We start from the raw sequence: 72089 nt of genomic DNA, 5'->3' as shown, positions 1-72089 counted from the left end.
TTCCCCTTGGATAATAGTACTTTCATTCATTTCTCACTCATGTGACCAAGCCTTTGATGCCATAGGTTGGCATTTGCATCAGCAATTGCAATAGTATCTCTAATGCTTGAAGTCATATATAGAGTACCTGTTTTTGTGCCTCGAGCTACTACCATAGCTCCTTTTGTTATCTTCCACGTGCTACCGGTAAATAGTACCGAATGCCCATCAGTTATTGGCTGATGGCTGCTCGTACATGTCCGATAGAGCTTTCATCAAATCCGCCGTGGTCTTCTCCTTTCCCACATTGTGTGTAACTGATCTTGACAGTGTTAGTCGAATGACTTCCAACATTTGTCTATCAAGGAAACTCCAATCTTCATTGCTCATGTCATCTGGCTTTCTTCCTAGGAGTGAAAGATGTAGTTTCTTCCCATAGAAATAATCCTCTATCTGCATTTTCCAGTAGGCAAAGTCTGTACCGTCAAATTTCTCAATACCAATACCTTTAGCTTCTTCTCCAGCCATAACTTTACAAATGAGTTCAAATTCAAACAAACAAAGATCACTGTTGCGTCTGAAACACTCGAATTAGCTGGAAACGAGTCTAGAATGATCCAAATAGTTTGTCAGCACTATTTGATTGTCGCGATGGAACTCCAACTGGCGTGATCTAGCCCAAAATGATCTGCAACACGTGGATGGTTTAGATCCAATGTACTGATGCTGAATCTCAAACTTTCGACCGTACGGATGAGTCCGGAATGATCCAAATAGTTGGAAAGCACTATTTGATCGTCGAAATCGGACTCCGAATGGCTTAGATCTAGCCGAAAACATATCTGAAAAATGGACGGTCCTGATCTGTCTGGCGCGTGAGATACACGCGCTGCACAGTGCGCGTGGGCAAATGCGGGGCGTGTGTATTACACGCGCTACAGTACTGTGTGCGCATGGGGGAGAGTGAGGCGCGTGTGATACACGCGCCGAACCTCTGTAGGGCGCATGGGCGCGTGTCCTTCACGCGTCTTCAACCTCTGGAGCGCGTGTGGTGCACGCGTCTTCAACCTCCGGAGCGCGTGGGGGAGCGTAGATTGCAGCAGATGCACGTGCCGATCTTCTAGGGGCGCGTGTAGGCTCGTCCGACCTTCGTTTTCGATTCTGTTTGCGGCAACGGATTCGTCTCGATGCAGGGAACACCGTGGAGTTGTCAAAAATTGATTTTAAACAACTTGAATTTTCGGACAGCTCGAACCAGTGCTCTGATACCAGTTGTTGGGAGCTGTTCTGACACAGAGACGATTCTAAATAAAGGAGGGACGAAATTTAACGTAGTTCGGCAATTGCCTACGTCCACAGCTGCTGTAATTTCACTATAAAAATAATTTTTACAGAAAAAATTCTCTCTGCTCACCCACTCTCTTCCTCTCTTCTTTCTCTTCCACACTCTGTCTGCACACACGCAGCACACACTCTCTGTTTTCTTTCTACACTTCTCTGCTGCACTCTCCACACACTTAAGCTCTCCTATTTATAGGAGAGCAGATCACTAAGTTGTAGCAATTTGCTGCATGATGCTTGGGGAGATGCCTAACAATACAAAAGAGCAAACGGTGCATTCGTGTCTTTCGGTGCATATTTCACTGTTCACTGTTTTTGTCTCCACCTGCAACATATGTTTGCTTCTAAATCTTCAATAAATAACTTTTGTATGAATGATCAAGTTGCTCTAATGCTAGAGTGAAAAGATGCTTTGTTTAAGGGTTTATCTGCTACTAACCTACCTACTAGAATAGATCTTGAGATGATGTTTGCTTATTCCAGTGCAAGTTCCAGCTTCAAGTCCTGCCATGAGAGGGCTCGGTTTGGGAGATCAGATTATCCATTTCTGTTGTTGGATGATTGTTGCTCCACATGCTTGTTGTACAGATATTGAAATTGGCTTCATAAGTGTAAAAATTGACTTTAAACAGTAATGAAAAAATAGAGAGACACTATGGATAGTGTGGCTTTTCTGGAGTTGATATGAGATTATCAATGGCTTCGGGTACTTGATTGGCTAAGAAAACATGGGATTAAAGTATTCATGCTTTGTCTCCAATATTTTCTGTATTTTTTTTTTTTTTTTTTTTTTGTGTTTTTCAAGTGGTATTTGTAAAAAGATTTTTATTGGATATGATTTTCTTATGAGAAAGGGGAGATTGATTTGTTAAGCTTGGAAGAGATTGGAAGAGATTTAGACCAAAGAACTTCTTAACATTTTATTTCTCTCTACAGTTTCAAATAAGGTTGACAATTGGCATTGTCATGTAAAATTGGTTCAAGTCATATATGAATTAACCACAACTTGACCTATTTAGTTAAATAAGTCAAACCATCCCAGTGGAATATGATAGTTTCATATTGAGTTCACATCAATTTTATGGGTTGCACAAAAATCTATCAGTTACAAATATCATGTCAGTTTCAAGTTGCATAAAGTCAAATTCATATCATATATGAAGTAACCTAATTCAACCTATTTAATGAACTAATTTTGCATCAACTACACAGTCAAAATTAATTTTCAACTATTTTATTTGTTCTTTTAGAACATATTTAGATATTGAGCTGAGTTAAGATAAATTAAGTTCTTTATAAATAGTAATGAGTTGAGATACTGGAGTGAGTTTTATGGGATCCAATTAAGATGATTTTAGATATGTTTGGATGTTAAGATAAGTGTAGATGTATTTATAGAAAATTGAAAAAAAGTTGTGAGTTTCGCATATAAAGAATTGTTGAGTTGAAAAAGGTTGTGGGTCAACGTATAAAAATATTTTGAATTGAAATGAAATTAATGATTTAAAAGTTATATATTTAAATATTATACTCAAATTAGAGATTTAAGTTCTAAACGAAACTTAGGCCTCGTTTATTTTCAGAGATGAGATGAGTTAAAATAAGTTAAATAAAATATTATTTGAAAATATTATTTTTATATTGGGATTTAAAAAATTTGTATTGAGATTTGAAAAAGTTGAATTATTTATTTTATTTTATATAAAAATTTGAAAAAATTATAATGATTAAAATGAGATGAGATGAGATGAAATAAAAAGTTTTGTCAAAGTGAACAAGACCTCCTCTCCTGGGCTGCAAGCAGCATGACTAACTTTTAACTAGCAAGTCTTGGCTCTTGCGTTCATTCTTTTCGCCTACCGTCTTTATAATATAGGGACTTTCTCGGCCCAACAAAGCCCACTTTTAATTCTAAAATGTGGCCCATGAAATACAAGTTTAATGTTACCTTCCACTTCCATTTTTTTCCTTATTCTATATCATAAAATTATAAAAAGAAATTCAAATTTCATTCTAAGATATTAATTAAGATGCAATTAGGGTGCCCACATATATTTATTAAATAATTCTATTTATTATTTCTATACATCATACTCTCTATATATTTTATTTTATTTTTATTTTTCTTATAATAAATATGTGATGTATGAATAATAAATAGAACCATTTAATTAGTTTAATAATAATAAAATAATAATAAAATAAAATAAAATAATAAAAAATAATATTAAAATATATAAAATATATAGTGTGGGATGATGATTGATGAGTAGCCTCTCTCATATTTATTTGATAACCTACTTGTATTTCATTTTCAAAATAACACTTATTTATTATATATATATATATATCAAAGAAAGTATTAGTAGTGGAATAATACAAACAATAAAAACTGATAATTATAAAAAAAAAATTAAAAAATAAAAAATAAAAAGGAAAAAGAGGAGAGTATGGAAAGAAAGAGCTGAACCGACTCCTTATCACTTTTTTTAAGTATTCTTCCTTGTCACCGTCCCAAAGTACACCTTTATCCCCAGATCGAATCGGATGGGCCATGGTCGGACTCTCGTGCTTGAGTGGCGGCCGATGAGACTAGTTATACCTAGTTTATTTTCGCAATTCATTTCAAATTATTTCTATTTATTTTATTTAATTATTATAATTTTTAAATTTTTAGATAAAATAAAATAAATAATTTAATTTTTTAAAATTTTTAAATAAAATAAATTAAAATAATATATTTTGATAATATTTTATTTAATTTTTAACTTTAATTTTTTAATTTCAACTTGATACAAATGAGACATTAATGTTAGGTTGCCAATGGGTCCCTCCACCGACCGACGAGTGAGATATTTTTTTAGTGCAAGATGAGAAAGTATATTGACCTGTATAATTTCAACGTATCTAGGTGCATTTTTTTAAAAAAAATAATGAGAAATATATGAAATTTACATAGAAAATAATTTATGACATTATAGAAAGGTTTTATATATTTCCTTTAAAACAAGTCTAATATCATATCTAATTGTTATAAACTATCTTGAATTGTATGACCACATTTATTTAGTCGTCAAGTGCATAGTGTTAGCATAGTGCCAGCATAGTACTACATAGTAACTGGCATAGTAAATGGCCGATATAGCACAATGCATAGTACCAGCATAGTACTGCATAGTAACTGGCATAGTGAATGGCCGACATAGCACAGTGCATAGTACCAGCATAGTACTGCATAGTAACTAACATAGTAAATGGCCGACATATGCACAGTGCCAGCATAGTACTGCATAGTAAGCTAGCATAATTCCCTTTGTACGTCTATATATATCGTTGAATTCTTTAAGAAATTCATAAGTTTCATAACTTCTCTGAACTCTATCTCTCTCTCTCCTTTTAGAAAGTTTTATAATAAATCTATTGTGACGCCCCCAAATTCCGTTTGAAATTGGACGGACATTTGAAGCGTCGAGACATGCAACACAAGGTTACCTGCCCCCGTTCATGACATATAAGATGCAATAATCCTAACATGCATCTAACATTATGCAATATTCGCAGCGGATAATTTTTTTCTTTAGCAATACTATGCACCAAATTAAAATATCCCAAATACTTAAAAACATACTTCATATATAAAGATACATTGAATAACTAAGATCACAGAACTATTCCAAAATAGTTATGATCTAAAAGTACTGGAGATGCAACTCCATCGTACAAGTAGTAATTTAACTACTATATTAACCTTAACGACGCACCGTCGTTCAGTCGACTGTACCTAGTTGGTCAGCTCCTGATCTTCTTTCAGGTCCTGTAACAAGATCTACCATTCGGGGGGAATGGTAATTGGGACTACCACAGTAAGATTTGATTACAAATCTCAGCAAGTTAACAAAAAACTTCCATACAGACTAATGATGCATGGATGACAGTAAAAGCATAAATGCATAATCAAATTCATAAGTAATTAAAGCATAACTTAGTGTACAACATAACATAATTGACATAGCTTAAATTGAATCATGAAGTGAACTTGACTTAGCATGAACTTGCTCTGAAACTTGAATTAACATGAAAAATACATACTCCACAGTTGTTGTGGCCCCATGTATTCTACGTGTAAATACATACTCCACAGTTGTTGTGGCCCCATGTATTCTTCACAAACTTGACTTAACATTAAAAATACATACTCCACAGTTGTTGTGGCCCCATGTATTCTACACAAACTTGACTTAACATGAAAAATACATACTCCACAGTTGTTGTGGCCCCATGTATTTTACGCATCACATTTGTAGTTAAATACATACTCCACAGTTGTTGTGGCCCCATGTATTCTACACAACTTGACTTAACATTTAAAAATACATACTCCACAATTGTTGTGGCCCCATGTATTCTACACAAACTTGACTTAACATGAAAAATACATACTCCACAGTTGTTGTGACTCCATGTATTCTACGTGTAAATACATACTCCACAGTTGTTGTGGCCCCATGTATTCTACACAAACTTGACTTAACATTAAAAATACATACTCCACAGTTGTTGTGGCCCCATGTATTCTACGTGTAAATACATACTCCACAGTTATTGTGGCCCCATGTATTCTACACATCACAATGCAGTTAAATACATACTCCACAGTTGTTGTGGCCCCATGTATCCTACATAAACTTGACTTAACATGAAAAATACATACTCCACAGTTGTTGTGGCCCCATGTATTCTATGTGTAAATACATACTCCACAGTTGTTGTGGCCCCATGTATTCTACACAAACTTAATATGAAACGTGACTGGAATACGAAAGAATTGAAGCCCTAACGTAACATAACGTGATTTGAACATAACTTGAAATACATGACCAACTTGAGATAGAAACATTTCATAACATGGCATAACATATAACAGACAACATATTTAACATGACATACTTGTAATGTACAGTAATACATGACAGAATATATTATGTAACAGATAAAAATTGATGACAGAATAAATTCTGTATAATAGACAATTACGTGATAACTTGGCATGGCATGACATATTTGATAACATACATACATACACTGTAGTTCCTTTACTTAGCACACATATACAGTAGACTGCTAGTAAGTTAAAAGCTAACTTACCTCGATCTCCGCGTTTCTTATAAAACTTCAAGTGCGATCACGAGGAACTGTAATTAGTAATTCTAAAAGTTAGAACTAAATCACTAATAATTTGAAATATGGAAAATACTAACTTAAAGAGTAAAATGAAAATTTTACTCTCTACATGTGGGAAAATGACCGTTTTACCCATAACTTAAGGATTTTGCATACTAACTCCAAAAGTTTCCAAAATTTACATTCATCATGTAAATTTTGTCCTAAACTTAAATATCAACTCAGAAAGATTTAAAACAAAACACAACTATGAAGAACACATTATGGCCGAAACATCCATAGGCCATTTCCATTGATTTTTGTTGCAATTCCTTCAAATTTCAAAACTCATGCTTAAACCAAAATTTTGCAACAAACATCTTCCAATCCTAAGTTCAAAATCATACTTAAAACATCCATTTAGAAAAAGCTAATAATTAACACCAAACTTTTTTGTAAAAAGATCCAAGCACTTGAATCACAAGTTTTGACATTAAATCAAAACATCTCCAAGAGTTTCAAAAAATCAAATCTTACTTCTAACATATTCATAATATCATCCTAACATCAACCATGCTTTAAATCATCAAACCAAAGTCACCAAAATCACAAAATAACATTTGGAGTTTTTGGTTTTACACTTAATCCAAAAACAGAAACTTTTTCCTCAACTAGTTTTGATAAATATCTTGATCTATGACTTATAAATATATGATCTTCAAACCAAACCATCACATGGTTTAAAAATATGTCCTAAAACATATATAAGCTTCTAATTCAAGATCACATGGTTAGAAATTAACCAAAACATAAATTTAGCCAAGAATATCCACACTTTGGCTTGTTTGAATATCTCTTTGCATAAAATTTCATATCTTTGAAACTAACATCAAATATCTTCAAAATAATAATATAAAATGTATATAAGATACTTAGGATCCTCCAATAAAATTATTAAAGTCATTAGAATAGGTTTAGACCACCAAAGAGTTAAACTTTCTCAAAACAGAAACTGTTTTTCTTCTTCCAGTTTCTAAGTTTCTAAATCTAAGTAAATCTTTCATCAAAACCTTTAATCATGCAAAAATCCTCAACCAATAGTCACATATACATGTTAACAATACTCCATAAAAATTTCGGACCAATATCTATCCATTAGCTTGGTCAAAAACTCCAAACTATAACATATTCTCCAGTTTATCTCCCAGAATGACCTTTCTATAGTTTATACAATATTTGACTGACCAAATGATCTTCAAATGGGGCAAATAAGATATCCATGTAAACTAGACTAAAAAAGGAACAACTTATATGAAGGAGACTTTATGATAAAACACTTACAACAGCTTTGAAATGGGCGTGCAAAAGACCTCCTAAAAGCTGTCCGAGAGAGAGTGTTTGATAATCTTTTATTGGAAGGTGTAATTAGATAATTTCGTGGGGAGAGGTGGCTGGAGATAATTATGGATGAGATATGGAAGAAATGAGGCTGGAGTTGAGAGTTGAGTGTAGTTTTCTCCTACCCAAAATATCTATAAAAGATTATCTCATAATATTTTATCTAATAATATCTATAAAAATCAACTCAAAATATTTTTACCCAATAATATTCATGAAAATTACCTCAAGATATTTCTTTTTATCCAATAATATCTACAGTTTTAAACAGACGTTTTGACCGAAAATATGAAAAAATGTTATTGCGCCATAAGACTTTAAATAACCCTCCGAGTCTAATGGCACAAACCATAATACATTTTGACACTTCTAACTATCTCTAATAATCAAAAACACACTTCTGATACCATAGTAAATAATAACACTAACTATGTAATTAGACAAAAACCTATATGATTAATGGATTCGTGAAAACTTATGGGGTTTTCACGAGGTTCTTAAAGTTAATAGAAATTTCACAATTAAATTTCTAGCGGGCTGTTACATCTATCTCTCTCTTTCCTTTTCGATAGTTTTATAACACGTTATCAGCACGAAAGTTCTGACGATCTTGAAGCTAATAGTCCTCTACTTCAAGTAAGTTTTTCAATATATTTTTATATTCTTGATTTATATATGTAAAAAATGTCAAATCTTACAAAATTAGAATTCGTTGCTCTTGACATTTCTGGAAAAAATTATTTATCTTGGATCCTTGATGCTGAGATCCATCTGGATGCGATGAACCTGGGAGATACAATTAAAGAAGGAAATCAAGGGTTCCTACAGGACCGTGCTAAGGCAATGATTTTCCTTCGGCACCATCTTCATGAAGAATTAAAAACTGAGTATCTAACGGTGAAAGATCCACTTATTTTGTGGAATGATTTAAGGGAGAGATATAAACACCAGAAAACTGTAATCCTCCCAAAAGCTCGTCATGATTGGATGCACCTGAGGTTGCAAGACTTCAAGAGTGTTAGTGAGTATAACTCTGCACTCTTTAAAATTAGCTCGCTATTGAAATTATGTGGTGAAAAAGTCACTGATGATGACTTGTTAGAGAAAACATATACTACTTTTCATGCCTCGAATATGCTCCTGCAGCAGCAGTATCGAGAGCGAAAGTTCAAAAAATATTCTGAACTTATATCTTGTCTTCTATTAGCTGAGCAAAATAATGAGTTTTTGTTAAGAAATCACCAGTCACGTCCTACTGGTTCTATATCATTTCCTGAAGTAAATGGTACTAGATTTACATCATTTCCAGAAGCGAATGATGCATCTTTTCAAAGAAAACGAGGGCGTGGACGTGGTAGGAAAAACTATGGAAGTGGAGGTCCTAGAAGTGACCACACTAAAAGGGACAATAATAGATATATACCGTACCACCAGAAGTGGTTCAACTCAAAGAAGGGCAAAGGTCCCCAAAACAAATTTTTAAAGGAAGATGAAGATGAATGCCATAGATGTGGTATGACTGGACATTGGGCTTGTATCTATCGTACAGATAAGCACTTGGTTGACTTATATCAATCTTCTATAAAAGAAAAAACAAAGAAATTTGAAACAAATTTTACTGAACCATCATATGCTTTAGATTCTATAGATGGAGAAGATATTACAAGTCTTGATGTTTTTGATTTCTTTGAAGATTCTAGTGGTAGAGTTGATCATGAAAGTGTTCCTTTTTAATTAATGTATTTCCTTTATCTTATTATAAAATATTTTTATATTCTACAATGTTTTGTAGTAATGAAAGTTTTATTTATTTATACTTGTTATAAATTATTGATGATATGATTTATCCGAGAATGGAAATGGAGCATCCCTGAAGGATCGCCCTAAATCAATAATTTTATTGAGTATCTCATATGAGTGATACTTGTACCAAAAACTCATTATGATTTATGCACCTGAAGTTGCATAATTGAAATTGTGGAAAGAATATATATTTGAATGAACGTCTCGAATGTGCTCCTGAAGTAACAATATCGAGTATGCTCCTGAAGTAACAATATAAAATGTAAACGTTCACAATATATTATAAATTTGTATCAGATCTTTCAGTGACTGGACAAAATAATGAGCTTTTAATAAGAATCATTATTCACGTCTTACTAGATCTACATCATTCCCTGAAGTGAATAATAATGAATTTATATCATTCTATTCCCTGAAGTGAAAAGAATAATGCGTTTCATTCAAAGAAACTAAGAGATTGGACGTGATAATGAATATCTTTTCGGGCCAGAAGCTCGTATTGGAAAAGCTGTAAGCTTTCTCTTTGAGATGATATTATACAAATTATTGAATCAAATATTATGATGCATCAAAAGGTGATATGATTCAAAATATTTATATCTTTTCATGGTTAGCTTGATCATCCAAAATCAATTACGATAAGTCGAATGATTTTCATATGGACGTCCATAAAAGAACCAGAAGATTCTTTTACTATAAAGTCTTACCACCAAAAGTGGAAAGAAAAATTTGCTTGAAGCAAATAAGATGAAATTATTCAACGTTATCTTGATTATCATATGTGAACCAGAAGTTCAGATGATAATTAAATTTTGGATGCAATAAGATAAAAATGTCTCATATTCTAGTTGCTAAAATCCCAGCGAGGATTGAAGTCCCTGTAGGACAATTAAGAAATTCAACAGTCTAAAAACATGTATAAAGGCATGTGAGACTTATCGATACAAAAGATAGAGTATCTCAAAAGAGAAAGGCACAAATAATTTGGTGCTCCTGAAGAGGTCATACCCACAAAACAAGCAATAAAGTCCATCCAAATTTTTTTGTATAAAATTCTCCTATATAAACTCTTGAAGAGTGCCTCCTGAAGAGGTTTTTCATGAAAATGTCTTCCCTTGAAGAGGGACAGGTACCTGAAAATAATGAGATCTCGATACATTTCATGAATAATGGAGAAATTATGGATAGAAATAAAATCGTTGTCGACAACATATTTCCATATGAGATGGCAATTGACATTACCAGAAGTAATGGAGAAAGTGAATCAAGAACCGTCGAAGAATACCGACGTAAAATATTGGCCAATATTTGAAAGAAACAATTCCTGCAGAATTGATTCACTAGTAAAATATGATGCATCGGGACTTATAGTCCAAACATCTAAAGAGGTGATGCTTGTTGAATGTCAGTGGATATTTATGGAAAGGAAATAAAAATGTGATATATAAATCACGAGTCAGTTTCTCAATTCCTACAGAATTGATATCACTAAGTAAATTGTGATAAATATGGACTTGAAGTCCAAACACCTAAAGATGTGATTTTTGTTAAATATCAGTGGATATTTATATACATGATATAAAAAGCCTGAAACTTTTAATATAAAAATGTGATATAGAAATCACAAGTTAGTTTCTCGAAGAAACAATATTGATATAATTTTAAAGTGGTTGAAATCATATTAAGATATTTATTAGCTTGAAAGTTATCGAGAGTTTGGATATGCATGATTAACTGCATATTTATATGGATCATTGGATCATAATATATATATGAAAATCCCTGAAGGATAGAAAATGTCTGAAGCTTCTAATATGAATACATCTGGAAATATGTATTCTATCAAGTTTCAAAGATCCTTATATAATCTAAAGCAATCCAAATGCAAATGAAAACAAGCTATTATTGCAGTTTATATATATGATTTAAATGTCATTGAGGCTCTAGAAGAACTCATAAAAATTGCACATATTTGAAATATAAATCTGAAACCCTTGCGGCTTCAAGGGGAAGATGGATGATGTTATTAATCATGAAATACCATCTTTTAATACAATTAGTATTTCAGATTCATATTATGGGTTTGATATGAAGTGTGCATTATTAAAGAAGAAATAAAAGGGAGCACACAGAACATCTACCAAAAGATAGAAACACAAATATGAATATTTGTGAAATATTATTTTATTATCTTGAAGCAAGAATTACAAAAATTTGAGACACTTTGCCTCATTCTTCAAACGCTCTTGTTTTTCAAGAATCTGCATAGCATCCCTATCTAAAGGGGTGGGCAATCGAAAAGAAGATTTAAGCAAGGATTTTAAATTCCTATTCTCTTTCTTTATTGATTCTATCTTCATGTTGGACTCCAAAAGAAGTCGCTGAAGTATAGCAATATTCTCGTGGAGATCGTCAACTCCACAAGTTCTGGATTGCAGTCGCTGAGAAAATGCGACAATGGATGATGAGTATCGGGTACCGAGACTCACAAGCTCATAGATAGCTTCATTATCTGCCCTACGAGTCAGATCATTATATTGCATGATAGCACCTGTGGTAGAAGCAGGAACAACTGATGAACGAGGTGCCGAATACCTCATATATTGACCCTGAGAAGATTGTTGAGCTATTGCAGAGAGAGATTGCAGGATAACAATGCAGAAAGAAATTGCAGAGTAAAAATGCAGTATGATTACAGAAAAGTGAAGAAGATGAGATGCGAATGAAGATGAGCTGAATATCTCTTTTATAGAGAAAATTATGATACAGCATCTCTCGTGAAGCAAGAGAAAAGAGATGGAATATAGCTTCATAGCTCTGCGGCGCCTGACAGCACGCCTGACACCTACAGAGGAATTGAAAATCCGCGGTGATTGTCTGATCTTAAAAGGCTGGCCACCGTTTTTATTAAAAAATGAGGTTAGCGGTTTAATGTTGATGAATTCTCCACTAACTGTGTTATTTATAAGAACTCCAGAAGAGTACAACTCCAGAAGAGTAATGATGAGCAGAAAGATCCAGTTGAGATTATTTTATCAACATGGATTCCACAGTTAGTTGGATGTACAGATGCGAGTTATTTTTCAGATACACACAAGAAGATCATTGCAATTCATGAGAAGAAAGTTGAAATTGATATCAAGAAGGTACGGTCAAGTAAAAATCTGGCAGATTTATTCACTAAAGCATTACGAACTTCAACATTTAAGAAGATTATGCAGAACATTGGAATGCAGAGGTTTGAAGACCTATTATCATGCACTACCAACTCAACATTTAAGAAGATTATGCAGAACATTGGAATGCGGAGGTTTGAAGACCTGTTATCATGCACTTTTCAGGGGAAGTAATGTCTTGAAGACTTGTGCTGATTGTACTCTTTTTCCTTCGCTAAGGTTTTATCCCACTGGGTTTTCCTTTGCAAGGTTTTAATGAGACAATCCTAAAACACTCGGCGATACACATGAATACTGTACTCTTTTTCCTTTGCCATTGGTTTTTTCCCACAGGGTTTTTCCTTGGCAAGGTTTTAACGAGGCATATTCTTTAAATATGGTCATCCAAAGGGGAAGTGTTATAAACTATCTTGAATTGTATGACCACATTTATCTAATCGTCAAGTGTATAGTGCTAGCATAGTGCCAGCATAGTACTACATAGTAACTGGCATAGTAAATGGCCGACATAGCACAATGTATAGTGTCAGCATAGTACTGCATAGTAACTGGCATAGTGAATGGCCGACATAGCACAGTGCATAGTACCAGCATAGTACTGCATAGTAACTAACATAGTGAATGGCCGACATATGTACAGTGCCAGCATAGTACTGCATAGTAAGCTAGCATAATTCCCTTTGTACGCCTATATATATCGTTGAATTTTTTAAGAAATTCATAAGTTTCATAACTTCTCTGAGCTCTATCTCTCTCTCCTTTTAGAAAGTTTTATAATAAATCTATCTCTCTATTTTCTTTTCGATAGTTTTATAACACTAATAACTTTAATTTGTAACTCTCTCATAGTTTATTTATAATTTATTTTACAATTAATAAATAAATATATGAGATTTTAATAAAAATAAATTTTAATATCATAAAATTATTACTAGCCCATTTTCTGAGTCATATCATATATGACATGACGGTGGTCAAAGGGAGACAAAAATCCCTATTGCTGTGAGAGCCACTTATTTTATTAATACTATGGCAAAGAGGCCATAGAAGAATAGAACAAAGACACCATTATTTTTGTCCTTTTTGTTGTTTTGAATGAAAGCTTTTCATTCACTGTGTATATGTAGTAGCATTAGGAATATTTTTTGTGGTAAGCTATTTTGTAATGCTACGTATAAATTTTATTTAGGAGTTACAATGCAGTTTTAGATAATTTTATTTTTAAATTTTTTTAAAATTAAAAAAAATATCTCCTAAAATAATTTTTTTTATTTAATAAAAAATCTGTACATGCTATTTGAAGACTGCAAATAAAATTTGTCCCAATATATCAGCGTTACTTTTTGAACCGGTTTGTTCTAACTATGTTTATAAATAATTTTATTTGATACCTCAAAGTTAGATATCTAATAAAAAATATATAATTAAAAAAATATTGTGAATAGTATTTTTTTAAAAAATTTAATTTAAGATTTATTTTTTATATAGCCTTAAAAAAAACCAATCTAAGCGTTTCGGTCGTTCTAACTTTTTAGCCCCAATATCTATATGAGGAGTCAAAGGATCGGATCTTATCTTTCGTTCAAACTTTTTAATTTTTTATCCTCTTTACGCATTGTCAGATATAATTTTAAAGAAAATAAAAGAAAATAGTGAAATTTATATATTTAGATATCGTACAAACTGTTATTACTTTATTTAGATTAATTTTATACTCTTTATTTTTATTTTTATTTTATTATATAAAATATGACATTTTTATTATTATTAAATAATAAAAATTTATCTAATAAAGCTTATAGTAATAAATACGCTATGGGTTAGGAAAAAAAAAAGAAAAATAAACAAAAAGCTTAGAAAAGTTTATCTTCTCTGCGATAACACACAATCGTTTCGGGTCTTCGACTGGACTCCATATCCCTAAGCGCTGCTACTACTGATTTTTTGCATTTGCCACCATCAAGTCTAACTTCACGATCTCGTAAATTTCAGAGGTCCATTCTTTGTTCATTACATTATTGCAGAGTATCATCTGCTCTCGTTCTGTCGACATCTCTGTTCTTTTTTTCCCTGAAATGATCCGTTTGATTCGTAGAAAGCTGTGGGAAAATGGGAGGATTTGATAAGCCTTTTTTTTAAAATATATATATATATATATATATTCTGTATTTTTTGGTTGCTTATTTTTGAACCCGGGGAAAAACTGAATTTAGTTTTGAGCAACTGATTGGTCTTAGTTGAGCAGCTCTCTGCTTTTTGTTAACCAAAGTGACAAATTACGTCATATTCGAAGCTTTCTCTTCTTTTCTCTCTACTGATCAGTTTTCCGGCAGGCAATAGAGCGATAGACTATTTATTTACTGGGCTAATTAAATTTTTATTTTATGATCTCTGTGTATATAGCTATGGCGAGAAAGATGCTTATTGATGGTGAGGTGAGCCAAACTAATGCGGAGGAAAACCACTACGACTTTGACTTGTTTGTCATTGGAGCTGGAAGTGGCGGCGTCCGTGCGGCTAGATTTTCTGCTAATTATGGAGCCAAGGTATGGACTTAGGATATGGAAGAAGCAATGCGTAATTATAGTTATTTGAGGGCTAAACAAGAAGATAATTTATTCTAAATTGTATTATTATGCGGTTTTCTCGATAGCTTTGTTTTCATTCATTGCAGAATCACATGTATAGTCAGTGGGTGATTCAAATCTTTTTTTTTTTTTTCCACATTAGTTTCCTAGTTTTTTTTCATGACGTGTAAAAGAATCAGTAATAGCTTATTTTGAAATATATTCTTGATTGCCTTGTTTGTCTTATTGTTGCTTATTTAGGTGTTAGTAATGTACCTGAATTCTTTAAATTTTCGTGGAAATACTTTCAGCTGTATCCAAATCTTAGCGTTCTCTTACCTTGATTGTCATATTCATTATTCTTTCATGAGAAGCGTTTGATTTCTAGATGATGACCTAATTACATTGGTAATACTGTTGCAAGGTTGGGATTTGTGAGCTTCCATTTAATCCAATCAGCTCAGACGTCGAAGGAGGAATTGGTGGAACGTGAGTTAATAAAAATTCTTAACTTCAATGATCTTTTTATTGGTTGCCCTAGACATTTTTGTGATCTTAGTGTCATAATCTATGCACTACAGTTCCTGATTTTCGTTTTTTACTTTTTTGGTTTGTATTGGGCGTTGCTAAAACTGCTCTGTTGTTGAGTTTGTAGTAGGTTTGTTACCTATAAAAATAAAAACTGTAACAATACAGGTTAAATTTTTGTATACAATACTTCCTGTGTACTCGGGTTTGCCTAATTACGTGGATTAATAAATTCTTTTTTACCTATAAAAAAAAAAAAAACTTTTTGTATACAATCAGTGACCTATTGAAACATACCACAATAAATGGCATTGGAATAGAGCATTAGTTGCGTGTTGCAATAGCAACTTACCTGTTTTCTGTTTCCTAATGCTCCGTCAGGAAAAATCACCATGTAATTTCCACTTATTTTTGGTATTTTAGCAAATTGGATGCTAGATTAGCGAGATGTTTACACCTTTGTGGTTATCTATATTTCAATCTCTCAGTAAAGTAGGTTTAAAGATTAAGAATGTGGGCTTGTGCAAAATCTTATATTAAGTTCTAATTTGCTCGCATAATTTCATGTTAAGGTGTTGCTTCCTACAGCAGATGCTGGGAAATTTTTTCTCCATCGGTCTTCATTGTATATCGAGGGCTTTACCATTTCTTAATGACCAAAATATTGCAATTTTTAGCTGATGTGTCTATTTTCATATGATTTTGAGTGGAGAAAAGAAGTCGAGGAAGGCGGTGCTTATTGGGAAGTACAACCCTGATGGAGAAAATTTGTCGGGGACATAACTCGAGGGCATTAAGGCTTAAAGAGGGTGATGAATGCACAAAGTTTTTTCATTGAGTCACCAATTAACATAGAAAGAATTATTCCATTAGATGTTCTCTCTTATATACTCCCTTTGTCCTTGGGTCCAAGATCTACTTTTGTTAGGATGGGTGGTGGTGACCAAGCTCTAAAAGACGCTATCCCATGATTATTCATAATTGGTCACTCCAAGGAGGCTTACATGTTAGAGAATTACCTAATACCTTCGAACTCTTTTTGATGGTGCCTCGATTTTGTCAAGGAGGCTAAGGATTGGCTTGTGGATCTCTTCTTATCATTCCTTGACCCATTTTATTTAAGACTAGTGAGGTAACAATGATGATAAAATGATTTAGGGGTCATCCAGGAAAGGAGTGCTTGAAGTACAGTCAGTTTACATTGTGTGCGTGCCCAGGCTAGCGATCATTTACCATGAAATCTCATTTGGAGGCAAAAGGAAGATTCTTTCCCTAGACAACATGAGGAAGGGGGGCATCATTGTGATTAACCGATGTTGGATTTATAACTAAAATGAGGAATATGTTTATCACCCTCTAGTGCATTGCAAGGTTGCTAGCAAGTCATGGAATATGGTTTTTGTCCAATTTAGGAATGATTGGATGATGCTTGCTTGAGTGGTGGATTTACTAGCTTGTTGGAAAGGTCAATTTGGTAGCCATCAATGCGCTTTATCGTGGAGGATGCTCCCTTCTTGCGTATTGTGGAGTATTTGGCGAGAAAGAAAGGAGCATAGTTTTGAAGAAAATGAAGTCAATATCAGAGCTGAAGGGCCCGTTTGGATACTTAGAATATTTCAACATATCTGTAAATAGTAGTGAAATGGTTTGAGTTAAGATGTTTTATTGGATTTTGGGAAATGAGAGAGAAAATATTGAATAAAAATATTATAAAGTTAAAAAATTGTTTGAATATAATTTTTTAATATTATTTTTATTTTGAAATTTGAAAAATTAGTATTATTTTTTGTGTTTTGTTTGTGATTTTGGGAATTTTTTTTTTTTTTTTTTAGAAAAGTAATAGAGTTGCAAGTTTGGGGAAATTGTAATGATTAGATGAAAAAGTTGAAGATTTGAAATTGAAAAATGTTTTGTATTTGAATGATGTTTAGAAATGAAATATCTGAGAATACTTGAGAACAATTTTGTTGCCGAACGATCTCTAAGTCTTGGTTTTTTTAGTGAACCATCTCATCTCATTTCATCTAATTATTACAATTCTTCCAAACTTAAAAAAAAAATACAAGAAACAATTCTACATTTTCAAATCTCAAAACAAAAATAATATTCTAACAATATTTTATTTAACTTTTATCTCATCTCATCTCATCTCAACTCACCATCTAAACCAAGCCTAAGTCATCTTTCCTTTACACCCTCTTTCAATGGATGGTGGTCCAAAATAGTGTAACTTTCTCTGTTTCTTCTTTTTAGGATTTGCTAGCACTTTTCCCTTATCCTATATAGGGGGATCTCTTGTATATTGCTTGTGTACTAGGTTAACAACCTTTTTTCTTCTTAATACAATATTATCTTATACAGAAAACGTGTTGAGCCATTGGGTGATCTTCTTCCTTATGCTAGTGATCAAGTTGAGTCACAAACTAAATGAGAAATCAGTTTTTCTGAGCTGTATTTTTTTTTATTGATGGATTCCTTGATTTGGATGTTCATTTTTATTGTAAAAGTGGTATTTGTTTTCCGGAAAAATATAGTTGCAAGCACAATTGTGCACTAATCTGTGCACCAATGTGATGTGATTGGTCAGAAAGTAGATTTTATTGAAAACAGTAGTAATTTAAATTTTAAATATGAATAAATTAGTATTAGTATACAGATTAGTGCACAGTCGTAGCAAAACTCTTGTTTTCCTGAGTCTAAATTAGAGTAATGATATGGAAGAAGTTGGCAGATATCTTACCGAAAAGGTCAATTGAATCCTAAGTGTCAATTCGTGATTTATATTGTTTTGATGACCTACAAATCATCAGTTCATTGAATAAGGATTACTTTTATTCAGAGTAACAACTTCTGTTGAGAAAAACATCGAATAGACTACTTAGTTTCTGCTACCCTTTTTAGTACATCAACATAACTATAGTGAAGCATGAATAGTTTTGATAAGAGTTATGATTATACCTGTTGGTAAAATGTAGTGACTTCTACTTTGCGTCTGGCTGTAAGGTAACAGATTATCTGAATATATAATTAGTTTATTCCTGAACTTTCCTTTGTTCTGTTAGACTAGATATGGATGACTTGTTTTTTGATAAAAAGAGATGATTGATTCCTACTGAGAGTAGCACTCCTGCAGCAAATTTTCCCTTGTACATCATGTTTTTCATCTTTTGGTTTTCTAGGTGTGTCCTTCGTGGTTGCGTTCCCAAGAAGATTCTGGTGTATGCTGCTACATATGGTGGTGAACTTGAGGTGAGAATGTGATCCAGTATCAGTAGTACATGAAGTGTTTCGAGAATAAATGAGTAAAAACTGTTGGAATCATACTTTCTTCCCCTTGTTACTCCTTTTCAAGTCGCAGAACTTTAAATGAAGAAAACATGTGAGAGTTTTCTTCTGTGGGAGTCTTCCTTTGTTATCATCTCATTGCATCTAGGTTGTTAATTTATCAATTTTACTATTGACATGGCTCAAGCTCAAAGTTTTCTTGAAATTTAGTTTATTATCTTTACTTATTGAAAACATGTGAGAACTTGACCTCCAGAATTTTTTTTGAGCTATTTGATGCTCCTACAGTGATCTGTGCCTTAAGAGTCATTGGTTCTTGGATCTATCTAGCAATAGATTGGCTTCAATCTATTCTAGAAAGTCGGTTGGGGAATGAAATTTTTGTTTGGCAGCTTCTTGTTCCTTGTGTTTAGTACCTACAAAAAGTTGTCCCATTTTTAGTGTGATGTACTGAGTTTTTCTTTTGGTCTATTGTGTGCTATTCATGATTAATGTACTCTTTTTGCTTTGTAGGATTCCAGGAATTTTGGGTGGGAGCTAAATGAAAAAATTGACTTCAACTGGAAGAAACTTTTGCATAAGAAGGTACTTTTTTTTTAAACAAAGATTCATGGTGTATCTTGTTATATGAAGCTGTTCACGTTTACCATGACTCCCTGTTGAGAGAAAAACCTAATTAGGATAACCAGAAATGCATCCCATTGGAAAACTTGTTACTGTGGATAGGTGGTTGCCAGAGCGCTAAGTTTTGTTGTGGTGTTATATAACTTGTTTTTTTTTTTTTTTTTTTTTTTTTTTTTTCCCTATTCTAACAATGTTGAACTATTTTTGTCTCAATGAAGAAGGGAAATTATAATTTTTTTTTTATTAATGCTATTTGCTTGGTCTGATTCCCTTTTCTTTGAATTCTCTAGTATTTTTGCTGGAGCTTAAAAGTTCAGCAGAAAATATATAGTAGTTACTCTTGAGGGATGTTTGACAATGGCTAGCGAACCAGATTTTCTTTCGATGGGTGTTTAAGGATGGAGTATAATCTTAATTCCTTCTGGTTTAAATATTTGGTCTCAAGTTTTAGCATGTAAGGGGCATGTTTAGACAAATTATTTATTATTTAAAACATACAACATAACTTGTAATTTATTTTTCTTTTTGTTGTTGGGCCCCGCGCCGGGGGGGGGGGGGCTCATTATGGCAAAGGATATATGGAATTTAGTTAGGTGATTTTTGTTTTCTTTTTGGGAACATGGACACTAATTTCCTGTTCACGCTATTGAATATTTTTCCGTATGGCTCCAACTATTAGTGTAAGTGCTGATAGTTTGAAATTAGATAGCAGCTAATTGTTTATAATAGTACTATTGTGATTGTATTTTTTGCTTTAAACTTTCAGACAGAAGAAATACTCAGGTTAAATGGAATTTACAAGCGATTATTGACAAATGCTGGGGTTAAAATATTTGAAGGAGCAGGAAAAATTGTTGGTCCTAATGAAGTTGAGGTAACACAACTAGATGGCACTAAATTGAGCTACACGGCGAAGCACGTATTGATTGCAACTGGCAGTAGGGCTCAACGTCCCGATATTCCTGGCCAGGTAGATTTCTGCTTTGATCATATTTCAATATGGTAAACATATTCAGTTCATTATTTTTCAGAACTTTTATTTTTTTATTTTTATAGGTAAAAGTAACTTTATTGAAGAGAATGAAATAGGCATTACCCAAGTACACAGAGTATACAAAATAAAACACCTAATTACATTCTAGGAACCTGAAAAAGAAACAAGTAAATCATATGCACTAGTTCCATTAGTTTTCAGAACGTTGAATCACTTGATGGCTGTACATACTTGTCTTTCCAGCTTCAGTTTCAAGGATTTCCTAGACCTCATTAATATTAATAGCTATGTGCTTCTCTTGTATATTCCTTATGTATTAGGGTTTCACCCTTTTTTTCATATACACAAATCTCTAGTTAGTTTAAGTAAACGAAAATTTTATTAAAAAACCCAAAAGGCATAGCCCAAATACGCAGGAAGATCTCTATCTTATCAAAACAAATAAGTACTTGGTCACACCGTGCAGCTAGACTCTAAGTTGAGGATTCTTGTATATGTTCTGTGTATTATTCCGTTCAGAATATTAATGTAGATCTCATTTATGGTATCTATGAATATTCTTATTACTTATAAAAAAAAAAAAAAATTATGGCATCTATGAATTGTGAAATGCTGATATGAACAGTTTGTAGTTTGATGCATCAACCTTTAAGGTTTATTAATGTTGTCCCATACTATATATTCTTTTTAGCAGTAAATAGTTTGTTGATGAGAATGATAGGCATAGCTCATGTACACAGGACGTATACAAGAGAGACACCTGAGTATGATTACCTTGTAGTTACTTATCAAAAAATGATTACCTTGTAGTTGTGTTGATGCTATCTTATCAAGGGCTGAAATAGTTAAATATTACCTAATTAAGGAAATTTGAAGTTATTTTATGGTACCATTACTCATTAATGTACTTCAAAAATATGCTTCCATTTTCCATTGTAAAAAACCTTTTAGGTTTTTGAAAAACCATAGACTAGTTCAATTTGGTTTTGAATGGACCCTAAAAGGAAAAATCTACTTCAACTTAGATCTGGTTTTGGTAATATATTCATTTTGTCTGATGTACACGGTATCATGTTTTAGGTTTATGGATGACATATCCAAAATTGTTTTGGATGCCCAAAAAAAAAAAAAAAAAAAAAAAAAAAAGCATCAAGAAACAGGTCCATATTTTACATTATCTAGGAAACCCCTAAATTTAAAAACTAGTCATGGCATCCAAGTCTGATCCAGTTCTATTGTTTCCAACCACTCCCTTATAAATTTTTGTTGTCCCATCTATAAACCTTTTTTGAATAAGTAAATTACAACAGGGTAGTAACCAAGTTCTTCTAACCGTGAAGTTCCAATTTTTACCAAAGTGTTTAGTTTTCAGCATATTGAATATCTTACAAATTATTTTTTAACCACGCATGTGTGAAACATTAATGAAAATTGTTATGAGAACAAAAGTGTTTGTTTTAATTGTTATGTCATGTTTATCCACTTCAGCTAACACAAATTAACAACTGGACCACAAGGAAACAATAATGAAATCATTAGGGAGAGAAAGGAGGGGGGGTGTTGGGGGTTAATTGTTTAAACTAAAACTAGACGAAGCTGTTTGAAATCTTTTTATTTTTATTTTGTATAAGCAAGATAAATTTTAAAAAGAAAGGAATATTATCCCAGTATACATGAACTCACTCAACCCTAGTTGAAATCTTGCTCAAAAGTGTCAAAGTAACTAACCCAGCCAAAAAAGGTCAAGTTTCTTTTATATTTCTAGTTAGGTGTTCCTCTTGTATCCTTGTGTACTGGGGCTGCAACCTTTGTGTTTATGATTAAAATTCTTCTGGATGCTTGTTTAATGACTCTTGTTAAAAATAAAAATATCATATTATATGGAAGCATGTTCACATGCTTTTTTTTTTTTTTTTTTTTTTATAAGTAATAAACTTTGACTCCATTGGGGAGAGTGATGTTTGTCGAATGGAACGGGCTTTTGAGGAAGAGGAAGTGGCGGAGGTTGTGCGAAAATTGGCTAAGGATAAGGCTCCGGGGCCGGACGGGTTCTCTATGGGTTTTTTTCAGGAATGCTTGGATGTGGTTAGGGAAAACATTATGAAGGTGTTCCAAGAACTCTACGTGGCTGGAAAATTTGAAAAAAGTCTAAATACAACTTTCATAGCTTTAATCCCGAAGAAGGTGGGTGCTAGTGAGGTAAATGCATATCGTCCCATCAGCTTAGTCAGTAGTGTTTACAAGATCATCTCTAAAGTGTTAGCAAACCGGCTTAGTGAAGTGGTAGGGAAGCTTATCTCTAAGCCTCAAAATGCCTTTGTTAAAGGTAGACAAATCCTTGATGTAGCACTTATTGCAAATGAGTGTGTGGATAGTAGAATGAAGAATGGTGGTAATGGAATCATTTTTAAGCTGGATATGGAGAAGGCATACGATCATGTAAACTAGAATTTTTTACTATATATTCTTGGGAGATTTGGTTTTGGGGAGAAGTGGAGATCATGGATCCGATGGTGTGTGTCAACGGCTAAGTTCTCTGTATTGTTAAATGGGAGCCCAGCTGGCTTCTTCCATAGCTCACGAGGCCTGAGACAAGGTGATCCATTGTCGCCCTTACTGTTTGTTGTTGTGATGGAGGGACTAGGTAGGATGATGTCGGCTTTAAGTCGGAATGGCATGGTGGGCGGCTTTTCGGTTGGAACCCCGGAGAGGGGCATTATTAATATATCTCATATACTCTTTGCAAATGATACCCTTATCCTTTGTGATGCAGATCAGAGTCAGGTGCAGACGTTGAAGGCGATGCTTCTGTGTTTTGAAGCAGTGTCTGGATTAAAAGTGAACTTTGACAAGTCCGAGATAGTACCAATTGGAGGAGTGTCACATTTACGACAACTGGCTCGATCGTTAGGATGTAAGATAGCTTCATTCCCGCTGACATATCTGGGTCTTCCATTGGGGATAGGGGCAAGATCGCCTCTCTTGTGGGAACCAGTTATTGAAAAAATAGAGAGAAGGTTGGCGAGTTGGAAGAGAATGTATTTGTCGAAAGAAGGAAGACTCACTTTGATTAAGAGTACTCTTTCTAATTTGCCTACATACTTCCTATCTCTTTTTGCTATTCCAGCATGAGTAGCAAGCCGTATTGAGAAATTACAACTAGACTTTTTGTGGGGCGGTTTGGGGGAAGAGTTCAAGTACCATATGGTCAAGTGGGGAACGGCGTGTCGTCCTTTTTCTAAGGGTGGTCTGGGTATTAAAAATGTGAAGACTTTCAATCGGGCACTTTTGGGTAAATGGTTGTGGAGGTATAGTCGGGAACCGGATGCTTTATGGCGAGGGGTGATTGGGCGCAAATATGGAGATATATGGGGGGGATGGTGTACTAAAGAAGTTAGAGGAGCTGATGAAGTGGGGTTGTGGAAACATATCAGGAAAGGTGGGACAGTCTTATGTCGGCACGCCCTTTTTCAGATGGGGAATGGTACCAGGATCAAATTCTGGAAAGATATTTGGTGTGCTGATACGACGTTACATGAGTTGTTTCCATCTCTTTATCAAATTGCCAGCAATAAAGAGGCTTCAGTGGCGGAGGTTATGGGTTTGTCGGGGGGACATTTTCATTGGAACATAAGTTTTAGCAGGGCGGCGCAAGATTGGGAGATGAATAGCTTAGTGGATTTTTATAGTCTCTTGTACTCTATGAAGCCAAGCAATCAACAAGAAGACTGGCTATGGTGGGTCCCACACAAGAAAGGTAAGTTCTCAGTTCACTCCTATATTGCTCTCGAGCAAAATCCCAACTGTCAGATCCCTTGGAGAAGGATATGGAAACATAAGGCGCCCCTTAAGGTGGCCTTCTTTGTGTGGACTGCTGCTTTGGGGAAGATCCTCACAACTGATAATTTGAGAAAAAGGAGGATTATTGTGGCAGATTGGTGCTGTATGTGTAAGGGAGGGGGCGAGTCGGTAGATCATCTTTTACTACACTGCAAGATTGCTAGGGTTTTGTGGGATGAGGTCCTAAGTAGAGTGGAGTTGGGCTGGGCTATGCCGGGGACAGTGGCGGCAGCCTTGGCCTGCTGGCCCAACTTAGGAGGCCAGCCACAGATTTCAGCGGTTTGGAGGATGACACCACTTTGTATCATGTGATCTTTATGGCAGGAGAGGAATGCAAGGACTTTCGAAGACATGGAGCAAACAGTAGAGGAGCTGCTGACTTTGTTTTTTAGTACGCTTTGTAATTGGGCCATTGCTGTTGATTTCAATGGAATGGTCCTCCATGATTTTCTTGTCTCTCTTGCCCCCGCCTAAAGGGGCAGTTTCTTGTACATACTGGGCTAGGTCTTTTCTTTAATTAATACAATTTTGATTACTTATAAAAAAAAAAGTAATAAACTTTATTGAACGAATGCAACTAGGCAAAGCCTATGTACATAGGAAGTATACAAAAGAGACACCTAATTACACTCCAGCAAGCTGAAAAGAAATCAAAAAGTCATGAACATTCCCTCCCTTTAGTACAATAGCAGAAAACCATTGAACCAAAGAAAATACAAAAAAGTTACAGATTTCCCCCACTGCTCTCTCCTTGTTGTTGAAGCATCTCTTATTTCTTTCCATCCAAAGACACCACAGTAAACACAAAGGAATCATCCTCCATATTGTAGCTAGCTGTGAGCTTTGATGTTATCTCTTCCAACATGCAAAAAGATCCACCATGCTCTTGGGCATAGCCCAATTCAACCCAGCCCTACTTATAATGCCATCCCAAAGCTCCCTCGCAATGCAGAAAAATATGGTCGGTCATTTCACCATTCTTCTTACATAGGTAGCACCACTCCAACACAATCATCCCTCTTTTCCTTAAATTTTCAGCTGTCAAAATCTTATCTAAAGCTGCAGTCCATGCGAAAAAAGTAACTTTAGGTGGCACCAGGACTCTCCATATACACTTCCAAGGAAACGTACAAGACTGGTGGTCTTGCAACACCTTATAAAAGGATTTGGCAGAAAATTTTTTGTTCCCTGAAAGTTTCCACAGCATTCTGTCTCTCCCATTTCCTCCTATCTTCATGGAGTAAAGAAAACTGTAAAAACCTACTAACTCCACTTCCCAATCCTGCACATTTCTGGTAAAAGAAAAGTTCCAATGCACTATGCCATTAGATCGACACAATACATCGGAAACAGCAACCTGTTGATTTTCAGCTAGTCTGAAACCCCTTGGAAATGCAGAAAATAGAGCTATCTCTCTCTGCTCCATACGTCAAACCAGAATCTGATTCTTGAGCCTTCACCAACCGCAAAATTGGTATGTGTTGCAAATGCCTTCCACCCTTTTCTAATAAACTTCCAAAGACTCACTCCATAATTCCCCCCTACCCTCCTTGGAGCTCCAACGCCCCCAATCACAGCTGTACTTCCCCTCCACGACCATTCTCCACAACAACTCCTCTTCCAAATGAAATCTCCACAACCACTTTCCTAACAAGGCTTTATTGAAAGTAATCAAATTACGCACCTCCAAGCCTCCCATCTCCTTTGGACTACACACCTTTGGCCAACCCACAAGATGAAATTTGTGTTCCTCACCCAAACCACCCCACAAAAACACTCTAAAAAGTTCTTCAATCCGATTGGCCACCCCCACCAGTAAAGGAAAAAGAGAGAGATAGTACGTAGGGAGATTGGAGAGAATACTTTTGATGAGAGTACCTCTCCCACCTTTTGAAAGATAAAGCCGCTTCCATCCTGACAATCTTCTTTCTACCTTCTCTACTAGCCCATCCCAAATGGATTTTGCTTGAAAGGAGGCTCCCAATGGAAGGCCAAGACAACACATAGGAAGAACAGCCACTTTACAACCCAACAAATCAGCTAGAAGATCCATATTCTCCACCTCCCTCACCGGGACCAATTCCGACTTCCCCAAGTTTACCTTGAGACCCAAAACCGCCTCAAAACACAGGAGTACAGCCCTTAAAGCTTTAAGTTGACCACTGTCCGCATCACAGAAAATTAAAGTATCGCCCGCATACAATAAATGAGAGATGGATAACCCTTCACTATAATTTCCCCCCGAAAAACCAGCCAAGAACCCACCCCTTACAGCAGCTTCCACCATACGACTCAACGCCTCCTTAATGACAACGAATAGAAAAGGAGATAATGGATCACCTTGTCTCAGACCCCTCAAACTCTGAAAAAATCCACAAGGTTGCCCGTTTACTAGCACAGAGAACTGGGCGGTCGAAACACAATGTTTAACCCAGCCACACCACTTATCACCAAATACACATCTCCTTAACATATAAAGCAAAAATTCCCAGCTCACATGATCATAAGTCTTTTCCATTTCCAACTTGCAAAGGACTCCTTGGATACCATCCCTTAACCGGCTGTCCAACATTTGCTATCAAAACTGAATCCATAATTTGTTGACCCCGAACAAAAGCATTATGAGGTTTGGAGATTATTTTCTCCATCACCAAACTTATGCGGCTTGCTAGCACCTTCGAAATGATTTTATAGAGCCCTCCTACAAGGCTTATAGGTCGGAAATCTTTCAACTCCATGGCCCCCACAATCTTTAGAATGAGAGCAATAAAAGTGGCATTAAGGGACTTCTCAAACTTGTGACGAAGGTGTAACTCTTGAAAAACCTGCATCACATCATCCTTCACCACATCCCAACACTCTTGGAAGAAAGCCAAAGAAAAATTATTAGGGCCTAGGCCTTTGTCTTTGCACATACTACGCACCACTTGATGCACTTCGGCCTCCTCAAATGGTCTCTCCAGCTGTGTCAACCATGTGTTCCATTAAAAAGATAAAGTTCTCAACATTAAAAACCTTATTTAGTTTTTGGCATCTCTAGCATGTGCCCATTCACCTTGACTCGTGCCCTAGGGCATATGGTGTGTCTTTTTTTGGGATAGTTTTTTTATTTTTTATTTTTGTTGGCACCGGGTGTCCGGATTTGCGTCCTGACTAATCCTGGGTTGCACAGACCCTCGGCAAGAAGTTTCCTACAAGTGCACCTCAGGTAATTTAAGGGGAAAATCCCCCAGTCCGATGCCTCCTAGAGATTGTTTACATCCAAGGGGATTTGAACCTTAGACCTAGGGGGAGCATACTCCTAAGGCCAATGCCTTTACCACTTGAGCCAACCCCTAGGGGTTATTTTTTGATAGATAATAAGGGAATTTTATTGCCAAGAATAGGCAAAGCCTAAGTAAACAAAAAGTATACAAGGGAAATACCTAATTCACTCTAGAAACAATAAGAGGCTAGTATGGTGTGTCTAAGCTGTAGTTGTATCCATGTTTAGCACAGCTCTTGGAAGTTTTCTGCTACTTGGTTGATAGGTATTTGTATAATGCATGATTGAATGGATTGTGCTGCTACAAGTCCGAGTGATATTGATCACATAGAAGGTGCAATAGGTTCCCTTGAACTGATATTTTCAACCTTCTTTTCCAACTTCTTGATTTTTCTTTGAAGCTTTTGTTTTATGTTTTTTTCATGCAGCCCTTTTGCTGAACCACCTTTGTGTACCTTTTCCTGGAGTTCCTGAGTCTTGTACCTTAATTTTCTCAGTTAGATTTATGGAGTTGATCTTTGAAGTGCTTGGCCATCCTTGCAACTGTTGATTTACATATTTCAATTAGTCTTAATCGATAGACTACTTAAGTTAACATTTGTTGAAGTATTTAATATAATTGTAGATCTACTATTATGTGTACATGTTTTCACCTTGCCTTTCCCCCACTTTCTTTTTCTTTATAAATGCAGGAGTTAGCCATAACCTCTGACGAGGCTTTGAGTTTGGAGGAGTTACCGAAGCGTGCTCTGATAGTGGGGGGAGGGTTTTTCTCTATCTCTGAATCTGTATTCTGTATTGCTCTTCACCTGTGCATTCTCAGTGTTTTAGAATGATCATCCTTTCATTTCATCAGGTACATTTCTGTCGAATTCGCTTCAATATGGAGGGGGATGGGTCTGACTGTGGATCTATGTTTCAGAAAGGAACTTCCTTTAAGGTTGTAAAAATTTTAGACTCTCTTCAACTTTGAGACCCTAGGCTGTGAATTATCTATCCTTGGGTATAAGGAATTGTCAAATGTTCTTGGAACAAGTTTTTGGGTCTGGAAGCCTGTGAAAAATATTTGGTCAAATGTTCCTGGAACAAGTCTCTGGACTCTGGGTATGGAAGCAGGTTATCAAAACAATATTGCTTTACTAAACTCTTGAATCTTTTTTGGGCAACTAATTTTTGTCAACTCAAATACATAAAACTCAGCTTGGACTCTTAGCATTAAATCTGGAAAAAGAGAGAGAGACAAAGAGTTGACTAAAATTTTCTGAAATTGGAAATGATCAACCCTATAGTAATGAACAATTTATCAATTATAATCTTGAGATTGTCTGATTTAGGGGATTCTCAAGCTATTCTTTATCTTTTGAGTAGGAGTATGAGGTTTTGGTTTTGGCAAAGTAAGCATCTGCCCTGGTATCCCTGTCAATTGCTTCCTGCTATATTCCCTGACCTAAAGAGAAGTAGCCCAAAATTTTATATTTTATGTTACCTCTTTGTAACAGTGCAGCATTTTAGAGAAGTTTGCTGTTTTGTGTGATAAATGGGGAGATTATGCTTCCTGTTCCATTTCATTGCTTCTTAAATAAGAGATTTTCCAGGAATTATTGAACCACAGTCACTCTCATTTTTTGTTACATTCTGTTTCTGATGCAACCGTTTCTGAATGCTTTGGCAGAGGTTTCGATGATGAGATGAGAGCAGTGGTTGCGAGAAATCTTGAAGGCAGGGGAATTAATTTGCACCCAAGGACATGTTTGACACAGGTGTAAAATTAGTTTTTTATGGATTACATGGATTGACACATTTTTTATTCACATTTACCATTGTGCTGATTATTATTTCTCTAATTTTAGTTGGTTAAAACGGAGGATGGCATAAAAGTTACCACAGATCAAGGAGAAGAGTTGACTGCAGATGTTGTACTCCTTGCCATTGGTAATTACTTAATTTACAAGGCACTTTGAATCAATGAGCTCAGAGATCTTTGGTAATTGTTTAAGGCATATTGGTTGATTGAGTTTGAGTTTCTAGTGATATTTGTTTTTCTTCAATGAAGTTTTGCTACCTACCTAGTCACGATTCACCCAGTAGTGATTTGGCCTACTCAAATCCCACCTCGATAACATCTCCATGTACATAAGAATTAAGCTTTTGGGACAAGATGTTAGTCAGGGTTGGACGGTTTCCAACAGTTTTGTGGTAGTTGAAGAACAAGAAAATGGTTGCATGATGCTTTAGGGTGGATGGTAGCCTATAAATATAATTTCATAGCAATAGATGTCTGAAAATTTTCTTTTTTTTGATAAGTAAAGTAATTATATTATCAAAAAGGAGGCAAAAGCCTGATACAAACTTTAGTGACCAGTTCTATGTTTGATCAATGGATATAAGGAATTCATGTAACCCCAAACCATTGAAATCAACCGCTATGGTCCATGTACAAAGAGTTCTAAAGAAAAAGACTATCAAATCCTCCATCGATCTCTCTTTGTCCTCGAAAGTCCTGTCATTGCGCTCTTGCCGTAAACACCACATGATGTATATAGGGATCATCTTCCACACCGCTTTTCTTGGCACATCTTTTATGTTTCATTAATAATGGAAAACATATGATTTTCATGTAAATTTTTTCAACCAAGTTTTTTTTCTTATTTTCTCATTTTATGTCGAAGCAAATGCAACCTTAGACATTGTCACAATAATTTAAGAGTTTTGAGATATTACACATTTGTGAAAAAACTTACTGTTTGGAATGGTCACAATCAGTTGTCATTATTTTTATACCTAGCTACGAACCTGAAAAGGTTTAAAGCTTTAACAAAACTTGGAGCGTGCCTGCATGTTGATAATATTGTCTTGTACGGTTTTTTACTAGCTTACTCAGTTTTTTTTTTTTTTTTCCTAAGATTTTATTCAAACACAAACAGGGGTGCAAATCCGAGTACACAGGAAGTACATGAGGGATACATTTAATCAATAAAAGGAAGAAGAAAACAAATCATGAAAATTAGGGATAGAAGCAAAAGTATGAACAACCACCTAAAGATGAAGGGTTTAAAGGAAAAAAAATTATAATTTCTCCCACTTGTTTTTCACAAAGGAAGAGAATGTTGAAGAAAGTTTTGGGCTCATTCAGCATTCCTTCACGTTCCTCGAAACTTCTATTATTCATTTCACTTAAAATACACCATATGATGCAAGTAGGAACCATTTTCCACACAGCTGCGATTGTGGGCTGCTGTCTAGTCCTCTTCAAGAATAAAATAGGTCCATTATTCCTCTGGGCAGGACCCAAGCCAAACTAATCCGTCTTAGGAAGTCACTAGCAGTGCACTAGCAATCTTGCAATGGAGTAAAAAAAGATGCATGGACTCCCCACTCTTACACATATGGCACCAATCAACCACTATGATATATCTTTTCCATAGGTTACCAATGGTGAGAATCTTGTTTAGGGAGGCTATCCAAGCATAAAACGCAGTCTGTGAAAGGGCCCTAGTCCTCCAAATGTTCTTCAAGGAAGGGGTTGTTATGAGGAGTCAGGAAATTATATAAAAAAGGGACATTGAACACCTCTCTTTGGGCAGGGGCTCAAAGCACTTGTCTACACCCTTTTGTCTCAACCTAGTGGAATATAGTCTATTAAAGATTGTTGTAAATGTATCTATCTCCCAATCAGGGGTTGGTCTGATAAGTTGAGTAGATATCTCCATATGGTCCGCCACAAAAGCATCCTTAGCTTGTGCAATGTTGTATACATCAAGGAAAAGTTCCTTGAGAGCCTCATCATGCCAAAATCTAATCCTAACACTGTCGCCCACCACAAATCTAGTGTGATAAGAAAACTTCCCCAATGCCTTGTGAATTTCCACACTCTAACCCTATAAGACCCCCAACTCACAAGGCATTACCCCATCTATTTATATTATTCCACGAAGTACTAGCTAGTTCATAGTGAAGCAACAGATGGTGAATCAATTCTCTACTACTTTTCCACCACGCTTGTTAGTTTATAAAGTTACATATGATTACTATGGGGCTAAACTGTTTCTATATTATTTTTTCCGTTTCTTTTTTTGCCCTTAAAAAAGATTCTCTCATTAGTCACTGCTTGTTGGTTACAGGTCGGGCTCCTAATACAAAGAGGTTGAATTTGGAAGCTGTAGGCGTGGAACTTGACCAGGCAGGAGCTGTGAAGGTCACTAGCTTTCTCAGTTGCTTCTCTTGCTTGTTATCATGGAACATCTTGTAATGTGTTTCTATTACTGGGGATAAGTTTGTTGAGTTTAGTAATATTTATTATGCACTTCAATTTCTACACCGAACTGAACTTTGAGATTATTGGTGCAAAGACATTTGAAACCTTCTTTGATTATGTAATGGGTAAGTTTGTTAATAAATATGTAAGTGCATACACAAAAAAGGATGATTTATGTTATTATTCAGTTTATGGCATTCTCGTAGAAAGGCTATGTTTTAAAAAAATGAGGCACTGATCAACCCTTTGCTGGAGCCTGGAAGCTACAAACCCTGTGGCTGACAACTGGCAACCAGTTGGGTTGGTATCCAACTAGCTGATGGGCTCGTGGTGTTCTATGCTCATCCATTTTTTTTGTTGGGGGGGGGGGGGGGGGGGTTTAAATTGAAAAATTATAATAACATATTTTTGATAGGTAAAATTATAATAACATATGAAAACATATAATGTTGGCTTTGTTACTTAAAAGGTTTGCAATCTCACATCATTGATCCTTTTCTTTCTTGTTCTATTGCCCTCACCACTCACATAAACGATTGTATACACCATGAGAATTGCTCATGCCACTGAGGTCTCTGCTGCCATTTCTCTTTCAGGTTGATGAGTACTCACGCACCAACATACCTAGCATATGGGCTGTAGGTGATGTTACAAATAGAATGAATCTCACCCCTGTGGCCCTAATGGAGGCAACATGCTTTGCAGTATGAGTTTTATTCAGAATTTCTTTATTTAACTTATCTGGTATGCTTTGTTCTTCAAATGATTGCTTCCAATGTTGTTCAATGTATGCATATATTTTGTTTCATCTGCAGAAAACTGTTTTTGGTGGGAAACCTACCAAACCAGACTACAAAGATGTGCCTGTTGCAGTGTTCAGGTGCCATGCATCTCCTGAGACTCTTAGATATTCTTAAAACTGCTTATTATTAATTTTTTAATAGGTAAAATATCTTATTATTATTTCATACATTCTATTTGTATTAAAAAAGGTGTTATTCCAAATTTTAAAAATTTTTCATCCTTTCTGGTCTTGTCCTTCCCAAAAAGAGTTTGTTTCTTGTCCAAGTGCTTGTATCAGATTGACGTGTCCACTGGAGAAAGTTTCAAATATGTTTCAGTTCGACCTTATTCTTTCTCAACCATGCACTGTTCAGTTATGTATGTTTTTCCCTCTTCTTAATAATCACCTAAAATATCCAGAACACGCTTATGGTTCAAATTGCACTACAAAAAATGTTACTTGCACTGGCACCATAATATCTTATGAAGGTGGAAAGTTCAAGAGCTTTAATAACAAAATATCTAGCTTAGATTGGAGCCTCTGGCTTTTGTGTTTGGATATCTCCTGCTTCAGCAATAGCCAAGTTTTGATCTCTATTGTAAAGTTTGTATATTTACATATTTTCATTATTTTTCTAATGCTGGATTGGTATCTTATTTCTATTATTTTTAATCAAATCTATATCTTCAGTTTTCCACGTTAGCATCCATGGATTTTTTTTGGAAGCCTTGGAGGTTTGGGCTTTGTTTAAAGCATCAAAAGGTCATTAGGAGAAGCGGTTAAGAAAGTGCCATTTGTTTCCTTGTTCAACTAATAGCCATATTCAGTTGATGAAAATTGCCTGCATTGTATACCTTACATTGCTTTGAACAGCTCATATTTGACACCCAACATTATAACAAAAGTATTTCCCATATGTCGTTTATTGTTTTATTTTACTCATGCAACGTAAGTAGAACATCTTAACTACCATTTGAATTTCCTTTTTGAATTTTAAATATGCACTTCTCTTTCCAATTTGCAGCATACCACCACTTTCTGTAGTGGGACTCAGTGAAGAGGAGGCAATTGATCAAGCAAATGGTGACATCTCAGTTTTCACATCAACCTTCAATCCAATGAAGAACACTATCTCTGGGTACGTATCATGATTTGAAGTCTTTACTCCACTACAAAAGTATATTTTTTTATGACAGAATCTCGGAGACCGTGCAAATGTAACATGTCTTTAGCCCAGTCAAACTCTGGACCTGTGTAACACATTCCCATCACAGGGATCAGGTAAATTATTGGCTTTTTACTGATGGGATGTGCCCTCTAGAAATTGTTTGAGCCTTAGACCTGGAGGGAGCATACCACCAATACAAAAACCCTACCACATGAGCCGACCCCTAGGGGTTTCCACATAAGTTTATAATTTTATGAAGTAGCATTAATCCCTTTCCTCTATGGAAACTGATAGGAATCTCGTAGGTGATAGAATTAGGTATTAAGAAACCCCTAATGGAACTCTACGCTGGAGATAAATAATTTTAAGCTGTTTGAATTTTTCTAGGAGTCCAAAATTTTATGATTAGTTTGAACTCGTTCATCCAGTTGACCATAAAATGAAATAGTTAAAGATTAGAGTGCTTGAACTTTGTTATCTTATTATCTAGTCTCTCCTCATAATTCAGGCCATCCTTCTGCTGTCTATTCTTCAGTTAAATAAGATCAATTTTCCTAAACTGGTTTCATGAAAGGAGATACCCTAATGGTTGAACGGTTGAGAATTGAGATTCATGATCAAAGATAGTCATCTTTTAAGGTTTATAATAGAAGGCTTATAATTGTATTTATTTACAGAAGTTTGGATAAGTAATTTCTGTTTATAACACACTTGTTTTTTTATTTTGGTAAAGAAGAGTTTTATTAATAAGAAAGGTAGGCAGAGACCAAGTACATGGACATATACAAGAGCAACACCTATGCACGATTGTCTAAATATACAAGAAAGTCATGAATATTTTTGCCATTAAAATCTATACTCTCAGCATCATCCAAACTAACCCCACTCTAGCAAAGATGCCATTCTATAAGATCATGGCCACATTACAATGCTATAATAGGCGATCAACGGACTCCCCACTTTTTTCCCACATACAACACCAAGCCATTACAATGATTCGGCATTTCATTACGTGCGCGCACGCACACACATGCTAGAGCCTCTTAATCGAATACTTACCATGTTATAGTTAATGCGGACAGAGAAATTGTTTTAAACAGTTTTGCAAATACGGCTTTGAGGTTGGAAGGGTTCATCTCTATAAATGTCTACTTACTATTTTTTCTTATTTTTGGTGCTCCAGACGACAAGAAAAGACAGTTATGAAGCTAGTTGTTGATGCTGGGACAGATAAAGTTATTGGAGCATCTATGTGCGGACCAGATGCACCTGAGGTCATACAGGTACACTGGGTTTGTTATTCTGTTTCATTGATGGTTTAGATATGAAGTTCTAGTGCACTTTCAATGTCGGTTATTATTCTTTCACTGAGGATAACATGCATGATGGGTGCATACATGGTGGAGTGACCATTTCTATTTTTGGTCTTTTTATATGAATTTTTTGGTATAGTCAATAAGGGATATCTGTGGATACAATTGAAAAAAAAAATATGGCCAATTGGATGTACCTAGCACTGAAGGTACATATTGCTGTATAGAATGGAGTAGAAGTTGTCCGTAAAACTAGAGTTGTCATTAATAGTGATAGGCATAGATGATATTCTTTCTTGGATATTTAAAATATCCTTTACCGGCAAACGCATCAAAAGGCAACCAGCTTTCAATACTAGTTTTTACATTATGCTGCTATTTTTCCAATATCTCTGAACAGCATGGCCTGGGTATCCTCAAGTGGGGGATATGAACTATGATATTGCAGATGCCGTAGAAAACCGTGCTCGAAACAATTATGGTGCTTGTTTTTCCAGCCTTGAGTGACAGAATTGTTCTTGAATTTGTATTGAGCGACAAGGTTTGCAAAAGAAAAGTGTGGACATCATGCAATAAGTTTCTAGAAACATTTTTACCTTATTAGTAGCACCATATTTTAGAGGCTATTGAAGTTTATCTGCATTTTGGATGCACCGTCTTACTCTTATTTATTTTATCACAACATGAAAAGAAGCTTCAATTGACCCTCTCTTCACACAGTTGCCCTGTTCAATTAATATCTTCCACAGAGCAGTATGAATCTTTATTTAGTCCTATAGATGCTCATCAACCATTGAGAGAGCCAAAGCAACTTTTGCCAAACATGTTTTATATGCCCAAGGGACCAACCGTCTTGATCAGTGAAATTAACTTTTTTACATTGCAAAAGAGAGGCTGTTTCTGTAGTATGGATGGAGATCGTAAAGGGCCGTTTATATATTTGTTTTCTTTTAATGGACTCAGTTTTTATTAGGTAACAAATTCATTAAAAATAGTGGACTGTAAATTTATCAAAATGTAAGAATCTGAAATCAAGGAGTTCTAAAAAATAAGAAACGATGAGCACTCTCAAATAACCATTCAGTCATGCAAAGATCTTCAAAACATGGAGATACATGAAATTAAAGGAAGTTCAACACTATTGTATGTCCAGTTACACCCTTCTATCCATAAAATCCTCATAATTCATAGAGGGACTAGACTTCAGAATTTAGCTTGCAAAGCTTTTTTTTCTAGAATGCAAGTATATTAATATTTAATGAAGCTCCATCTGAAAGTTCGCTCTTTCTTCTCTTTTTTATTTTTTTTATTGGATAATTTATATTTTTTACTTTATGTGCATTTAGTTCATGGATTTTAAATATGGGGTGTGTGTGTGTTGGGTGGGGCCGGGGGGTGGTCTTGTTTGGGAGTATTAAGGACAAGGGGTGAATGGAGGAGTTTGGAAGCACATACGTAGAGGTTGGGGGGTCTTTGTTCAACACACTAGAATTGTGATGGGTGACAAATCTCGAATAAAATTCTGGCATGATTTATGGGTGGAGATCGAGCCCTCAAAGACATTCCCTACAGTTTTCAGGATTGCATGTGAACAGGAAACATCAGTGGTGGATCTCATGGAGATGTCCGGTGGCTCAATCCACTAGAATGTGAACTTTTGAGGGCGAGTCATGATTGGGAAGTTGGCCGCTTTGCTGATTTTTTCAGAACCTTGTATGCCATGAGATTGAGCACTCAAGGAACTGATAAATTGTGGTAGATGCCCGCTAGAAAAGGCGCTTTTTCTGTCCGCTTCTTCTATATATAAGACCCTCATCAACCCACAACACAATAGCTTTCCATGAAAAAGTATTTGGAGAAATAGCCGCCTCTTAAGGCGATTTTTTTTGCTTGGACAACTTCTCTTGTCAAGATTTTGACTATGGATAACTTATGGAAATACTGGGTGATTGTTGTGGACTGGTGCTGTATGTGCAGAAAAAATGGTGAGATTGTGGATCATTTCTACCGCATTGTGAGGTCTCTAGATAGCTATGGGATGATGTCTTTAGAAGACTGGAGCTAACCTGGGTTATGCCGGCTATGGTGGTTGAGCTCCTGGCCAGTTGGAATATTTTGGGCCAAACTCCACAAATCACAGCTGTGTGGAAGATGGTGTCTATATGCATTCTTTGGTGCCTATGGAATGAATTAACTGAACGGGCTTTTGAAGATAAGGAGCGAACATTGGAGGAGATTAGATTGTTCTGTTAAAACTTTTTTCCTATGGGCGAATATTGTAGATTGCAATGGTCTAGATTTTCATGATTTTCTTGTTTCTATTTCTTCCTCTTAACTAGGTGTAAACTCTTGTATACCCTTGTATGCTTGGACTATGTCCAGTCTCATTAATAAAATCTGTTACTTGTAAATAAAAATGGTTCTTGATAATGTTTTGGGGTGTCCACAGGGCATTGCTGTTGCCGTGAAGTGTGGAGCAACGAAGGAACAATTTGACAGCACGGTAAGCTGAAGCGCCTTTTTTTTATTTTTAATTTTATTTTTGGTTTTTTGGTTTTCTCATTTCAAAGCTTTCTGAGAGCTCATTACACAAGTAGCCTGACAGCATTTGAGCAGGCTTTTTTTCCTTATTTTCTCCTTTGGCTAAATGATGCTATTCATGATATAACTGATGATAGTATGACATTGTGTGCCACTCGATGAACCATTTAAAAAGCAACAAGCCATAAAATGGTGGCCGCTATAAGGTAAGATAGGCACATGTTGGCAAAGGATGTGCGAGTTAATTGTGTAATAAATATACTATGGGATGATGGAGAGATGACGGGCTTGCAAGAAATTTCTAAAAATAGGCTAGGTAACATCTGAGACATAAATCTTTGATTATAATGAGCCTGAAATAGCTCTCCATGGAGCGTCTTACCGGGGATATCCTTTCTAATACCCAACTCCATAGCAGTATACCCTGCCAAGTGTGATTTGGTAATTATATAGCAAAGTTACTCCATTACTCATATTTCCCTTCTGCATGTTTAATGTGTTTTGCTGGAAGTAGTCGATAGATATGAGAATTAAAGAAATGACCGAGGACCATTTCTCTTCTATAATACATTAATAATGGGGAAGAACAAACTAGACTCCAATCTGTTAATCAGCAAATGCTTAGACCAAAATGATTATTCACAGCATCGGGATTGACTTTTCTAGTTATTATTATTATTATTTAAACACAAACCGTTGTGTTTTGTTTTACCGTCTCTCTTGAGAGTTCATTCCCGTGGCTTCATGTAGAAGGCCCTTGATTTTAATTGCTGTTTCTATTTCATAATTTATGGCTCCTTGTTATTGAGACAGTTTGTGTCTTTATCCAACAGGTGGGAATACACCCTTCAGCAGCTGAGGAATTTGTGACGATGCGGTCAGTGACAAGGCGTATTGCCGCCAGTAGCAAACCGAAGACTAATCTGTAAAGATACAAATATGATGAATCTATGAAGAAGGAAAGAAGAGTGATAATATGCAGTTGAAAGGGATAATTCTCATGATATGGTATACAATAGAATCATAATTCATTAAGAGTACAGAATTCGTTTACAGAAAACGCTGTTCAGCTGGTCGATCGCTCTCCCAATAAAAGGTTCATCAGATGTCAGCATATGCAAGTGCTGTGTTGGTTTCACGTTATGGCAGCGTGAGTTTACATAAATTTATTGCAGAAAACTATGTTACTTAAGTCTTTAGATTATTATATCATCCGGCTTTGGATTGGATCGACAATCCCATATCTTCTTATTGATGGGGATACGATATTTATTACTCGGGCCGCTTGTTGGAGCCCTCATTTTGATGTACTAGACAAACTAGAAAACAATATCCCACTTTTTGGACCTAATTTCTGTTATTCTCTCTCTTGATTGTTTGCCATGTTTTTCACTTGAAAACAAATTGTCTGTACATCAGCACTAGGTGGAAATTCTGGAGAAGAAAATGAAAGAAATCAGAAATGCAATACTACCAAAAAATGAATATTGCAATTTTAATAACATTTGCGATGAGATAAGTTACATCGGTCTTATTTTGTTCTCTCTCTACTTGCAATATTTGTAACAAGTTAAATATCAATAGAAGAGAAATAATACTTGCAATAACTCATGAGCGTGTAAGTGTTGTACAATTATTTAAAAAAAAATGAACAAATATGAAATTCACGTGAAAAAAAAAAATTAAAAATAGATTCTAAACTTTTTCGAAGCAACTGTATAGTATTTATGTATTTTACTACAAAAGTCTCTCGCGACTATGTGTAGCATTATTCATATAAATAAATACTACATCACAAGTCATCGATTTTATTTCAAAATTATACTGAGCCACCTTCCTTCAGGTTTGGAAATTGTAAGCTCTAGTTTAGAAATGCGCATGTTTTCTGGTGCTAAAAAGTCCAATAAATCTTGGATGTCACATGATATTAATGGCTTGGATCACACGTTGCCGGTTTAAAAAATATTAAAAATTCATCCTCTCGTTGGATACAGAATCATTCACGTGGCCTGCTGTTTTCATTACAAACTCATTAATACTCCCTCCACTTCAATATCTCGTCGCATGTTATTTGTCATAGGAAAAATGGTATTCTCATAAGTAAACAATACAATCACTATAAGACATATATAAATATAAAGAGATGAGGGTAATACATCATGTATGTCGCTTCCCTTCACATACATCACAAACTGTAAAGCCAACGCCCTCGCAATATGGACACTTCATTCCCTCGTCTACCCATTCCAGAAACTGCATCATAGAATTTGATCTTAAGATATTGAAGTCTCTGATAATGCTGGATGTTATCAGATAAGAAAGAATAATAATAATATTGGTTCAATATTTGGCTCAGTAATCCTCTTACCTGTGGTTCGATATTTGGCTCGCCTGTTCCATCACATTCTGCAAAAGAGAATTCCCAAGTCAAACAACCTTGGGGTTCAAATTTGTAACTTTTGTTCATGTAAGCAGGGGCAAACTTCAAAAGAAGTGTCTTTAATGGCATTTCATATGTACATGACCGGATTGTTTCTTCAACTCATTTTGTGAGTAAATCCCAAATACATGACCCCACCCCTCATAACCACATTATCAAAGTAATCTTAGTATGGAATCCAACCCAAGATGTCTCAATCTACAACTCATTCCAAACTCTCCCTTTTGATCACTAGGCCGCACGTGACAGGTTGTGGGAAAAAAAATATAATAACTGTTTGCTTCCAATATTTTCAAGTAGATTATAGCTTTTAATCCTGGTATAGAGGGAAGAAAAGGTTGTAGATATCATACTCTCACCAAATAGATACCGTCTCTAATAGTTCTGTCCCACCTTTTCACCCCCCCCCCCCCCCCCCCCCCCCCCCCCCTCCTCCTCTTCCTTCTCTCTCTCTCTCTCTCTTTTCTCTCAAAAAAAGAGAAAAGAGATGAGATGAGATAAGATTTTCCTACAGACCAGATGGCCTAGACACTGATTTAGTCAACGACACATACATGTTGAGATGATAATCATCCACAGGTAAGTGTCTCCACAATTTTAAATTTTAAGTTTCCGACAATTGACCTTTCATCATTTTCAAACTTGAAGATTCTCCATTGGTCTATATATATATATTAAGCATAAGTTATCAACTAATGACTATACTAGTCATAAAATATCACTTTTGACCCAAAAAAGTCTTTAAGGAAATTTGCTCAGCTAATGAATCTGCTGTTAATTTGGGATTTATAGATGGACAAGGAGCACCTTCACAGTATTTTCATTGTCAAACCTCTGTATTTTTCCAGAAGAAAAAGATTTTTCTATCTATGGAGACTTCAACTGGGCAGTGACAAACATGTACCTGAGCACAATAAGCGACCCTCACCACGACAGGTAAGGCACTTTGTTGTGGCATCTTTTGTCTTGGTATTACCAACTTGTTTGTTCCTGCCAGCTATTCTAGAGGGTTCTTCCCATCGGTTCTCTCCTAAGAGAAAAACTCGGTGTTGGGATACCTCTACTTCTGTAACACTTTCTTCATTCACAACTTTCTGCTGAAACTCTGAAACTTCAGTTATAGCATCCGGAGCTCCATTTGCACCTACCTGAAAATCAGCAGGATCCTTGACTATAAATAGAAATCTGATCACAAATTCATGATATGCACTTTGATTCCCTACTAATACAATATGGGCACAACAACATCTTTGCACGCAAGAAAGTTCAGAAAACATAGATGAAAAAAAAAAAGTAAAAATGATAAGTGTTTGTCATTAGCAACTTGCTCAGGTTAATAATCAATAGATGTAACCCGCCAGTCACTAATCTACTCATCATGCCACCATCACTATGAAATATACCAAAAGGAGAGAGAGAGAGAGAGAGAGAGAGAGAGAGAGAGAGAGAGAGAGAGAGAGAGAGAGAGAGAGAGAGTGGGGGCAGGCATTCAGGAAGATTACTCCAAGATAGGGAATATGTTTTTGCACATTTTGGGCCCCTATGCCAAATTCAGAGCATTATTCCCTTCCAATTCCCATATGGTTTCAGCATCAATTTTTTATTAAGCCAGCCAATGCTAAAAACTGGGAAGTACAGTTCTATATCAACCTCCAGCAAAGAAAACACAAAATAAAAGGTAGTTGAAAGGCAGTCCTTTATCTACATGTGCTACCATGCCATCTTCAATGTCGGTTAAATTGTGAAACCACAACATGCAGCTTGTGTATTCCCACCAGCCTGCTACCTGAATCATCCCAACAGTTCAAATATGCATTCTTTTATGTGGATCCCCAAGTATATGGGCACAAGAAGAACTATATACTTTTCAGAAAGACATTAGTGCCAAATGTGGCAATTTAATGAGGACTCAGCCAACATGGTGCCTTAAGAGAAGCACAATAGTAAAGTATCACATCAATAGAGATCTCAACATACCTTTGGTGAAACAGATACATTGCTGCCCTTCTGATCTGCATCTATGTTTGAACGAGCACCAACAATTTGTTGCTCCGTAAATAACCTTTCAAGAAGCTCTGCAGTCATTATCCCATCTTCAGTGGCACCTAGTGTGGACTGTGAAACAGTACCACACATTATCAAAATCATAAGTGAGAATAGAAAGACAGCATGCAAAGGAACTATAAAGTCATTTACATGTTGGACATTCTACTAGGGAAACTTTATCTAATCCTAGACGACTCCGCAGCTTTTTTGTTTATGTAAGTTGCATATTATGACAATTTGCAACTTACTTGCCAAGTCTTGACTGCACGTTCTGTCCCACTTGAGAAACTTGAATATTCCATGTCTTCCTCACCCGAGTAAAACCCCAATTTTTGTAATGCCTCCTGTAATACTCATAAGTCAGAACACAAGATATGCTCTTTCAGTTTTAGTAATACAAGTGAGTTGTAACAGCATGGGGCTAGATGTAGAACTAGAAGAACTGCAGAAAACCCAGCATGAAGCATTACAACTCGATTTTTTCCCTGCATCAAACAACCCAGAATTTGAAATACAAATTTATATGGTTTGGAGATTTAATGTGCACAGCGAACGGTTCTGGTTTTCCGAACTCCCTTCTTCAATTGAGATTGGACTCTTTCTGTACATTTTCTACTTGCTAATGCATTACAGTTTTTTATTTTACATCCAGTATAACTAAAACAATCTGTAGCATTTGTCTTTCTAAATTAAGAAGGAGGCAACTTTAGTAACATCAATTATTCATCTGTCACCAGTTTGCACCAAGTAGCCAAGGATCCGGATTTAAAGATACTACCATCTTTCAACAAAGGGATCTTGATTTCTGGCAACTTACGTTTTCTTTTCTTGAAAAGTAACTTCTGGCACCTTAATTCACCTTGCAATATTCGTATTTGACAAAAGGAACAAAAATATAAAAGTGAAATGGGAATTTAATTTGACAATGCCTAGCACAGTATTAGGTGCCAAAGAATATTTTCATATATGCCAATTACATACAAGCCAAGGCCATGGAATAGATTTTTTAAGATAATTCAAGGCCTTAGCTTAGTTGACAAAGCATTGGGGTGGCTTTTTAGCAAAAAAATACATGTAACATCAGTCTAATTCGGCAATATATGTATTTGACTACTTGCCTCTTATAGGGCACAACTCACCATGAATGTTTTCGAATTATAATCAACTTAGTTAGTCCACTTACTTGTTCTTCAAGTATAACAACCTCATCACAATACACCATGACTGTTCTCGAATTATAATCAATTTAGTTGGTCCATTTATTGGTTCTTCAAGTATAACAGCCTCATGTAGTTATGGCATGGCGGTTGTTTAACTCTTCCTTAGAATCCTTACTTTGACATGCGCTATTGACGTTAATGTGCTTGTTACTTCAGACATCTCTTTTTCACAAAAAAAGAAAACTATAATCGCAAAAAATAAAAAGTATATACATCTATAAACACACACAAAACATAGCACAAAACACAAAACTCGCCTTGTAATTTCATAGTAGGAATGATTGCAAGCAGACCTGCAACGCTCGAACCTCATCTCCTTCGGATCCCTTCCTCAGCGTCCTTCTCCTCTTCTTTGCTACGTCCTCCGAAACCCTGACCACCTCCTTATCCACCACCACCACCTCTTTCTCCTTCAGATCCTCCTCCAACAACACCATCGGGCTCGCACTCGAGCTGCTCTCCGCGATTAGACCTTTCTCCTTCAGCAGCTGCAACAACCCCGCGATACTCGAGATAGTTTCAGACACAGAAGCCCCTCCTCCTAGCGCAGAGTTCTGGTGCTCAAGGTCTTGAATTCTGAGCTTGAGTTCAGCGATTTGGCAGAGCAGGGAGTCGCGCTCGCCTGCCCAACGCTGTTCCTCGCGGAGCCAACGTTGCTCCTCGCGAAGCCAGCGCTGCTCCTCGCGGAGCCATCGGATCTCTTCGCGATCATAGTCAGAGTGGTTGGCGGAGCGGCAAACGTGAGATTTGAAGAGCGAAAGCGAAGATAGTTTAGGAAATGGGAAGAGGAGAGTTGTGTGGGGAAGAGCAAACGGTTTGAAGTGAAGACTGGGGTTCAGAGGGAGTGCGAGAGAGGAATACATGGAAATGTGAGTGAGAAGAAAAGAAGAGAAGAAGTGGATAATTTTAGTTTATTGCGGGAGATATAGATATGAGGGAATTTTAGTTTTGATGGGGGAAGGGCCAAGGCGGGTGTTTGAACCACGTGTTTGGTACCAGGTGGCGGGAAGCTAACCTATTATGAGGCTGAGCTAATCGACCTCGCATTGCAAACCTCTTTCTCGTTTTTGGCTGTTCCGATTTTGTTTGAAGATAAATTTTTTAGCGAATAAAAATTTATACAAAAATAAATTTAATGAAATATATTAAACATATCACATAAAATTACGTCACTTTCAGCTGTGCTCTTATACCCCCATTCATTCATAATGTATCATTTTCAATTCATTTTTAAAACATATATAGCTCGTATAAAATATATATAAAAATATATTCATGAAGGTCTACATTATTAATAGTATTGTGAGGATATTCAAAGTAAATGATACATTATGAAAATTGTGTATGAAATAAGAGAATATCTTCCCGCAGGTACATCCTATTTACTCCAAACAACGACATCAAATAAAAGCATGACACGTAAACCCCACATCCTCTCAACGGTAGACCGCGCTGCAGAGGAAGAAAAAAGTTTTTCTCTCACTTTTGTCCTCTCACTCTCTCCTTCCAAGCTTCGTATAATGTCCACCGACCTCTCTCAATCTCCTGACCTTTTCTTCTCCCTCCCTCAATCTCAGGTCTTTTTCCTCTCTACAGTTTCTTACCACAATCTTAGCCATTTAAAACAGATTAAATCAACCAATTCCTTCTCGCTTTTTTATCTCTCAGATGCAAGATGGTTGCTACTGGTTTGATTTTTCTTCCTTACGTTTCTCATGCTTCCTTCAATGCTTTCCCATGAGTAAAAAATAAAGTTGGCTTTTCCTGTTGAGAAATATTTGGGAAATGATTTTTAACAAAAATTATGTTTTTTTTTTTTTTGCTGTTTTCTTTCTTTAATCTTCTGTAATCTTGATGAATGCTAATGTTTGGTGAAGGTTGTATGAGGGGGAAATTTGTTTGGGTGTTTTGGCGGGGTGGGTTCAGGCAAATGTGAAGGTTGTAGATAGCTTGACTTGTCCAGTATCAGCTCTAAAACGTTCTGATCTCTATAGTAAGCGTTGTAAGGGTTTTTTGTATATACATCGATTTCATTAAGCATCAGATCATAATTATCAGTTAAACAAAGCTGAAATTTACCCTGCTGGTAATTGCTTTCGGATCGACTAGACAAAATGTTGTTCCCAACATCGAATACTTGGGCTCGTAAAATGCTGTTGGTCGGATTCTTGAAGCTCTCCCATACGATGCTTGAGGTTGTGCTTGTTATCATCAAGTTTCCAGTGTCAAGCATGGCCCGTGCGATATCGGAACATTTCCAGTGTCGTCGGAACCCCACAAGTACAACCCATCTGATTTTGTGATCACAAAAGCTGTCCAGCGGTGGTTAGCTTCATGATTGAATCTCGGTCCGTCGGGTGATCTCTGTTTGCAGACCAAACTATGGTTTTTTCTGGTATCTTAGCAAACCAGATTTCGAGAAGGAACTGGTCTTCTTAACCTGGAAGGCTGCGGAATCCAAATGCAGAATAAAGAAATATTAACTCTCACTGTATTCCTAGGCACAGTGCAGGAGTTTAATATAAGGTAGGTGCAGTGCATGACTTTTACATGAGGGAGTCTGATGTGTCAAAATATTATTAGCTGCCGTTAAACTCACAATGTAGGAACTTCCGTCCAGAAGAGGCTCTGATGAAATAAACGGATGAATTGGGTCCACTCGTGACATAATTATCAGATAGATCAATCATATTTGTGTGAGATTGATTCAGGTTTAATTATACTGGACTCTAACCCTAGTATCATTCATATCGCATTTATGGGTCATGTCAAAGATTACCAACCCCATATCCAAGCATAACATCTATACCTCTCTGTTCTGTTACCAACCTGGCTCATAAGAAAAAAGCTCAAATGCTAAATATTTTCTTCCAATAAACTCAAGTCATGGGCACCACACAAACCTACCACTAATTTATAACAAAATTAGAAGCAATGCCTCCCTATCACATATTTTATCTAATTAAATTCAAATAGAATAACCATAATTGTCGGTTCTAGTTTTATAAGAATGTTCACAAATAAGAATTAAAATTAATAAAATAAATAAAAAAGAAAGAGGAATGAAAGAGAGATTGGCTTGACACCCTCAATAATTAAGGAGAAATAAGAAAAGAATCAAACTTGCATTTTCGTTATTCTGAATCTCAGAAACAAGAAAGATGATCCAGAAGATAACCCACCAAGTACACATCGACTCACCATCTCCATCTACCTAAATGCACATCATCATAGAATTCTCATCTGTCCTCCTCCCACCCCATGCTGCCCTGTACCATTTTTTTTTTTGGCTACAAACCCCTATTTCATTGATCTAGCCGCCATGGATAAACCAAGAGATCTTATTAGCTAGAGCAACCTGTTCAATACTGCATAATAACTAAGGAATGGTATCCATAAACTTAAACATGGACATAGGTAACGATGCATCTACAAAACACCCATGTAAAATAGGTTCAGGGAAGACGGCCTAATCAATCATCTCCTTTCCGAGCTTAGTCAAGCTTGACGTTAGAATACAGGAGGGTGTCCCTTGTGATGGGCATATTGAGAAGGAAGTGTACCTGCAGACAAACAAAGGCAGCAAAAATATGATGATCTTGCCACTTAATACACAGTTAAAACATGACAAAATTATCATAGTGAATAGCTTCAATGAGACTGGGTCTTCTACACTCTCCTCCAATGGAAAGCTGCCATGCTAGCTTCCACAAAATACCCAAAAAGCACACTCTCCCGATCCAAACTCCTCTTTAAATAGTAACTTAGAAACAAAATTATTGAATAACATTGACAAAACCAAAAAAAAAAAACTAAGGGTGGTGGAACCACCACTTAAGGAGGTGACCAGCCACCCCAAGAGAGTGGTTCATCCACACAGCCACTCTCATGGGTGGCCAACCCTTTTTTTCGGATGAGGGGTGGGGTCGGTCCCCAAGACACACGCCACGCATGGTGGATCTCCCCAACCTAAAGGAGGATACCGTAAGGTGGCTTTGCCTATGACCCTGCACCTGGTGGATCTCTTCACGCCATGAGGATGGCTGAAGAACCACCTCACGTGAGGTGGTATGCCTACTTGCCTACAACCCTCTGGGGTGGCTGACCATAGGAATGGGTAGTTTGATCCACTCTCTTGGGAATCCTAACTACTGCCCCCATTAAAATTTTTATTCAATATTTTTTTTAAAGAGATGCTTAATATTGAACAAGGATGTCCTTTTTGAATATTCTGTGTGAAGCATAACTCTCCATTGGATAGTGTACATTATTTAAGTTATTATCCTTCGGAATAAATACACTTTGCAGTTGCACCCTCAAACCTTTTTTTTTTTTTTTTTTTTAATTTGGTAAGTAGTTTGCACACTCAAACTATTAGGGGTTTCGCATTTTGCATCCCAAAATACCAAAACTGACACAAGATGCATACAAGAGTAACACCTATTAGAAGAAGTAAGCACAACTTTGATTATTTAAAAAAGACATTCATTCATAACGAAAATAACTAGTTCATTAATTAACAGTGAGCCATTTTTTTTCTCAATTCCATCAAAATTAGAAGAAAAGGAAACCAGAGTTTTTAGCAAAGAGTGTAAGCGCACGCATATCCTAAATTGCATACTGCTTTTCACCAATATTGATTTCAATTCATAGGATCTCCTTGCATATTTTGGGTGATGCCCAAGGAAGTTGTGGATCTCCTTGCATGTTGATGTGGTTTTGAGGCAAGGAAAAGTGTTGCTGCCAGATGGAGAATGATTACCTTGTGTCTAATGTGATATATATGGCTGGAAAGGAATGGAAGATGCTTTGAAGATAAAGAGCATTCTTTTGAAGATCTTCACTATTTTTTCTTTTCTTCTTTGAGTTTGTGGGCTAGGATCTTTGCAAGGAATGATGATAAAGTACTGAATCTATTTCTATCGTAGTTTCCTGCTTTCTAGTGTGTAGTAGGTATTTCCTTTATATACTTTCTATGTACTTGGGCTGTGCCTATGCTTGGTAATAAAATTCTTATTAACCATAAAAAAAAATTTTAATTCGTATAAAGCATGCTGCTAGGTCTCTAGTGCGCACAGATACTGTGTTGCATAGTGCACCAGTCTTGATTTAAAACTTTACTTGTATTAAAAATGCCACTAGGCCTTTATCAATATCCAATCTTACCCCCAAGAGAGTTGAAATGAGAAGAATAATTCCAGTGATCCAGGCAAGAGTCCGTCTAACCAACAACACTTCTGGACCAGTCACATTGAGGGATCCTTCTGTATCGACCAACCAGCGTGCAGATGTCTGAGAAGTATACACCACATTCAACATCTTGCCCGACTCAGTGGTAGATGACCCACTAAAGAAGACAACTCCAACAATTTGACCTGCCATATTATCAATTAGCACTAAGTTAAATGACAATAAAAAAATTAAAAATTCAACCAATTAATTACAAAAGCGTAATCAACAATAAAAATCCCAAGGATGGCTGAAACTTGCTCAAAATCAGTTGATATCTTCCACATAAAAGCAATATATACTTCAAAAGGGAGTAGCATGCATGAAATGTAGGTTTAGGTTCTTAAATTTGTGAAGAACTTTCCCATTCCACTAGTCTGCATCAATAGAGCTTCAAGGAGATTATAGAAACTGAATAAGAAAGTCTAACACATGTGGAGCCCATAATGTAAATTAGGAGTCTTGGTCAAATTAAATTGGTATCACAGCAATGAATAGATACAGCATTGTGGCATGGGAATAGCCACAAAGCTAAATATTTATGAGTATGTAATTTTCAATTAACTAAGATAATTGACCTTGGTATGCTTCTTGGAATGAATCAAACATCTTGGACAGTGTAGCAAGTAATAGACCCACTCCATGCCTAGCAAAACCTTCAGATCCATAATGCTCTTGCAAAGCCTGTTCACACATGAATGATAAAAAAGTTGCAGAAGTTAAAATTAGTAAATTTACAGCATAAGAGAAGCGCACATATCCACATTCGAAGAAAGCATACATATTTAAGATTGTAGAATTAGAATTAACTTTAACCCCACGTTACTTGTCAAAAAGAAACTTTCATCCCATGAATTTAAGATCATACATGTTTCCTTCTTGTACAAAATGCCGGGAAATCCTTTTGTTAAAACTTTTTTTTCTTTCCAAAAAAACAGGTAACTCATAATCTCAAAAGCCTGCTGAAGAAGAAAATCCGAATAACTCAACTTCGAACTTGATCATACTGCATTGGGATACAATGAGTTTCCTATTAACACTGAAAAGCTCAATATTTTAAGCAAATCAGCCAAAGCTTGGTGCTATTTGGCTCGTCCCAAATTGTGAAAAGCATTTCCCAAGAGATATCGTCAATCGGGCTCATCCCAATATGAATCCTATCATTTAATTCCCTAAAATTTCTCCATAAATACAAACAAGTTTTGTTTACGGATTTAGTATTTAATAAGTCAACCAAGTAGGCAATTGAAGCAAGGTAATCCAGGAACCCCAGACCAAATTATATATAAGACAAGAGTGGAAGCCATCAACAATATAGATAAACAAATGGGTTTCATCAAATTTTCCAACTAGGAAAAAGTAACCTATGATGAATGACAAATCCTCTCTTCCTAAAGGGACAAAGGGACACTTCTAATAAGTGAAATGGTACAGCATTGTGCAACGCCCCTCTTTATAAGTGCAACATCGTGTAGCCTTGAAATGGAACTTTCCAAGATCAAGCCTCTTAAATCTAACAACTACAACACGTCACGATAAAGCATCTATAAGGGGCTTGGGTGACAAATGTTTATCTTCAGTAGAAAATGGTAACCATCATGGTTGAAAAATGAATGAGAGTAAGATTACCCAAAGTCTTTAGTGTTCAGTGACTTTTTAACCCTCTTTATTGATCTATCAAGATCTGAAGAAAAATCCTAATAATGGTTATAAAGCAGTTTTTGGTAAAATTCACACAAGTTTCATATTCAAAAATATCTTATGCAGCCCTAAAATATTTTCTAGCAGATCTGGGAATAAAAAAAAATAAGAGCCAGATTCTAACACCAACAAGAGGGAGTACATGAATGCTTATCCTCAACTGTCGATTCAGAGGGAGTTAACGAATTAGTGCTGTTTTTCTGTTTGATTTCATTACTCCTAAAAAGGCAACACAATTTAAAATGGATGCTTATGTTTCCTTTTTTTACGAATTAGTACTGTTTTCCATTTGATTTCATGAATCCTAAAAGATGCTTGTCAAGGACTCGAAGAAATGGCCTATCAAGCCTGTGTCCAAGACCACAAAGCTTAATCCATGTTGGACACTCATATTGATACCATGCAGCAAATTGGCTGGCATAACCTAACATCCATATATCAAAACAAAAAAAGGGGGTATATATACCACCTTAATGCCATCAAAACAGCCCATTATCAACTCAGCTGGACTGTGAGCGCTATCCACCAAATCTTCATGCAACTCTAGTGCCTTTTTGAAATTGCTAATGAGGGACAGAAGACTAACAGTGAATTCTCTGTCTGCTTTCTGAAAATGTTTAAAATTTATTTATTTAAAAAAAAAAACAGAAAACTTGGTTATTAAAGAAAATAACATACAGTACAAATCTAGCAATCATAAAATTAATATACAATAAAAAACAGAACAGAATAAAAAACAATATTAAATCCTGGGTAAACCTTTGACATATGAAGATTCACAGTGGTAGCATCTGCCAAGGGGATGGTTAACTCTCCATTTAATGGCTTCAGTGAATCAGCAACATAAGATCCACCCATCCAAGACGCCTAAACACAAAAGAAAAGTGAAACCTAAGTTTTCAGATGCGAACAAAATGAAAATGCAACATGAAAGAGATAAACGGGGATAGGTGGACGCCTAAACACATAATGAGATAGAAACCTAACTACCTAAGTCTTCAGATGTGAACAAAATGAAACAGAAACATGAAAGAGATAAACAGCATGCAAATGAAATATAGAGAGTGATAATGTCAGTCTTGACTCACGAATTCACCAATTTCTTTGTCAGTATAATCAAGGAAGAGTTCGTCCAGATAAAACACAGAGACTTTATTTTCATCTGTAGCAATTCATACAAGTGATATGTCAGCATCGATTGATAAAATGATCTAGATGCAAAGGATTTTCATCCTTTCAAAATAACTTAGCCAATCATAAATGTTAAAAAATGACCAGGTACCTGGAAGTTGAATGTCAGTAGCTTTCTCCAGACCAAAACTAACCTCTCTCATAGAGGAACTGCTGAACAGCGCATTACCTGAGTTCACCACAAGCTTAGGATCTGCACGTATAAACACATTCAAACAAATACTAGGTGAACAAAATTAGTATAACACAATAATAATTGAGTTAAGTCATCAAAATGCATTTTAAAACCAAGTGCAGAACCTGTCCCTTGGACATCCAGCATAAAAACAGCACGAGGCCTATCAAATGGATTAGGCATGAGGACATCATTTAACTGAAAAAGACAAACACTGTTATAGACCAACCTTTCCAATACCAAAGACACAAGAACATAAAATTTCTATTTTGAATTACTCATAAAATTATTTCAGTAACCTTAGATGAACCAGCGGATGAAAGCGTTGAAGGTGGTAAAAAACCAAGCAAGACTGATACAGCAGCTCCAACTTCTGAGGGCAACATTGAATCAGGCTGTGAAAGTGGAAAAGATGGCACAGATGGTGAGAAGATCATATTTGATGTTGTTGGGGGGGGGTGAGGGGGTGGTTTGTGGTGACCAATGCATTTAAAGATCGGATCATATACAACCCTAGTCCAGAGTTCAGGTTACAATATAAAATTACTCTTCCCAATTGTGTTTGTATAGACCAATTGATCATCGATAACAAACGAATACTCAACAATGTTCTGTGCCACAATGATCAGAAATGAAATTGATACCCTCAAATCATCCCATTAACACCACTAAAATCAAACTAAGTACAGGTCCAACTATCCGAGTTCGTTTCAATATTACATTTATAGCTCTTTATAACAGTAGCTAGACCCGAAATGCATCTAAATAAAAACTGCCTGCGAATACATGCATTTCGAGTTATTCAGACAAAGATTCAAACTAAAGTTTCTATTACCAATGTTACAGTTCCTCAGAAACCGGAAAATAGAAACCGATATAGCTAAAAGATGAACACAATGTCCCACAACAGAAAATACTGATCTAAATTAATTAATCAACGAATCGGGGAAAATAAAGGATATTAATTATAGGAGTTACCTCAACGACATCGTTAGATGATCGAGTGCGAAGAAATTGACGAGCGGAGCTATCGATGAAGAAAACGGAACCAGTACCTTCAGCCTGGATCGAAAGCAAAGCAACATAAACAGAGAATTATCAGATCCAAAGCCATACCTTGGGTACATACTTCAGAGAATTATATATGGGTGTATTTTAGGTTGAGAGAAAGGAAGAGGAAGATAACAAACCCTAGCTTGAGAGCAGAGAAGCGAGGAGAGGATAAGCAGGAAGAACATGCTTCGAATGAGAAAATCCATTTTGGGGGGAGAGAGAGAGAGAGAGAGGGGGGGGGGGTGTTCTGGTTGTTTTAGGAGGACAAAGCAGCGATGGGTGGAAGTTTCGTTACCAATTGAGAAGGGAAGCCGACGTCGTTTAGATAAAACGACAAAGTTTTATTTTAACTGAGGCCATGGGTGTCAAGTCATTCAAAAGTGATCATCCAGCTGTTGGCCCAACAAACATGGGCCTAATTCTCAGAAAATTGCAAAAAGAAAGCAACCACACAATTTGGGCTTGATTGGTTTTGTACCCAATTTTTAAAAAAAATGTACAAAAAAGTTTACGTATATCGTAATATAATGTGATCATCTTAAAACTTTTTTATTATAAAATAAATTTGACATGTTATCTTGGCTTAGTTATTTATCAAATATCAAATTATCTCATTTAATTATTATAATTTTTTTAAATTTTTATATAAAATATAATAAATAATTCAATTTTTTCAAAAAAAAATTACACCCCTCATTCTACTTATAAATTTTTTTTTAAATTTTAAAATAAAATTATCTTATAATAAAATTTTATTTAAATTTTAATAAAATATTTTATCTTATTTTATTAGAATTGTATACCTAAACAAAGTTGTGTAAAATTTTTTGAATAAGATTTGTACGTAGACCTAACACTTCTCATCTTTTTATTTATTTATTATTTTGATTTTTGGGTCGGAAAAGTTTTTGAATTGGGGAATATGGGTGTATAATAATCCAAATTTTGGCCCATTAAAATCTGCACCTATTTTTCAGAAAATTGAAAAAAGAAAAAACCACAATAATTTGGGCTTGTTTGGTTTTGTACCAAACTTTCAAAAAAATCGTTTGATCTAAATAAAAATCTTGGGTAAAGAGGTTTACAAATTGGCGCAATTTTCTAATAAATTGAAAAACTCTTTTTATTATAAAATAGATTTGACGTATTATATTAAGTGTGTGATTAGTGTATAAATTTTTTGAATAAAATTTCTATGTAGACTTAACACATCTCAACGTTTTAATTTTAAGTTTTAATTAAGACAAATCATATGCATCATTTATGCGCGCTACAACAAAAACTGCATTTTGCCATAGACGATGCTAGGTGGAAAAAACCCATATTAGGTGAAAAATACATATTTCTAACCAAATCCACTCGTAGGAGGAAGGGGTATAAATCGGTCAAGTCTGGTCTAATCCAAGAGAGTTATGGATTTTTGATCCATCATTTTCCTTGAATCGGACCGAATATCCATAGGGACTAGACCAAATCGGTAGCTATTGGTCCAGTCCAGTCGGATCAATTCGGCCCAATTTTTTCTTTTTCTTTTTCTTAAATAAATTAATAAAAAATTATTTAAATTACTAAATTAAAATGAAATTAATTATTAATGTAGATTATGTAACTAACTCATTAAAAAAATATTTTATACGATCAATGCTAATAAATTAGTTGAAAATTTCATTATTAACTTATATAATTACTATATAAAAATAATATATTAAATTACTAAAAATATTTTTAAAATATACAGGATTTTGGTCCATAATTTATGATCTTGGTCTACAATTTATGAGATCGAGATTGACCGGTCTAAAGTTTGGTAAAGTCCGATCAGTTTTTTCAATCCCAATCGACTAGGTTACACCCATAGTAGGAGAATAACTCTTCGTAAAAAGTAATATTTTCCACAAATTGGACTTTGACAAATATTTCTATTACTGGGGTTGTGTTAATGGAAAACGGTATATAGATTCGTGGAAACTATATTTTTAGTTGGTCAACATTCGTGGGTAATGATGATTAATTTCAAGAATTTTACTACCTACAAACAAAGTTGCGAACTAATCTATATACCATACTGATTCCTTCATATTCAAAATTTAAATTAGCACTGCTTTTAATAAAATCTAATTTTTAACCAATCACATTAGATTGATGCATATATTAATACACAATTGTGCTTACAATTAGATTTTTCCTTATTTCAATAAGCATGTAATTGTCATTGATTATTTTTGACACATTTTGTTAGGGGGAAATAAGCTTTTGCTGCGAGTAGTTGTGGCCACAATGGTTAATGTCCCAACTTTTTCGCATGAATGGTAGTTCTCGGTAATGCCAAAATGCGTAGTGGCATTGTTTATGAATTGAAGCCACAGGAAATAACAATTTGGAAAAGTAGACGACTTGTAACGGTCGAATTTCCTTTTTTTTGTACAAAATTTTTTTTTTCTACTGATCAAACTTGTCAACAATTCTATAATTTTTTATGTGCTTTTAATTGTCAAATTATAATACTTTTATGCCTTTTCTCACTGCCCACAACCATTAGCAATTGCTTCCATGGATAATATATCAATTCGGCCTCTTGAATCATGGGTGAGCACAGTCCGGTCTGATATGGGGGTTGATGGACCGAAATTTTCGGTCCATTATTTTCCCCTTACTGAACTGGACATTCCTAGGTCGTTGGTCTAGTCCGGTCCATTCGTTCCAACATTTTTATAATTGATTAATAAAAATATTTATTTAAAATAATAAATTAAAATTAATTGACTTATTAAATAAAAATTACATAATAAATTATACAATTATTAATATATACTAATACTATATATTATAGTTATACATTAAAGAATATAATAATACATTAATATAAATATATATATAGTTATAGACTTAATACCAATACTATAACTAATAACTATACTAGTAGTATTACTAATATTTTATATGTTAGTGATAAATTGGTAATACTATATTAAATAATATTCTATGTAGTTATATTGATTTAATACTAACATATTAAGTTAACTATACTAATAATATCATACATTTATACATATACTATAATTTAAACTATAACTCTTATAATATATTAATATATTAGTACTATATATTATAGTTATACATTAAAAAATATAATTCTTATGTAATATTGTTCGGTCCGGAGTGAAAAATCTTTGGACCGGAATCGGACTAAATGAAATCCGTCCTATAAAAATTGGACCGAACCGAATCCAATTAGGTCTAGTTTGGTCGGTTTGTCCTGTTCAAACCAATCGAATCTCACCCCTACCCTTGATAGTAATTCTCATGCTAAAGATTGGCTTACTATGTATATCAAACTGAGATAGACATGAAAATAATCGAGATGTCATTCCAAACCAAGAGGGTAATGCTTAAGCACACTTATTGATTGTGGACATACGTCATGTGGAAAAGTGGGAACTACAATAGGGTCAAATACATTATCCATTGTCTTGTTGACAGCATATGCCCCTAACTAAAATCCTACATATTTTTTTTAGTTAGATACACATATCTTGTTTGAAGCATTCCATGATTCTAGAGAGCTCAAACTGTTGTCAGATCATAGCTTCGAACCATTTATAGGTTGATATTAGCTTTTTCTGACGATTTTTGCCTATTACTGGGTTAAAATAGAAGTGAATAATTAATTTCGTCAAAAATGCAGTGAACTAAAAATCGTCAAAAATATTCAAATTCAGCAATTAGTGGGGTTTTGGTAAAGATTTTGAGCATTGGAAAATGCCTATTTTCTTGTAGTAAACCTTATTATAAGCCCATAAATAATGACTCTAGCAAACTATAGTTCCCATACCATATTGATCTAAATAATGGGGCTTAAAAATTAACTTAATACTTGTCACTCTCTTTACACCATTCCTTAAGACATTATCATAAAACACGTGTTAACTATAGTCCCTATGCATACAAGATATAGTTTAAGCTTTAAAATGTCACTGTAACAAACACAGTTCAATAGGAAACTAAGGACAAGCACACAATCTGCAGATTTTGTGTCATATATACAAGACTCTAATTCTTTAAGCAATCCAGCTCACTTTAATCTTACCTAATTCGAAATCTAGCTTCACCACAAACACTTCATCTTGATAATCAAATAACTAGCTACTCATTTTTTGCCTCAACTAAGTAAAAGTATGTTTAACATCAGTTTACCTGCTTTTTACTAAAATGGAGATATTTTCCTTACAACAAATATCAGTTTGGCCATGAATACGCATGACATTTGCTCTATCACAATATCAACTCCTATATTTGTTAAACTTCTCTGGTTGTATTGCATCTTCAATTTTAGAATTCTGCATTAAATCATACATTGAATGTTAAAAGAATGCAAATAACAGAGACCACTTCTTGTAAGCAAATGAAGTGAAGAGATTACACAACATATGTAGAAAAAATATATACCATCGAGATATATGAACTTCACCTCCCACTTCCATAGAACCTCGCACAACGGTGGGCATCCCAACAACCATCATCAAAATATTAACCAAAATCTATTGCTTACCCCCTCTACACTTCCCACATTGTCCAGCAAAAGATTTTTCCCAGTTCATACTTCACACAAAAAACCTAAAAATTTCCAAAATAGGTTTTCAACAATGATGCTTAAGCATCTCCTTGAGTCTCTCTCTGAGAGTCTCTTTGGGACTCCAACTCTGATTGAATCATGTTCAATTGTTTCTCATAATTAATCTGAAAAATCTTTTGTGACGCCCCTGAGTACGAAAATGTGAGAATCGTGACGTCAGAATGGTGACAATACGGGTCACACATCCCAACGAATAGTGCCAAGTATGTGTACATGTAGAAAGTGTATAACAAGGTCACAGTAGATGATTAAAAGTCAGACAACTAAGTACCAGAAATTTAAATACACACATATTAAAATAAAAGCATTTCAAAATATTATATAGTTATCCAGCGAAAATAAAGTAAAGACCAATATTTACATAATCAAAGAGTGATACATAACCCACGAACCAAAGTGACCACGCGTCACTCCCCCGGTGAAGCCGCATCCTCAGGCTCTACATCATCTATATCAAAATCTACGATACAATGAAATGGTACTGCAAGATATGGAATACTGTGAGATTATGAGTCTCAACAAGTAATCAACCAAACAATTCAAGAGATAAAATATATTAATGCATCCAACAAAAATGCATGCACATAACGAAACATGCATGTAACCCAAAACCATTTTTCAAAAATAACCACTTGCATTTTTTCAAAAAATGACCCAATCATAAAATTCACTATTTTTTCAAAAAATTGTTCACATATCAATTTATTAAAAACCACTATTTTTCAAGAAAATGACCCATTAACCAATTAAAACTATAGGCAGGAATCGTAGGTGGGACTCTACTACCATCCATGCTTACCACCATCCCTATCGAGTGCACCGTAGGCCAGAATCATAGGCGAGACTACTTCCATCCCTACAGCTCCCACTGTAAGCGAGAATCGTAGGCGGGACTACTATCATCCCTGTTTACTATCATCCCTATTGCATGCACTGTAAGCGGGAATCACAGGCGGGACTCTACCACCGTCCCTACAGTTCATTTTTTCTCTCTTTCAATTTATCAAAGCATTGTAGGCGGGACTCTACCACGATTCTTTCTTACCACAATCCCTACCGCGTGCACTATAGGCAAGAATCACAGGCGGGACTACCACCATCACTGCTTACAACTATCCCTACAGCTCCCACTATAGATGGAAATCACAGGTGGGATTACCACCATCGCTACTCCATTCACGGTAGCCAGGAATCACAGGTGGGACTCTACCACCGTCCCTGCTTACTACCATTCCTATAGTCTATTTTTCCTCTCTCACAATCCTTACCAATCATTTATCACAAATCAACTCAAATTCCTTTCTCACATGAAAATCCAATTTTTATGTACAATGCATAAATATGCATACCATAATGCAATAAAAATCAATGATGCCAAACACAACATAATACACGCAAACACAATTCATCTCAATAAACAAACAATCCTCAAATTCAACCGACCTCCATACTCCTCGGACTCTAAGCCTGGCACAACCAACCAACTTCAAAAAAGTTGTTAGTACAATAATATAATTTAATCTCAAGAAATTTTTTGAAAAATTACTTAAAGTGCTAAAATATAATTTTTTAAGGATCACAGAGGTGCTAGAGGTGGTGGCACAACAACGTAACAGTGCAAAATGAACAAAGGCCGTGGGTCTCAAAAACCTAATTTTTGAACAGAGACAAACGAAGACTTGGAATGGCTAGGGAAGGGTTTAGGGGTGTTGGTAAAACTAATGTTAGTGGTGGCTGGCCGTGGGTGGTGGTGTACGGAGGAGATCGGCCCACTTTGAGAAAAAAAGGCCTGTTGTGGGAGAGTGAGAGAAAGTGTAGGCTTGGCTAGGGGTGGGGAGGCTAGGGGAGATTTGTCGGGGAGAGGAGAAGCTGATGGCGGTGGCAGACGGTGGCGAAAAGTGGAGAAAACCGTGGGGTTTGTGGGCTTCATGCAAGCGAACGACAGGGAGTTAAGGGTTGAACTTGGTGGAGGAGGATGGACGGCAAGAGAGGAAGCTGCTGTGGTGGTAGTGGTGCTAATGGGTGACACACTGCGGAGTAGAAAAATGCACAAGCCACTCGGGCTACACACAGCCAAAGGAGAGAGAGAGAGAGAGAGAGAGAGAGAGAGAGAGAGAGAGAGAGAGAGAGAGAGAGAGAGAGAGAGAGAGAGAGAGAGAGAGAGAGAGAGAGAGAGTGGAGAAGGAAGGCTGGGGTGGGGGAGGTTGTCAGAGGGTGGTGAAGCTGGTGGGCTGGGTGGTGAGGTCTAGTGGTGGGGGAGGCTGGAAGAAATAGACGGAAGAGAAGAAGAAGGAAGTGTCGCACGCAGGCTAGAAGAAAAAGTGAGGAGAAAAAGAAAAAAAAAAAAGAAAAGAAAGAGAAACGAGAAAAGAAAAAGTGGAAAAAGAGAAAAAGAAAATAAGATCCAGTCTTTTCAATCTAGGTCTCAAGATAGATCCAACGAAAATGATTTCAAAAAGATAAATTTAAATAAAATAATTTAAACGCATTGAATTAGTAAAATAAAATAATAAAATCTAACAATAAACTAATTTAAAATAAAGAACATTTTAAACGATGAACAATAATACTTTGAATTAAATTTCACAACTTAAAATATCATAAAATAATATAACAAAAGTCATATAATTTTTTTTTAAAAGAACCAATAATAAAATAAATGAAATAATAATTTAATTAAAATACACTTAAATACATAGTATCACATCTTTCCTAATAGCTTCCATAGCAAACATTAGTACATCTAACTTAGTCTTGTAAATTTCAGCATTTGTCTTGTTGATTTCATTCTCCTCAGTAAGATGTACAAAATCATTGTTCTTTATAATTGAAGGTGACGGTTCGAGAATGACCGAGTGCCCCAACTCTTGTGCATAGGATCTATGCCTTAAAACCTCTTTGAAAACCTCTTTGAAAACTTCTATATCTGCATCATCAATATCCTCTTGTAGGACTTTCTCATTCAACTTCTTAGCCATAAGATTCTGAATATGAAATACAAATGCTATTAGATTGGACGAATTGCACTTTTAACAAAATAAATTTTAATAACGCTCACATAATTATGTTTAGTTGTAGCATTGATAAATTTATGTGCTTCAAGTGAAAAATAACATTTAAGTAATCCATTTATTACGAGCAAACACTGTTATAAGAGTTAGAGATAAATTAGAATTTTGCTTTCTCTTCTATTAGCCTAACAAAGGACTTTCTCCCACTTGTGTGTTTAACCCTTTGCTTTTGCTTCTTATTTATGTTCCTTTGAGATATATAACCTCATATGTTATAACAAATGGTTGGTACAAGAAAATCAATTTAGGCCAACATCAGAATACCATACAAATATGAAGTCAGAAATCATTTTCAAGTAGATGATAACTGAAATTGTCTTACCTTGAAGGTTCTTCTGGCCCACCTTTGACCTGGCCATTCCCATATTGGTGGGTCAATCAACGATGTCCCACTAGATATCGCCTTAGCATGTGTGCCATATTTTGAGTATACCTTATATAGTTCATAGTGAAATGCGTTGTACCTATCCACAAGTGACATTGTCACGGTTTCATCGTGATTGTGTTTTGTCCAATCTAACACAAAGCCTCCCTAAAATATGCAAAATTATTAGTGCCCATTTAGTATCATCATACAGAACAAATGTATAATTAACTAATTAAACATGAACTTAATTAATTCTATGAACCAGTAAATCCCTATTCTAACATGTTAGACAAGCTCGTCTTTTTCCTTCTCGGGTACATAACTCCAGCTTGCATGACTTATTTCAACATGTGTTTTAATTACCCATGTCACTACTCAACTTGTAAAGACAATTGCATTTTCACACGATGGACCTCTATGACCATCCTTGATATTTAATAAAGCTAGGAATCTAATTACCCAACTTTCTTATGAGTTAAAAATACGATAATTCAAACTAGGGTTTATTAATTTAACGGGCTGTAAAGTTGGATGAACATATCTGAAATCACATGAACATGAAGGTATATGTAAATGATCAATTAATTAAGTACTATCCCCATCTTAAAAAGTTAAAATAATAAATTTAAAATAAAAATATTATTTAATGTTTCTCTTTTATATATAAAAAAAAAATGAAGCAAAATAATATCTAGGGAACAACCAAACGTTACTTTATGAAATAATACACATCATCATCATGATTTTGGCGTTCCATCTAAAGAGATAAAATTGTGTGACGCCAAATAATTAATTAAGATAGATTATAATTAGAATAATTACATCTTATCATATAGTTTGTATTGTGGGAATTAAACATCGATCATGGCGCTGCTAACCATATAATATATGTACCACATATGATTCCAAGAAAATAAAAAATATAAAATGAAACAGATCACTATGCTTCATAGAATGAAATCATGCATAGACAGCATAGGCGTCATCCTTTAAAAAAGGAAAAATAAAATTTTAAAAAGGAACATGATGCTCCACATGCATATTTAATCGATCGACAAGCCAAAAAGTTAATGAGACTTTTGACAATTCACACCATATAGGCAGAAATGGTCCATCTTTTCGCCCTACCATTTCTGCAAATATTATGTAGATGTCTGCCATTTTATCATGAGTCATTGTCATAATTACCATGCAAGTCTACGAGTACAAGTCCCAAAAACTTTCTTGTCGAGCTCGCCACTACTACTCGTGAAATTTACCCAAAATCATGCAAGTGGTTTTACGATACATTTATGCACATCATCATGTGGAACCCATCTGGCCGTTTGGTGAGGATGCGTGATCGATTGAGACAAAAAAAGTGGATGATGCATGCTCACCTAATTATATGATAAGTGCTATATATGTCTAACAAAAAATAGTTATAAATAAAAAGCAAGATCTATAAATTAATATTATTTAATATGATATATTAAATTGCAAAAGCGACAGATAATCTTGGCATATCAAGTAGTTTTATTTTTATATGAAATTATATTTTTGGACAAAAAACTTATAAATTATATTAAATTATAAATGTCATTGTTTGTCTAAATTGCATTTGCACCCAGCAGCGTTAACGTACGAAAGGACTTCTTGATTAGTGTATATACTATATTATACTATATATATATATATAATATACTATATATAGTGTTAGTATATACTATATTATATAGTATATATATATACTATATACTATATATATACTATACTATGTATATATACTATATACATTATACTATCTAATATATATTCATATTAGAATTATAATATTCATATATAATATTATATATATATATATACACTTCAAACGTTCGAACAGTTAAAGATATGTTCGAATAATTTATTACTTTGAACGACATTCTTGTCTTTTTGAACGTAGTTAATGCATACGCATCTATTCGAACCCTCCATTTTCAATTCGAACAAAAATCTTCCATACAAATACCCAATTTGAATACAGAATGGCAAAAACTCATCACTTTAATCCAGTTTGAACCCAGGAGCTCCTCACTTCCAATCCGTCACTCGCGTCACCACCACCAACACCACCGTTGAAAGCCCTATCTTCGAAGAGGTATGCCGTTAATCCCCTATTGCTAAGTAAATGTACGTTTAGATGGACCATGTTTGAGATATGTGAAGGGGGTCGGATTGATTCATTGGTGTTTTTCGGTAAAAATAATCAATAGAAATTATTGGGGGCTTCACTCCTTAATCATTTCTACCGATTTAAACGAAGGATTTATGTAGGTTTCATGTTTAGTGCTGAGTTGACTCAGTCATAGCTGTTTGGCAAGTTTTCATTTGAACGACTTCAACTCAATTGCCAAACAACCATTGTAGTGTTCGAATATGATATTGTCTGTTCAAACGCATATGATTTACATTAAGAATAGTTTGAATGGATATAATTTTTGTTCTAACTTAGATGTCCTTTTGCCCAAATAGTCAAGATTTAGTACTATTGAGCCAAAATAGAACGTATAATTTTCTTGTTCGAATGAGACTCTTACCCATTCTAACATATGTGTGTTTAGTTCAAACTTAGTGGTTAGCTTTCATATTGAAATTATGGTTAGTTCGAACAAAAACTTTTTTTTTTGAATGGGTTGTTTATTTAATATAATATAATATAATTACAATTTTACTAATATTTTATATATATTCGTTTTGGTTTTATGATCAACAGTGAACTAATTGCAACTAGTGGAAGAAAACGTGGGAGAAAAGCCGGCCAACCTAATGGAGAAGCTAGTGCTCAACTGCGGAGATTGATATTGGTCGAGCGGGAGATCATTCTAGATGAGGTTTGCAATATTGCCAGGGATGGACAGAGCATATACTCCATCATCAACAACCGGGGATGGGCACCGAGCTGTCAGTAAAGGGGTGTTGCCTATCCAGACATGTTCGGTGAGTTCTACCATACCATGGGTGAGATGGAGGCTGATGCGGATGCCTTCACCTTTACCGTTCGGGGGGTGAGTATTACTATCTCACCATCTGTTATTTATTATTTCATTAGTATCTCGTGCGTGATTGGTGCATACCCTATACCAGCTGCACCACCTGCACCTAATGCAGGGACATATGGTGAGGGTGATAGTGAGGATGATGCTCCAGCAGATAATGGTCTCACAGACGATGATGCTGGACGCTTCGGCTCCTCCATATAATGGCAGTAAGGTCATCAAGCAGGTAGACTGCACAACATTTTTTAGAATGCTAAATTTAATTGTTTCACTAACACTTATTTGATGAAACACAAAACAGATTTCGGCCTCAAGCGAGCTAGATTTATGAAACGAATAGCTTAAGGAGAGCCAATTGATCTGCCATTATATTTCTTCAACCGAATTTGATTTGAGTCACGCTATTTTAGTGGAGGCAGTCTACCATTTGCACTGATGATCTCTAACCTCTTAGTCCGATTGAGAGTTAATGTGCAAATGACTGAGAGGAAGCAGCCACAGATTGGGCCTCTTAACAAGATGGCATTCAGCAGGAGTGAGGGTCACTTGCGGAAGACTTGAGCTAATATTCCAGCAGCACAAGATAGTGGCACGACGAGTGATCCAACTTCTACTCCTGTTGGTGTTCAGAGTCAGCTTGCTAGGGCTAGTTTGGATGAGGTACGATCTCTGCTCAAGGAGCATCGCTATGATGCCCCCAAATTCCGTTTGGAATCGGACGGACATTTGAAGCGTCGAGACATGCAACACAAGGTTACCTGCCCCCGTTCATGACATATAAGATGCAATGTTCCTAACATTCATTTAACATTATGCAATATTCGCAGCGGATAATTTTTTTTCTTTAGCAATACTATGCACCAAATTGAAAATATCCCAAATACTTAAAACATACTTCATACATAAAGACCCATTGAGTAGATCACAACACTAGTCCAAAATGGTTATGATCCAAAAAGTACTAAAGATGCAACTCCATTGTACAAGTAGTAATTTACATTAACTACTATATTAACATTGACGTCGCACCGTCGCTTAGTCAACTGTGTCTAGTTAATCAGCTCCTGATTCTCCTTCAGGTCCTGTAACAAGATCTACCATTCGGGGGGAATAGTAGTTGGGACTACCAAAGTGAGATTTGATTACAAATCTCAGTAAGTTAACAAAAAAACTTTCACACAAGCTAATGATGCATGCATGACAGTAAAAGCATAAATGCATAATCAAATTCATAAGTAATTAAAGCATGACTTGGCGTACAACATAGCATAATTGACATAACTTAAATTGAAACATGAACTGAACTTGACTTGACATGAACTTGATCTGAAACTTGACTTAACATGAAAAATACATACTCCACAGTTGTTATGGCCTCATGTATTCTACGTGTAAATACATACTCCACAGTTGTTGTGGCTCCATGTATTCTACACAAACTTCACTTAACATGAAAAATACATACTCCACAGTTGTTGTGGCCCCATCTATTCTACGTGTAAATACATACTCCACAGTTGTTGTGGCCCCATGTATTCTACGTGTCACAATTGCTGTCTCTCACGTAGTGTATGCGTCACAATTGGTGTGACCCCATACATAAGTAATCAAGATGAAACGTGACTGGAATACGAAATAACTGAAGCCCTGACTGAACATAACGTGACTTGAATATAACTTGAAATACATGACCAACTTGAAATAGAAATATTTCGTAACATGGCATAACATATAATAGACAACATATTTAACATGACATACTTGTAATGTACAGTAATACATGATAGAATATATTATGTAACAGATAAAAATTGATGACAGAATAAATTCTGTATAATAGACAATTACGTGATAACTTGGCATGGCATGACATATATGATAACATACATACATACACTGTAGTTCCTTTACTTAGCACACATACATAGTAGACTGCTAGTAAGTTAAAAGCTAACTTACTTCGATCTCCGCGTTTCTTATAAAACTTCAAGTGCGATCACGAGGAACTGTAATTAGTGATTCTAAAAGTTAGAACTAAATCACTAATAATTTGAAATATGGAAAATACTAACTTAAAGAGTAAAATTTTCATTTTACTCTCTACATGTGGGAAAATGACCATTTTACCCATAACTTAAAGATTTTGCATACTAACTCCAAAAGTTTCCAAAATTTACATTCCTCATGTAAATTTTGTCCTAAACTTAAATATTAACTCAGAAAAATTTAAAACAAAACACAACTATGAAGAACACATTATGGCCGAAACATCCATAGGCCATTTCCCTTGATTTTTGTTGCAATTCCTTCTAATTTCAAAACTCATGCTTAAACCAAAATTTTGCAACAAACATCTTCCAATCCTAAGTTTAAAACCATACTTAAAACATCCATTTAGAAAAAACTAATAATTAACACCAAACTTTTTTGTAAAAAGATCCAAGCACTTGAATCACAAGTTTTGACCTTAAATCAAAACATCTCCAAGAATTTCAAAAATCAAATCTTACTTCTAACATATTCATAATATCATCCTAACATCAACCATGCTTTAAATCATCAAACTAAAGTCACCAAAATCACAACATAACATTTGGAGTTTTTGGTTTTACACTTAGTCCAAAAACAAAAACTTTTTCCTCAACTAGTTTTGATAAATCTCTTGATCTATGACTTATAAATATATGATCTTCGAACCAAACCATTACATGGTTTAAAAAGATGTCCTAAAACATATATAAGCTTCTAATTCAAGATCACATGATTAGAAATTAACCAAAACATAAATTTAGCCAAGAATATCCACACTTTCGCTTATTTAAATATCTCTTTGCATAAAATTTCATATCTTTGAAACTAACATCAAATATTTTCAAAATAATAATATAACATGTATATAAGATACTTAGGATCCTCTAATAAAATTATTAAAGTCATTAGAATAGGTTTAGACCACCAAAGAGTTAAACTTTCTCAAAACAGAAACTATTTTTCTTCTTCCAGTTTCTAAGTTTCTAAATCTATGAAAATCTTTCATCAAAACCCATAATCATGCAAAAATCCTCAATCAATAGTCACATATACATGTTAACAATACTTCATAAAAATTTTGGACCAATATCTATCCATTAGCTTGGTCAAAAACTCCAAACTATAACATATTCTCTAGTTTATCTCCCAGAATGACCTTTCTATAGTTTACACAATATTTGACTGACCAAATGATATTGAAATGGGGCAAATAAGATATCCATGTAAACTAGACTAAAAAAGGAACAACTTATATGAAGGAAACTTTATGATAAAATACTTACAAAAGCTTCGAAATGAGTGTGCAAAAGACCTTTTAAAAGCTGTCCGAGAGAGAGTGTTTGATATTCTTTCAATGGAAAGTGTAAATGAAGATAATTTCGTGGGGAGAGGTGGCTGGAGATACTTATGGATGAAATATGGAAGAGATGAGACTGGAGTTGAGAGTTGAGTGTAGTTTTCTCCTACCCAAAATATCTATAAAAGATTATCTCATAATATTCTATCCAATAGTATATACAAAAAATCAACTTAAGATATTTTTATCTAATAATATGTATAAAAATCAACTCAAAATATTTTTACCCAATAATATTCATGAAAATTACCTCAAGATATTTCTTTTTATCCAATAATATCTACAGTTTTGAACAGACATTTTGTCCGAAAATATGAAAAAATGTTATTGCGCCATAAGACTTTAAATAACCCTCCGAGTCTAATGGCACAAACCATAATACATTTTGACACTTCTAACTATCTCCAATAATAAAAAACACACTTATGATACCATAATAAATAATAACACTAACTATGTAGTTAGACAAAAACCTATACGATTAATGGATTCGTGAAACTTATGGGGTTTTCACGAGGTTCCTAAAGTTAATAGAAATTTCACAATTGAATTTCTAACGGGCTGTTACAATCGCCAACTTTTGATCAAGAAGATTCTTGAGCCTATCATGGAGAAGCTTCATGAGACGGAGGGACGCATATTTTCTGTACATGAGGATATTAAGCTACTTACTAGATAGATAGTTTTAGTTTTTATTTTACTTTTTTATGTTGTATTGAACATTATATTTTTGTGATGTAATTAGTGTATGATTTTGTTTTTTGGGTGTTTGCTAGCTTGTTTATTGTCAAAAATATTTATTTTTTATTTTACTAAAGTAATATTTATTTAACTAAAAATATTATTTAACATAAAAGAACGCATTTAAATATTTTTAAATTAATTACGTAAAATTAATTTATGAATATGAAATATTTTAATTCACCATAAATAATACTATATAATATATCTAGATTTTTATATTTTGAAAATGATAACTAATAAATTAAGAATTTATTTATTTTTATGGTATTTTGGATGCCTTTCAATAAATTATTATAATTAAACAATCATGTTTGAACGTTTATTTTGGGTTTCGAACTAAGTTCATACCGTTCGAATGGATGAATATTTTATTCGAACAGTATATATTGAATCAAATCCCTATCATTTTTTTTTATAATTTCCCACCAAACAAGTCGTTCGAATGAATAAATGTGTTGTTGGAATTAGTTTGAACTCAATTTCTTTGAGTTTGAATTATCTTGCAACCATTTCGCCAGATTTTCCCACCAAAAAAAGCCTGTTCGAACATAAAATTTCAGTTCAAACAGTTTTAAACTTCTCCTACAAAATTATATGTACTTTCCCCCCAAGTTATTATTCAAACAAAGACTAAACCATTCGAATGGACGTTAACTCTCTGTTTGAACAAAGTTTTACTTGTTCGAACGTATTTCTTTTTTTGAGACGATATGTTTCATCACAGCACATCTTGTTCGAACAAATATTTATTCATTCGAACGCCGTGAGAACCTCATCCACATTTTGAGACGAAATTTAAATTTCATCCCAAACAAGTACTTTTAGGGATGCAATTATATTCGTCCTTAATAAAGTTTATCTCTAAAAATGAAATTTGTTGTAGTGGTAGTATATGTTGAGAGGCATCCATCCCATGGAAGAACAACTCAAGAGGAGCAACTCGACAGGCCAAGTATAAATACAGATCAAGGTACGCACCTAAAAAACTTAGGCTAATATATCATCGAAGAATATAGTAAAATTTTACTAACTTAGACACCAAAGGTATCCCTGATCACTAGCACGAGCCACTCTCATTTTCTGGTTCCAGGTTATAAGGGCTAGTTACAAGAGTACAAAACATGTCCTCAACAGAATAATATTACGATCGCGTTTAGGTAGAAAAGCCACCTCCAATTTCCCCTCTTATCCTTTTTACTCGCACAAAAGAATAACAACAAATATAATCCACAACCTGTGCATAAGTACCTTTAAGCAATATGTACGCGCGTATGATGCATGCATGCCCAATTAGGCTCAAAAGCAAACGTGCATGTGTCTTTATATGTAGTAATTAAGATGACATATTTGACCAATTATAAGATAAGCCATAAATTATGCATGCGTCCTGCATTATTAAAAGACAATAATTTTTTGCCTTTTTTTCTTTTTGAGGGATTTGTAATTAATGTCTTCTTCCTTTTAAACATTGACTCATCCAAGTACTAACCAGCATGTTGATTTTGCCCAAGGTTGAGGGTGCATGGCTATATATAATTAGGCGAACTACATATATAATAATTATGTAGCAGCAACTTTATCATATACCTAGCTAGCTAGCTTGTATCTATTTTATCCATTTATCCCTAATTGATCACTTGTGCGCATGAGTAAGACTAGGCCTGTTCATCCGGGTTCCGACCCGGAAATCCGGGTAGACCCAAACCGGAATCCGGATTTTAAATCCGGGCCGGAACCCGGACCGGGTTAGCTCGGGTCTTAAACGGGCCGAAACCCGGATGAATCCAGGTTTTGAAAAACCCGGATTCTGGGTTCCGGATTCAACCGGGTCTTTTTTTTTTTTAAATAAAAAAACCCATATAAAAGCCTAAATGTATCCAAGAATAAATTTGTTAATAAGGGCCAGAACCTGGGTCTGATTTTTTTTATAAAAAACAAGAATAAATTTGAAGATGCTTGATACAACAATCATAGATAATTTTCACCTCACATCCCATATTTTTAACGTGGTTAACATCAATGAGCATCAGTGGAGGTGAGTCTGGGGCTGGGGAATGCGAATACAAAGATGGGGGGAGAACCATCATACCATAGAATGACAAGATATCACATGTTTAGTGTCATTAGCCAAAGAAATATTGTTCCCTAGAACAATGGCATCCAATAATTACACCTTGCATATCTTACAAGGAAATATATCACCAATACAGAACTAAAATTGCAGAATAGTTGCCAAACTGAAACCTTAGGAATTAGTAACAAAGTGAGAGAGTAACCTCATCAGCACATTTCCATAAACTAGAAAATTCATAACTAAGCAAAAGCACAAAAAATTTAATTCAAACGCAAGTAGCCATATTTTTAATATGGGACTAATAAGTTCATTTGAATCTCTAATACTTTGTGAGACATCATACTTTAGTGTCATAGCTCAGATTCAAAACCCTATTCTCTCAGAGTACAACATGCAGAAATAAGCTTGCATGGCATTATCTGCTGTTTCTTTCACCGAGCATTTTTCTTTTCTTTTTCTTTTATATTTTCCATTTCTAGCAAAGCTTTTACCAAGCTGGCAACATAGAACTGATGTAGCAATTGAAACACATACGTAATCTAAGATATTGCAAAGTAAAGTTCAGTTCTCCTCTTCCTCACCATGATGATGTCTGCACACGGAGAATAATTAATACATTAGCACCGAGTCTACAAACTAACACAAACCCATACAACCAAGACCATCTACCTTTTAGAATCCACTACTAAAAGGGCCTGTTTTTCCAGAACAGAGTCTAAAAATCACCAGAAAAACACCACTGGCTACTACTTAGTAGTTTTTTCTGATATTTTCTGGGAAAAGAGCGTGAAAGCAATGCAAGGGAAACATTCCATATCACTGTGCACAGATGATCCACTCCTAAGAAAAAAGAAAAAAAAAATCTGAAACTAGAAAATAAGAGCTGAGTACAAAAACAGACCAAAATTATTGAAACAGGATCTTACAGTTTCGTCAGGAACAACTGCATATCTCACTGACGGTGAGACCCAAGTTTTGCCTATCCAAAGAAACATTTACAACAGATTCAAAAATCAAGAAAAATATTGTTGAGTTACGAACCAAAAAGAAGTAATTATAACAGATACAACAAACATACTCATATAAACATTACAGATCTAACCCATAAAAATACTCCTCAAACAAACCCAAAATCAACAAAGAGAGAAAAAAAAAACAAAAAAACAAAAAGAATAAGACATACCCGTGGATGAAAACGAAGGCACGATGATAAAAATGACTCTTTGATCGGCAGAGGAGCCTAGGGTTTCGGCGTGAGACAGAAAGAGAGAGAAGAGAGAGCGAGACGAGGAGGAAGACAGAGACGACCCGTATTTTAAAACCTAATGAAAACGAGCGAAAGAGGGCGAGAGAGTGAGAGAGTGAGCTAGGTTTCGGCGAGAGAGTGAGAGAGATGAAGCGAAAGGGGGCGGAAGGCTAAAGACGATGAAAACCTAATGAAAAGTGTGAGCGAGTTTGGTTTTTACATAAACCGGGTAGCAGATTTTAAAAGCGGTACCCGGGTTAGACAACCCGTATCCGGACCGGACAGATCCGGATTTTGCAATACGGATTTCGGACCGGATTAAATCCGGGCCGAAACCCGAAACTGGAATCCGGTTATCCGGGTTCCGGACCGGGCCAGATTTAAATCCGGCCCGGTTGAACAGCCCTAAGTAAGACCATATATGTCATACAAGCACTGCATAGGTTCGAACACATATATGTAAATGTTTAGCA

General features: G+C 35.2%; 3 protein-coding genes and 1 long non-coding RNA gene across 7 annotated transcripts; 2 read left to right on the top strand and 2 right to left on the bottom strand.

The window, feature by feature from the left end:
• The first annotated feature begins 14689 nt into the window (after window positions 1-14689).
• LOC122316235 (glutathione reductase, cytosolic-like) lies at window positions 14690-39372 on the top strand. 2 transcript variants are annotated; one of them, XM_043132772.1, is made up of 17 exons: window positions 14690-14838; window positions 15261-15403; window positions 15849-15913; window positions 19132-19201; window positions 19751-19822; window positions 20628-20831; window positions 28653-28726; window positions 28817-28900; window positions 29633-29720; window positions 29811-29892; window positions 32082-32155; window positions 32812-32919; window positions 33031-33095; window positions 34024-34137; window positions 35351-35450; window positions 37930-37983; window positions 38855-39372. In XM_043132772.1, the coding sequence occupies exons 2-17, from the start codon at window positions 15263-15265 to the stop codon at window positions 38948-38950; spliced, it is 1491 nt and encodes a 496-aa protein (XP_042988706.1). In that variant the 5' UTR covers window positions 14690-14838; window positions 15261-15262; the 3' UTR covers window positions 38951-39372. The 2 variants fall into 2 exon arrangements, with proteins under 2 accessions (XP_042988706.1, XP_042988704.1); XM_043132770.1 differs by having other exon boundaries at window positions 14693-14851.
• A 633-nt stretch (window positions 39373-40005) lies between these two features.
• LOC122316244 (protein disulfide isomerase pTAC5, chloroplastic) lies at window positions 40006-44689 on the bottom strand. Its single transcript, XM_043132777.1, has 6 exons — window positions 44021-44689; window positions 42756-42851; window positions 42439-42576; window positions 41366-41609; window positions 40390-40427; window positions 40006-40274 (listed from the first exon to the last, which is right to left on the bottom strand). Exons 1-6 carry the CDS (start codon window positions 44588-44590, stop codon window positions 40179-40181), a joined length of 1182 nt encoding a protein of 393 aa, XP_042988711.1. The 5' UTR covers window positions 44591-44689; the 3' UTR covers window positions 40006-40178.
• Window positions 44690-46822: 2133 nt separating this feature from the next.
• On the bottom strand, window positions 46823-53357 carry LOC122316250. Of its 2 annotated transcripts, none has more exons than XM_043132782.1 (11): window positions 53214-53357; window positions 53002-53085; window positions 52323-52418; window positions 52149-52221; window positions 51940-52041; window positions 51746-51819; window positions 51417-51524; window positions 51124-51264; window positions 49535-49640; window positions 48894-49102; window positions 46823-47290 (listed from the first exon to the last, which is right to left on the bottom strand). In XM_043132782.1, the coding sequence occupies exons 1-11, from the start codon at window positions 53280-53282 to the stop codon at window positions 47222-47224; spliced, it is 1131 nt and encodes a 376-aa protein (XP_042988716.1). In that variant the 5' UTR covers window positions 53283-53357; the 3' UTR covers window positions 46823-47221. The 2 variants fall into 2 exon arrangements, with proteins under 2 accessions (XP_042988716.1, XP_042988722.1); XM_043132788.1 differs by having other exon boundaries at window positions 51127-51264.
• A 9676-nt stretch (window positions 53358-63033) lies between these two features.
• LOC122302453 lies at window positions 63034-64927 on the top strand. 2 transcript variants are annotated; one of them, XR_006240470.1, is made up of 3 exons: window positions 63034-63266; window positions 63882-64173; window positions 64253-64927. It is a non-coding gene; the product is annotated as an uncharacterized LOC122302453 (long non-coding RNA). The 2 variants fall into 2 exon arrangements; XR_006240469.1 differs by having other exon boundaries at window positions 63882-64390; window positions 64466-64927.
• The last annotated feature ends 7162 nt before the right edge of the window (window positions 64928-72089 follow it).

This window comes from Carya illinoinensis, chromosome 1 (genome assembly GCF_018687715.1).
Source record: "Carya illinoinensis cultivar Pawnee chromosome 1, C.illinoinensisPawnee_v1, whole genome shotgun sequence".
NCBI classification, from domain to species: Eukaryota; Viridiplantae; Streptophyta; class Magnoliopsida; order Fagales; family Juglandaceae; genus Carya; species Carya illinoinensis.
Note: the sequence above shows the minus strand (reverse complement) of the source record. Positions and strands in the feature narration are given on the sequence as shown.

Bases quoted from the DNA above. Each gene is read 5' to 3' on its own strand.
- LOC122316235 (XM_043132772.1), top strand. From the start codon at position 15,263: ATGGCGAGAAAGATGCTTATTGATGGTGAGGTGAGCCAAACTAATGCG. The intron at 15,914-19,131 runs GTGAGTTAATAA...TTGGTTTTCTAG, and splicing joins GAAGGAGGAATTGGTGGAAC to GTGTGTCCTTCGTGGTTGCG. The intron at 37,984-38,854 runs GTAAGCTGAAGC...TTTATCCAACAG, and splicing joins AGGAACAATTTGACAGCACG to GTGGGAATACACCCTTCAGC.
- LOC122316244 (XM_043132777.1), bottom strand. From the start codon at position 44,590: ATGTATTCCTCTCTCGCACTCCCTCTGAACCCCAGTCTTCACTTCAAA. The intron at 42,577-42,755 runs GTAAGTTGCAAA...ACTGTTTCACAG, and splicing joins GTGCAGTCAAGACTTGGCAA to TCCACACTAGGTGCCACTGA. The intron at 40,275-40,389 runs GTAAGAGGATTA...TCTATGATGCAG, and splicing joins AGCCAAATATCGAACCACAG to TTTCTGGAATGGGTAGACGA.
- LOC122316250 (XM_043132782.1), bottom strand. From the start codon at position 53,282: ATGGATTTTCTCATTCGAAGCATGTTCTTCCTGCTTATCCTCTCCTCG. The intron at 52,222-52,322 runs GTTACTGAAATA...TGTCTTTTTCAG, and splicing joins CATCCGCTGGTTCATCTAAG to TTAAATGATGTCCTCATGCC. The intron at 52,042-52,148 runs GTTCTGCACTTG...TTATACGTGCAG, and splicing joins GCTGGATGTCCAAGGGACAG to ATCCTAAGCTTGTGGTGAAC.